General features: G+C 40.1%; 1 protein-coding gene and 1 long non-coding RNA gene across 3 annotated transcripts; one reads left to right on the forward strand and one right to left on the reverse strand.

The window, feature by feature from the left end:
• Positions 1 to 37796: 37796 nt before the first annotated feature.
• On the reverse strand, positions 37797 to 38971 carry LOC148032895 (uncharacterized). Of its 2 annotated transcripts, none has more exons than XM_087684204.1 (2): positions 38875 to 38971; positions 37797 to 38740 (listed from the first exon to the last, which is right to left on the reverse strand). In XM_087684204.1, the coding sequence occupies exons 1-2, from the start codon at positions 38886 to 38888 to the stop codon at positions 38056 to 38058; spliced, it is 699 nt and encodes a 232-aa protein (XP_087540330.1). In that variant the 5' UTR covers positions 38889 to 38971; the 3' UTR covers positions 37797 to 38055. The 2 variants fall into 2 exon arrangements, with proteins under 2 accessions (XP_087540330.1, XP_087540329.1); XM_087684203.1 differs by having other exon boundaries at positions 38836 to 38971.
• A 7869-nt stretch (positions 38972 to 46840) lies between these two features.
• On the forward strand, positions 46841 to 51066 carry LOC148032896 (uncharacterized). The gene is made up of 4 exons (XR_015691726.1): positions 46841 to 47042; positions 50477 to 50533; positions 50634 to 50683; positions 51057 to 51066. It is a non-coding gene; the product is annotated as an uncharacterized LOC148032896 (long non-coding RNA).
• Positions 51067 to 72089: the final 21023 nt, after the last annotated feature.

Raw genomic sequence — 72089 nt, forward strand, 5'->3', positions numbered from 1 at the left:
AGCTAGGCATAAAAGGAAGGTAGAAGGCTGACTCGCATCATTAGGTGGGTCATTGCGTAGCTATGTATGGTGTTAGGATAAAGAAAGAGTGGGGGGAGACCATGCTCTTCCGGGGTGGGATCTTGCTTAAGTAAGATTTTTAATAGCCTAAGGTAGTTGCATGTTGTAATGAAGGTGGGATTGGGACAAGAGGAGAAGTCATCAATGAATCGGGTCATGGTAGCATCCAAGCTGTCCGAGAGGAAACTGAGGGCTTGTGCGAAGGTAGTATTACGAGGGTTATATATGATGGGGAAGTAGTAGCGACCATGTAGCAAAATATACTCATATCCTATGAGGATACGTCATGAAGGTGGGGTTGTTTCTCTCAAAGGGGAGGATATTACAAAAAGCCATCCAGAAGAGCACATTGTCGTCGCAATTCATCTCTGCCACACTGGCTGGCACTCTTATCCGGGCACAAACCAAGGCACTTCAAAAACCTTATTTTGCCAATCCTCCACATCCTCGGTGCCCCACAGGGTGGGATTCTTCTCTCTTTCTTCCAGCCATTGTTGGCCTACTCGGCTTCCAATGCCGATCACCTCTTCCACTACTTTAAGGGAAAGGACTCTACGTAGGTCATTGGGGAGGAGGAAGCTGAAGTTAAAGGGCTACTTCTCTTTTTCTTGTCTCTCCTAGACTACAATTTCTGCATAGAAGCTAGCCAGCAGGTCACCTTGGCATGGTGGAAGAGGTGTGGATGGCTATGCCATAGGGTTTGCCCTCAATCTCTATCTAGCTTCTTCCACCATCTTCTTTCTCTTTTCCCTCAGGGCGGTTTTCTTTCCGCGGATATGTCTGTTAACTAGTGTTGTTCTTCAAAGTGGGGTGAAGGGGGTTGTGGATCACTTCTTCTTCAAATCTGCCCATGTTAAATTGTAGCTCAGCTTCACACCTCTGGTGATCTTCTTGTTGTACCTCCTCTACAAACCCTAGTGCATCATCTCCTGGGGGGTTAGGCCAGCCAACAATAGGTACTTGCCTTGTTCACCAAGGCTCATCCCAACTGCAATGGTTTGTGGTGGTATGTGTAGCCCTGCTTGCAGAGCTCTGCGTGCTATGATCAGCTTCTTCTTTACCACCTCAAGGGACTCTCCTTCCTCCGTATGAGTGACATCCATCCGAGTATTCAAGAAAGCTCGTTGTTGAGAATTGAAGCCCACTTGGACTGCCTCTACCTTGCTTTCTACTAGGACTTTCTCTTTTTCCACGAGAGCCAGGCGATGTGCCAAGGTCTTCACTCTTCATTCATTTTGGCTTTCCCACTCTTCGGCTCTCTTTTTCACCTCCTCCATGCTTTCTCCTTGTCTTTGTACCAGGGCCATGAGTCTCTGCTTTTGGTATTTCAATTCCTTGATCATTCTCTCCTGAACTTTTCTTTCATGGCTAAACTTTTCGGTCATGGTTTCCATTTCTCAATGGTGCTACTTCTCTTCTTGCTTTCTTTCTTCTTCCATTATGGCAAGCTCTTCCATGTCTCGTTTGATCCGATCTATTTTTGCTGCCAACTCCTCATGTTGCATGATTAAAAGTTTATATTCTCTCTGCATTTTCACTAGCTCTTGATTTTCATCTTTGAGGGGTTGCGGCCAGCTTTCCTCCTTATCAACTTTGGTCTTTAGTTCCTACATTAGATCAAAGATCTCCTTTTTCGGCATAGCTATTTGCCTCATCTTTTTAAGCTGGAAGGTTACCACCGACTCCTTTTCCGCTTCCAATTCGGCCATTGCTATCTTTCTTTCCTCCTTTTCCCTCTCTAGTTGAGAGAGAAGTTTAGCAACATATTCATCATGGTTTACCGGTGGTGTCATAGTAGTAGGGATTGGAGTGGTTGAAGCTTCCACCTTTTGGATTTTTGGATCCTGCCTGGACTCGGCATCTATGGCTCGTCTTTTTTGCCTAGTGGATATAGTCTCCACACTCTTTCCTTGGGCTAGTTCCTTATTGATGAAGTACTGCATCCATGCCACAAAATTTTTTGCACAAGGGATGCTTGGAGTGAGTGGTTGCCTTGCTGGTGGCCACCAAGAGGGGCAAGATGGGATGGTTGGGAGCCTTGCCCTTGCCTCCAATGACCACAGGTAGTATGAATTCGGGTACATGAGTGCTTGAGCCAGATCTCTCATCCTTGGGCGGACTTAAAGCCCCTAGGTGATTGAGTCAGCTTTGTTGTTCTATGGACCAACGAATTGCTTCGGCCATGTCTTCCTCCTCCTTTCTCCTCAACTCTGCCTCCTTTTTCGTAGCTCTTCTCTCTCTCTCTTCCTCTATTTCCTTGATTCTTCTGCTAGCTTTTCAGCTTCTTTCTTCTCTTTCTTCTTCCTCTCTTCAATCTCTTTTCCTAACTCCTTCTTGGCTTTTTTAGCTTCCTCTTTCAACTCCTCTACCTCTTGGTTTTTCTTCTTCTCCCTCTCTTTAGCCTCTCTTAGGGATTTTCTTTTGGCTCTCTCTAGATCTTCTTTTTTCTTCTTTGTGCCCTCATCTTGTTTCTGCTTCTGAGCTCTCTTTTTAGTGGGTTTCTTTGCTTTTTTCCTTCTAGATTAGGCCTCCTAATCCTCCTTCTCTATCTTAGTTTCTGTCCTGTCGCTTGATTACTCTTTCTCTTGGTAGATCGACGACCTATCTAGAGTATCATCTGCTTCTTCTCCTTGCTAAGCTTCTTTTACAGCCTCCTGGATTATGGCTGTCAGCACACTTCCATATCTGATGAAAGAGGCTTTCGAGGAAGGTCTCTTCCTCTCGATACTTTTAGAGGTTGGAGACTCTCCGTCTGCCTTGTCTACTATCGATGGCTAGTGCTTTGGTTGCTTAGTCTATAGTCTTGGGCATGTAGCCATTCTACTCTACCTCATCCAAGGTGTGGGTTGCCACATTCTCTAGCACAAGCACACTAATTCAGTCCATGAGGGAGTTATAGCATTGGTTGGAGAAGAGTTAGTGCACCAATTTTGCATGCATGCGGGTCTTAGCATCGGTAATATCTTGTATACTATTGTCATCGTTTTTCAAAACATCCTACCTCTTCATCTTTAGCATAACATGCACATCTCTTTTATATTTGTTCTCCACCTTAGGTTCCAATCCCATTGCCTTCTCCACCAAGGCCTCATTCAATGGCACCTACACTTGTTTAGCATTCTCCCCTCTTCCCACAGTCACCATTCCGCATTCTTGATTGGGGTTGTATATTCTCAAAAATTTCACACAGTTTGTGTGATCAAGATCCTACGCAAATTTCTCTAGGTACTTTGAGAGGTTACACTATTCCACCACTCTTCTTGCAACCTCCTCCTTGGCTACCACCTTCTCAAGGTTGTGGATACTGCGGAATTTCAGCTGATGATAAGCATGGTTTTCTAAGTTGATATTGTACCATGTACTCTCCTCCTCCACGAAAGGAAGTCGGTGAGCACGATCTTGCCGTGACATCTTTCATTCCTATCATGAACCATCATTCCCATTAGTGCTTCCAAAACAATTAGTTTTTGAAAAGAAAGAATTCATGTTTGTTGAATGAAAACATTTAAGGTCCAACATAAACTTTACTTTCAAAAATTTCACTCTTTATTTCCATTGAATGCTGAAATGATATGTTTTTTGAGCTGATTTTTTGTTGTTTTTGTTGCTGAATTGTTATTTTTTGTGATGAATTGTTTGAATTTGAAGATGGTTTGAGTATGTTTGAAGGGTTTATGATGGTTTTTTATGAGGATATGTTGTTTTGTAGGGTTCTATAATTTTTTTTGTTTGGTTTTGTACTGTCTGATTTTCTTGTGTTTTCTTCTGTTTTGCTTCTGTTTTGGTAGTTGAGATGATTGAATGAATTTCTTGACAGACGGTTGAGATTGTGTAAAGTTTTATGAAATATTTAATTGGTTTTAGTTTGTTTTTATGGTCTCTATTGATCTTCTGTAAGGTTCTGTGGTTCTGTTGTTCTGTATTTCTATTGCTCTATGGTCTATTCTGTTTGTTTCTGTTGAGTGTTATGTTGGATGTATGAATGTTTTGGGAAGTGTTTTTGTTTTAGGAAAGGATGAATGGAAGCTCTATTCAAGCTAATTGAAGTAAAGAAGTAGCTCTTATGAAGATTCATAGAAGGTTATAGAAGAACAATGACAAAAGTCAGATCTCACATGACATTATGATGTCTCTGGTGCCTCTTCGCATTTGACATACCTTTTGGGAGGTGTATCCACGACCAATAGATAATAATTGAGTGCTATTCTTGAGTATTGTAGTGAGGCTATGATGTATTATTGAGAGAGCAAGAGTATGTGAAAGAGAGAAGTGAGAGAAACTCAGTTCTATGTCTAAAAACAATGTGTCTACTATGAGAGATAGAGAGAGAATTATGAAGACATTGAAGATGAATACTATGTGATTGATTTCCATTCAAAAGTTGTGTATTCCTTTGTGTTCTTGTTTGTTATGATGGATTTTATGAAGAAATTGAATATTATGGTTGATTCTATCAAATCCGTGGGAGATATCTACTATGTTGTTGCGTGAAAATTTGTTATTTTCTTTTTTCTGCTTCTTGATGATACAAGATATATTTTCTTGTAGTAAAATCCCATTTTCCTTGATGTCTCTCTTGCCGCTCCATATTTTTGGTGCGCAACCGCGGAAGCTTGCCATCAACAAGCATCAGAAGAGGTTGAAAATGAAGGAAATGTCATTGCCAAGAAGAGGAAAATTCAATGGATGCTTGCAAAATTCCTTCTTCCACTGAAGGGTTAGAGATTCTTATTATCAAAGCCACTTTCTACAAGAAGTCCATCCCACAATGCCAGAAATATATTACCATCATGATGCAAGCTCTATGTGGTGGACTATTTTCTCATCCTGTTGAAGCAACAGAGATGTACATCTTGGTAGCAAACTTTTTGGGAACCAACTGAAGGGTAGAAACAGAGAGAATGACCATCAATGGAAGACTTGGAATTCATTGAAAAGTTTCTAGATATTATCAAGTGGGAAATCGTGAAGAATCTTCAGGAGTCGTGGTCAGTGGAGATTCATGAAAATAAGAAAGAAAAGAGTTAGAATTTGTTTGTGGATGCTCAACAACAAGATACGTAGGATGCTTGGTATTTTGACAATCTTCTATCTATCCAATTAGCAACCAACTGGAAGTTAGTAGACAGAGTGTTCTTTAAAACAGATACTATTGAAACCAGCTGAAGCTAGCATTATTATAATGATGGTACAACAATGATCCTAAGAAGAATGAGTTTTGATACTTTCAGAATGAAATATCTCCCCCTCTATAGTGGTTTGAAAGCAGATATGTTGAAAAGAAGGAAGTAGAAGAGATGTTGGCTAGAGAATCCTCTAGAGACTAATGCCCTCTCTAATTCTATTCTGTTGAGAATCCTCTATGCTGTTGAGTACAAACCAATTATTTGGAACAAACCCCCTAATGAATGACGCAATCAAGTGGCAAGCATTATAATGATTCGAGAGGTACGTGAGAAGAGAGAAGGCAAGAATCAAGGCTGAGAATGAGCGTGTAGCAGAAGCCTCCTTTGATGCCCTAAAAGAACTCTTTACAAAAGTCTCTATGGTGACTCAAGGTCCCCTCCCTAGTAAGATTCATCTTGGAAATATTGATGAACAGGCTAGCAAATGTAGTCCCATTGCCAATTTTTAAGGGAGAGTACAATGAAGACCCTGATCTTCATGTAGCAGAACTTATGGTAGCATGTGTGGCTAACAATGCCAGAACCCCTGAGCATTGGTTAGTGATATTCCTTGCCACTTTTAAGGGCATGGCGTATCAATGTTATGAAAGACAAGTAGCAGGAACTTTTGGCACATGGGACAACCTAAGTTCCTCACTAAATTTAGGCGTGAAGGTTTTGAAGAGCGGATGCAAGAGGAGTTCATGAACCTAAGTCAGTCCTCTAGAGAAAGAGTAGAAGCTTATGTCTCACGAATGGAATCCATAATGAAGAGATGGACCAATCATCATTTGGATGAAGGTATCCACAAATGAGTGTTTCCCTGGGGGTTCCACCTATAAGAAATCGTCTATATAATGTGCATTCAAAGGATATTAAGAAATACCATTTCTTTATATACTATAAGGTCTTAAAATACCCCCTTTTACTTTACAAAACTTACAGATTTTTTAAAAAAATTTAATTTAAAAACCCCTATTATAAGTGTAATCCTATAAATTTTACGAAATATAATACCCTTTCTTTTGAACTCACATGGTATCTTACATGTTCTACAATGTGGACTCTCTGGGAGTGTTCCTCAGAGGACTACAATGAGAAGTTCGCAAGTTCGTGAAATTAAGAAGAACAGTCAATTTGCAAGCTGCAGTGGAAGGTGCAAGATTATATGACGAAGTTGAAGCAAGGTTGTCAATGACTCCAGAAAGAGGAGTCTTACCTCCTCCCATGCCAGGAATGGTATACCCACCAAATGCAGTCCCAGGGACAGTTTCCTACCCCCATTCCCAAATGCAAGAAGTGCTCCATTACAATGCACCTAATCCACAGTGGCCGCAAAAGACAATGCCTCAAATAATAATTCAACCACAACAACAATGGCCTCAAACAGTTCCTTCAATGGATGTGATTACAAAGTAGCTACAGACACTGAAGGTGAATACCACCAATATATCCACTCCTGGAGAGGTGTGAGAGATGTGATGCATTCTAATACTCGGAGGAGTAAACTTGACACTATCAGGGCAGAAATCTATTTTTGGAGTAAATGAGGTCGTCATTGTTGGACATATGTGTGGGTATTATAGCAGGAAACCTTCACCTGCGAAGGTGGATACTATAGGAAAGATCACAAAGTATTGTTCTACCACTTCAGAGGTATTGAGATTCATTTGAGCCTGTGTGTTTTGCATGATTTGGATACCCCATTTTGCACACATAGCAGATTGTTTATATCAGCTACTTCGAAAGGGGCGGAAATTTTATTGGGATGAGAGCCATACTAGAGCCATGCAAAAATTGAAGAAGTTATTGCAGACTGCTCCTACTCTTAGGAAAGTGGATTATAATTGCAGAAAGCCTATTGTATTGACAGTTGACACTAGTCCAATTGGCATGGGTTGGGCTATGGGTCAAGATGATGCAGATGGAAACAGGTACAGTATTCTGTTTGGGGTGAAAGTCCTAAACAAGAGACAAAGGAGGTATCCGCAAATCAAGGGAGAATTACTGGGGATAGTTAGGCTCTCAAATGCAACAAGGAGTATTTTATTGGAGCCCCAGTTGTGGTAGAGATAGATTGCTTGCCATTGATAGGTATGATTACGAGTTGCTCTACTCTAGACATAGCTATGCTGAGATGGATTGCATACATCAAGTCATTAAATCCACAATTTAAACACATAGTAGGGAAGGATAATCCAGTGGCGGATATGCTGTCTAGAGCCATATATGATGATGAGGAGACACTACTTGCGTAAGAGGATGATGCAGAAATTTCAACCGCTATGGTTGATCATGTTTGCCATGTCTATGATATTGTGGCTTTCATAGAAGAACTCTATGTTGGAGATTGGTTGGCAAGTACCTTAGTACACTAAGCAAAAGAGATGAATGGATAGATGAAGAGTTCAAGAAGATCAGAAAAAAAAGCCTATGGTTATTTTCTCAAGGATGGATTTCTTTGGAAGCACCCGAAGAAAAGAGGTGGATTACCCTTGCGGTTGTCTGTGATAAAGAGACTCAGTTACAGGTGATGAGAGAGTTTCATGAGAGTCCTTGTGCTAGTCATAGAGGAGTGTGGGCTACTTATGAGAAAATCAAGGAAAAATATTGGTGGAAAGGCATGTATAGAGATGTTTCTCGCTTTGTAGAGACTTGTAGAGACTGTCAGATGTATTCCGTAGTGTGTCATCAAGATGAGCTTCACACGACCTATCCGCTATGCATTCATTATAAGTGGGTAGTTGACTTGGTGGTTACTATGCCGATGGATCTATGGCAGATGAGATATATTGTATTGGCTAGAGAGGATCTTACCAATCATGTTGAGGGCAGACCTTTGAGAATGAAGACCACTAGTGCAGTGTGTAAGTTCTTATTGAAAGAAATTTTCTACAGGTATGGTTGTGTGGGTAAGATCACTGCAAATCGTGGTGAATTAGATGCAGATGAAGCTAGGGAGTTTTTCTCTCAACTAGGAATTAAGTTGGCTCTAACCATAGCATACAATCCCAGAGGGAAATGGAAAGAGTGAAGGAGGACATCCACCGATAGTGAAAGCATTAGCCAAAGCATGAAGAGGACGGATTGGAGAATGGCCAAGACTTCTACCATTTGCTTTGTGGGTTGATCGTACGACTCAGAGTGTTACAACAAGATATATGCCCGCAGAGTTGATGTATGGCCATAAACCCGTTATGCCGACTGAGACTTGTGCTTTGACTTGGTTAGTTTTACCTTGGCAGAAGGATTTGACAAGAGAGGAGCTCTTAGCTCTTCGGATCCGGCAATTGGAGAGAAGACCAGAGGATATTCAGCTAGCTATTGACAGGTTGAAGGTTGCTAGACTTAGAAATAAGGACAGGTTTGACAGCAGGCATTGCTTGCGGCCTAGAGCAATAGAAGAGGGAGACTGGGTATTAGTCTTTGATAGCAGCCTTGAAAATTAGCATACTGCACTTCGGAAGACACTACAACAGAAACGAGGCATAGATGCGCATGTTAGACGCGCAAAGTCGGGCGCGTCTATCAGAGTGTCTATAAGTGCATGTAAACGTGCGTGTAAATAGACGCGAAATTTGCGTCTATATATCCGTGTAAATAGACGCGCCAGCAGACGCACAATTATTTAACCACCTAAAATTAGCAATTCACATAATTAAAAAACAAAAGTTAATAATTATTTAACCACCTGAAATTGATTCTTGAGCATGCACATGTGCGCATGATAAAAACCATAGAATTAAGAATACACATTGAATCATTGAATTAAAAAAATAGAGTTAATAATTACTTTTTCATTGCTCTCTAATGAATGGCAATTCCTCAAGTTGACAACCTTGATATAAGTAATTAGTGGCAAGCAACAGAAACCTTACAATTAGTAGCAAGTATTGCAATATGTATCTCGTAATTTCTCTACGTACTTCAAGATGATAAAAGATACTTCCTTTTTATTATGGAAAATTCAATTTAGCTTTAAAATTGACTATTGATTCTTGAGTATGCACGTGTGCGCATGATAAAAAGCATAGAATTAGGAATACACATTGAATCAATAAGCAAATTAAGTATGTTACAGTGAATGATCCATCTCATCTTCAATGAGATCAGCCCTTGCTAAACTATCTACTTCTAGGTCTATGTTACCAAGAGGTAGTGAAACAAATAAGTCTATCCCACTATCAGATGTGTTGCTATATTGCTCAATAACTTCATCAATATCATCGACAATCACATTATTGTCTTCTTCTGCGTTTCCTTGAACATCCTCCGGAGGTTCATCTTGTACGATATCACGCATATCATCCATTATGGTGTCATTATGCACATCATCATTAATTGTTTGATGGTCATCTGCTATCTCCATGTCGGTAATATTATCATATATTGGTTTTGAATGATTAGATATAGGGATGACATACCACCATCAATTATTGTTTACCATTGGATGATACACAACCTGCATTTGAAAAACAAAAGCAAAAAACTTAAGTACTTATTATATTGTGTATATGTATCATATGTATACATATAAAAAAATTAGCCTTTGCATATATACCTGCTTGCATTGTTGAGGTAGTACTAATGTGTCATTCTTGTTTTGGTGAAATTTTGTAGAGTAAATGACTACAAAACCACTTGGATGACGTCTGATTGTGCAATGCTCACAATTTGTTACCACTTCTTTAAACCATTTCACATCCAGTACATATATAAAGAATCGTCTGAAGTCAAGCTTCAGAACATCTTGGATCAAGCCACAATAACCTTCCATGGTACCATTGGCATCCTCCAAGTGAGCAAGGACACCTCAATCTTGTGTATTTCTCTTTTCATCTATACGTTGAGTTCGAAGATGTTTACCCTCACACCAAAGTGCATTGAATAATGTGCACTAGTAGTAAAAGATAAAAGATCAAACATGTCAATTATTTATATAAAATAAAACTTATAGAAACAAATTAATTGATAGTATGCCTCACCTTTGATAAGAAACCTCGTGCGTATTCCCACTCTTCTTGAGATATATTAATTTCCTCCTCTTTTTCCATTCTCTCCATTTCCTCATGTAACCAATCTATATCAATATGACGTGGGAGCACATTTAGATGATCTGAAAATGAGACATTACGTCCATATCTAGTGCGAAATTCTTGTCTTTTGCTTTTTCTTCTTGCCCTTGCTTCATTATATAGTGTCACCCATTTGCTCATTACATCAATAGTGAGCACACAAAAACTATTTAACTTACGAAGTTCTTCTTTTGTTAGCACTTTACTCATTCCTTTTCCTTGAGGTACTATAGAGGTCATCCTGAAGTCTTCATCATCTTTCCATAGTCGTGGTTGAGAGGGATCCACTTCAGCAAGATATTCAGAGATATAAACAAGGGATGATTGCACTAACCAACCCTCAACCATGCTTCCCTCAGGCCGCGTTTTTTGCCTCACAAAATCTTTCAAGGTTTTCATGAAGCGCTCAAGAAAAAACATCCACCTTACATGAACTGCCCCACAAAGTGCAATCTCATCAATCAAATGTACGAGTAAATGTAATTGAGTAGTCAAAATGGATCGAGGAAAAATTTCCTCCACCAAACAAACCACCTCAACAGATAATACTCGAGCATCTTGCAATGTGTTTGGATCAATTTCCTTCGAGCTCACGTATCTGTCAAGATGTATTTGAGAATTGTTTATTTTTGTGTAGAAATTCAAAGATATATAATGAAAAAATACAATGTATACACAAATCACAAGCTCTCCCATCTTGTAAATGATATCACGTACATCTTTGGATATAAAATGGGATATGCTAGTAGGAAGTACGAATTGAATGTAAACAATATTCATAGATCAAACGATTAGGTGAGGAAAAAGTGATCATACCCCAAAGTTTACACATAGTTACTCCACTAATTACTATATTCATGGTTAGAGATACCCTTACTTGAATCATTTTGTGCCAATCGTGGGACTTCAAACCAGATAGTTACTCCACATCTCTTTTCTTTTTCTTTATGAAGGCTCCCTTGAGACATGTTATACATCCTGTGGGTGTTCGAAAGCTATATATTTGTTCCTTCACTATTTTTTCCTCGTTATTTGACAACATCCAATGTGCATGGGGTAGCTCAATCTTTCCTCTGGGTCCAATGCGTGGCCATGCTCGTCTCATGCGACCAATGTTACGTAAATCCTCCCTTACATTAACTGAATCACGAGCCCCTATCAAGTGATCCCATAATGTAGATACAACATTTTTGAATATGTGCATGGGGTCCAACAGGTGATTGATCTTGAGTTCAATCCAGGACGGAAGACAAAACAATATAGAGAACCTAACAAACAAACAATATATTATGTAAACAATTCATCATGCTAAATACTTTAAAGTCAATCGAGAGAAATGCACTTCTTACCGACTCATGCTGAGTGGAGGGTGGCTGTCGGCATTAATCCATCTCTCCTTCCAATCTCGAATGTTTAGAGATTGTGGAGTCATTCCATTAGTAGGGAGAACATATTTGGGATGGTCAATGGGAAGAAATCGATGATGCTTGTCGTAGATAACCTTCTTTAAATGTGCCGGCCTAGAGGAAACTAGAGAGGGACCGCAAATAGGACATGCATGATATCCTGACATTGTTAAACCTAAAAAAACAAGTGAATTAATAAAATGCAATTGATTCAAGTCTTGAATTTCAAATATAGAGTTATATACATGTACCTGAACACTCTCCATATCCTGGAAAGTCATGCATGGTCCACAACAACATGGCCTTCAATGTGAAATCTCTAGAGGATGCAGATGCACTTGTATCTTGCACCTCAATACCTTCCCATAACATTTCTAACTCTTCAATCAAAGGCTCTAAGTAAATGTCCATGTTTTTACCTTCTGCTTTCTAGGAATCAGAAGGGACAACATCACATGTCCCTTTTTAATTGCCATGGATGGAGGAATATTATAGTTCACCAATGCCACTAGCCATACACTGTATGATGTGCTTTTGATGCCAAATGGATTGATTACATCCATACCTAAACCAAATCTTAAATTTCTTGGCTCTTCTTTGAAAACGGGCCACAAATTATCTATATGTTGCCATGCCGGTGTGTCTGCAGGGATCCTCCATTTTCTGTCACTTGAACGATGACTAGAATGCCATGACATGAGCTTTCCAATAGTTACACTTGAACATAAGTTTTATACGTGGAACAATCGGAAAATGTCGCAAAACCTTACGAGGAACATCCATTGACTTCATCTCCACTTCGTATCTTGATTCGCCACAAATAGGACACTCTCGTGCAAACTCGTGAATCCCACAAAATAAGACACAATCATTGACACATGCATGGATCTTGACATAATCGAGGCCTCCCAGAGATGCCAAGTAATGTCTTGCTTGCTCTCTCTTAGTTGGCAATTTGTTTCCTTTTGGAAGCATCTGTGATAATAACCTACATATATTTTTAAAAGTGAGTTAAAAAACCACCAATATATATTTCTGTCTGATCTCAAAATAGAATTAACAATTAATATTATGATTCATAAGCCAAATTGAATTGATACCTACTTCAATAACGCATCCAAACTGACATTACTCCATTCATAAATTGTTTGCAAGTTAACTATCTCGAGGGCACACGAAGAACGGAGTACGTACAACCTTCATACAACGGAGTAGATGATGCTACATATAGTGGATCATCTGGCTTTGTAGAGTGACCTTCTCCCTAAATCGATTGCGAAAATAGATGGTGTACCATGTTGTACAAAATATCATCCTCTACAACTTGATGGGGCATTTCATGAGGGCTACTATCATGGTCGTCAGTCTCTACTCTTCTTGAAGACTCTGCCTCCTCGCGTCAACGTTTTACAGCCTCTCGATGCCTGGGAGAGAGCATATGAGGATGTGGCACCGCATCCTGCTCAACCACAAAAGGGAGTTTCATGTACGTTGATATATAATTCCCGTAACATAGACATGCAATCTTAGTGGTTAAAAAAAACCATGAATACCGGTGATTTTTCTCGGTCACATTCTCCATACAAGCTGAGGTGTGACATTGCAATTCGACGTGCTCAAAAAATACACCCTCGACAACGATCACACATGCATTTAATTTTTTGTCGTAGCCATGCATCTCGATTATGAAGACGCAATGTTTCATCCTCACTTGAGGATGTGCTCATTGACTCACCAGCTTGCACCGCACTAGGTGATGACGACCTCAAAATGATTAAACCTAATTCATGACAACATCAAAATATTTGTCATTCATATGTTTACATAAGATCTCAATTTTAAATACACAAAAATCATCATAAATACATTAAAACTTATGATAAGAATTCACTATCAAAACTTATCTTAAAAACAAAAAATTATGATAAATCCCAAATGCGCGTCTATATCCGCGTTTAACTACAAGTCTATATTCGTGTCTATACTCGCATCTATTTGAACAATAGACGCGCATATACACACAAAAATAGACGCACACATCAAAATTCAAACCATACTTAAATCATTTATTTTCAAACTGCGCCTTTCCTTTCCTACGTTTTTTGAAGTTCTGAAGCTTGAGTTTAGCCGACATGCAGTCTCTTCATGCCTCACCTAGTCTCTTCATGCCTCACCTCCTCATGACTCACCTCTTTTTTCATTTCAAACACACAAGAAGGGAAAAAGGAAAGCCAATGAGAGGAAGAAAGAGAGAACAAGAAAGAGGAGAACAAGAAGAATCAGCAAGCAAGCACGCAAGCATCAAGTGAGGGTAACTTACCAAGGAGAGGAAGAAGGAGAAGGAAGAATCATCACCACCCGCCACACCAAACACCCAAGGTGACTCTCTCTCTCTCTCTCTCTCTCTCTCTCTTTGTTTCTCTCTTCCTCTCTCTGCTCTGTCTGTGTATTTAGGATTTGTGATTCCATTATGTATTGCATTTTGTAAATCATCAATGGCGGTCGTCGGCCTAAAATTGGCTGACCGAGTGCGTTTGATAGCGCATCTACATCTCAATGTAGACGCAGACATAGACGCGAAAAATGTTCTCTCTCAGAGCATCTGAGGGCGCGTGTGCTGGTGCGTGTGCTCTACAGTGTACACGCGATGATACACGTACTGCACAGAAGGTTGACCTACAGTCTATATGGGATTATACATGCGCATTGACCTGGGATGCGCATCTGACTGCGCGTCTGTGCTGCATATTAGATTCGCAGATAGATGCGCTAGACAGAAGGTTCACTTTGGAGCGTGACTGAGGGCGCGTCTAACCTGCAATGTAGACGTGGGGATACACGCGCTAGGTCTCCCAGTTCTGATAGTAAACAATATATTTTTGCAATGATGAATGTGACCAATCCCATGTTTGTGTTTATCATTTTTCTTGTTTAAGAGAAGCATTAGCACTTAAGTGTTATGCTCAATGTCTAAAGAAAGCTCTTTGAAAATGTAGGTAATATATGATTTTTTGTATGCAAATCAATTTGTCTTTTTCCTGTGTTTTTTTTGCAAATGTCGTATCCTGGTTCATCTAGCAATGACCCAGATGTGGATCGCCTGAATGATACATTGGCCTCCTTGGGCAGGGGGGTCAATGCATTTTTTGGAGGTTTTTCTAATAGGGAAGACTTCATGGGAGAGATGACCAGACACCTTGGCCGCTCTCCCACAGCAGAGGAGGTGTTCAGTGTCATGTCTGGGACGCCTCTAGTGTCTTTGTCTGGCACTACTTCCTAGACTCCACATGCAGGTACTCCACATATAGGTACTCCATATCCAGGTACTCCATATGCAGGTACTCCACGTGCTCCATGTGCATCGGCTGAAGCACAAGCATCTGCAGAAGATCGTGCATCTAGTGAGGCAGAGGGTAGTCGACAGAGAGGGAGGAGGGAGAGTCGAGGGGGAGGACGAGGCTTGTGTGGGGGTTTCCTAGGAGGTGGCAAGTGATCACCCTCACTAGTAGATCACGTAGAGGAGGTTGTACCCCAGTACTATACAGTTAGAGATGCTGGTGGCATCTTTCATGATGATGAGGGAAGGGATGTAACGGCGTATAAAGATTGTTTCATTGCCTTCAAAAATCAGAAAAGTGGCTTGTGGCAGGATGTGTTGAGGGCAGTCCATAGGAGGTACCCAAATCTTGAGGGTCAGTGATTCTCGGATGATTGGGGACGTACAAAAGTGAGGGATATGCTTCAGAACAAAAGATCCCACCTCATGACACGGGCCAGAGACTCATGGCGAAGGCTGGAGGAGGGGCATGCAGCCTATAGCCAACCATCTATGTGCCACTGCATAGAGTGGAAGAAAGCCAAGAAGAAAGCAGCTAAGAAAGTGAAGAGTCTCCAGCACGCAGAGACGCGACGGATCCAAATGGAAACAATGGGATCGTCGCATTACGGATCGGGCAGCAGAGAGTCATGGGAGGCAGAGTTTGTAAGTATATTTTGATTTCTAGTTTTTTTTAATTTATATTTCTTTCAATTCTTTATATATTTTAGTCTCATATATTGTGACTCATAATTGTTTGTATATCTCTAAATATTTTGCAGACTACCATCGTTGGTAGGACACTTACTCCTAGAGAGGTAGGTTACCATCGAGGCCATAACCGCGCAGTGACATGGCTTCACTTTTATGAGGAGGGTCTCATCACTGAGGACCAATACAACCGGGCCATGAAGATTCGACAGCCAGAGGAGGTATGTTTTTCTTACTTTCCTATTAAAAGTATAGCTAATTATAACTTTTTCTCCACCTTGTCTATGTAAGCAACCCTGATCTTTTGTGTGTGTAGGCGAACCCAGATGTGGAGCATAGCGAGGAGGGGGATAGTGACGCTAGTAGCCATGGTGGTACTAGCAAAGATGCTTCCTCTTTAGATTCGTAGAGGAGCACCATACCTCCTCATGAGGCCTTCTTTTCTTGTATATGTATGATATCTCTTTGAGCCTACTGCTTGCGGCCACGCTTTAGGTCACAAGCACTTAAACTTCCACTACAATAGAAACGAGGCATAGACGCGCATGTTAAACGTGCAAAGTCGGGCGCGTCTATCACAACATCTATAAGTGCGTGTAAACATGCGTGTAAATAGACGCGAATTTTGCGTCTATATATCCATGCAAATAGACGCGCTTATACACGCAAAAATGGACACACACGTCAAAATTCAAATCATACTTAAATCATTTCTTTTCAAACTATGCCTTTCCTTTCCTACGTTTTTTGCGGTTCTGAACCTTGAGTTTAGCCGACATGCAGTCTCTTCATGCCTCACCTCCTCATGACTCACCTCTTCTTTCATTTCAAACACACAAGGGAAAAAGGAAAGCCAAGGAGAGGAATAAAGAGAACAAGAGAGAGGAGAACAAGAAGAAGCAGCAAGCAAGTAAGCAAGCATCAAGGGAGGGTAACTTACCAAGGAGAGGAAGAAGGAGAAGGAAGAAGCGCCACCACCCGCCACACCAAACACCCAAGGTGAGTCTCTCTCTCTCTTTCTCTCTCTCTCTCTCTCTCTCTCTCTCTCTTTCTATCTTCCTCTCTCTGCTCTGTCTGTGTATTTAGGATTTGTGATTCCATTATGTATTGCATTTTGTAAATCAATAATAGCAGTGGCCTGCTAAAATCAGCTGACCAAGCGCGTCTGATAGCACGTCTACATCTCAGTGTAGACGCAGATATAGACGTGAAAAACGTTTCTCTGGGGGCGCGTCTTTGAGCGCGTGTGCGGGCGCGTGTGCTCTGCAGTGTACACGCGAGGATACACGCGCTGACAGACGCCCACAGAGACGCAGGTATAGACACGCACAGAGACGCATGTATAGACGTTTTATGTAATATGTTTTATCTACACAGGGTAATATGATTTTTCTTGTGTAGATGTGGAATCGTGGATCCTCCAGTACCCCATTCAACAAGGAGTAATTCATGGGGGAGATGACCAATTATCTTGGTCGCCCTCCCACTGCAGATGAGGTTTTCAGTGTGTCTGGGACACCTATCACATCTTTGCCTACACAGGGATCAGCTGAGGTACATGGATCGGCCGAAGCACGTACATCTACAGAGGCACGTGTATCGAGTGAGGTAGAGGGTAGTGCACGTTGAGGGAGGAGGGAGAGTGGTGCGAGAGGACGAGGAGGTCGAGGGCTTTGTGGGGGTTGCCTAGGTGGTGGCTCTCAATCACCCTCACCAGAAAATGAGAGAAGGTGAGCCTCCACAAATGTACTACTCTATCACTGATGTTGGTGGTATCTTGCATGACTTTGAGGGAAGGGAAGTGATAGCCTACTTGAGAAGTGTCGTGCATGCCACATACAAAGATTACATGATTCCCTTCAAGCACCAAAAAAATGGTTTGTGGCAAGAGGTGCTGCGGGCAGTATATAAAAGGTACCCTAATCCCGAGAATTCACGATTCTCAGATGATTGGGGACGGTCAAAGGTGAGAGACACGCTTCATAATAAGAGGTCTCGCCTTATGACGTGCACTAAGGAGTCATTGTGGAGACAAGAGCAGGGGCGCCCTGGATATGGCCAACCACCCAATTGCCACCGCAAGGAGTGGAAAGAGGCCAAGAAGAGAGCAATGGAGAAAATGACAAGTCGCCAGCATGCAGAGGCGCGACGTATCCAGATGGCAACCATGGGATCGTCGCATTATGGATCGGGTGGCAGGAAGTCATGGGAGACTGAGTTTGTAAGTATTATTTGATTTCTTTTTTAAATTAAATTTTATAATTTGTTTCACTTCATTATGTAGTGTTTTTTAATACGTTGTATGTTCAAATTGTTTTGTAGTTCCATATCGTTGGTAGAATGCCTACTCCTAGAGAGGTAGGCTACCATCGAGGTCATAACCGGGCGTCCACTTGGCAGCATTTCTACGAGGAGGGACTCATCACGGAGGAGCAATATAATCGCGCCATGAGGATTCCACCACCAGAAGAGGTATGTTTTATTTTTTATATGAAAAGTATAGATAACTCTAATTTATTGTTTGTAATGGTATTTATAAACCTTAATCCTTTGTGTAGGCGAACCCTAATGCAATTGAGGATAGAGAAGGGGGGACTAGCGGTGGCGTCAATGGCAGAGACACAGGCAGCGGTGGTGGTAGCGATGATGATGCCTCTTCTGAGGAGATATAGAGGAGCCCCATGCATGCATGCCTCCCCTTGGCTTGTAATTTTCATTTTTGATATGTATTACTTTCAGCTAGTGCTTACGATCATGACGTCACAAGCACTAGAACTCATAATGTAAAAACCTTTCATCTATATATATAAAATTTCGTGTGCTACATACATTGTTTTGTTTTCAGTATCCAATCTTCGAAATAATCTTTCTCTGTTTTCCCTAAGTATACAATTTGATGTTGATGGGGGGAAAAAAACCAGAGAGCATGTGGCTTGCAAAGCCACATGCTCTCTGGTTTTTATTTCATACCTCTGTTTTGCGCGTCTATCAGCGCATCTAAATCGCAGGATAAATGCACGTCTATTTTGGTAAAAAACTTTCAGAGTAAACGTGATTTTAGACGCGTAGATACACGCGTGTATAGACGCACAATATGAATATATCCACTTTTTTATAAATATGATTATATATTTACGTAGCGCATTTATACGCACGTCTAAGTGTGCGTGTAACTCTGATCATAAGCACGCTTTTAGACGCAATTTTGTAGACGCGGAAATAGATGCGTTAATAAACGCGCCGGACTTTTTTTTTCACAATTCAAATATTGCGTCTACAAGCGTATCTATCACTACAAGGGACTATGCCAATAGCGACGCCGATTAGCGACGGTGTTTATTGGGGTCGCTATTTGCGACGCTAGCGACGCATATAGCGATGCCGCAGGGAAAAAAAGCGCGGCCGAAACCAGAGCGTCGTTTTCATTTTCTTTTCTTCACCTTTTGAGAGCGAGAGCGAGGGAGAGAGCCAAGGCTTTGTGAGAGAAGAGGAGGAAGAGACTTGCTGCCGCTGTCGCCGCCGCCACCGCCACCGTCACCGTCGTTGTTCGCGAAGGAGAGGAGGAGCCCTCGTTGCAAAGAGAAGCCGCCCACGCTCGCCATATCTCATTGGTGAGTCTCCCTCTCTCTTCCTTTTACTTGTTGAAGGTTTAAATCGTTCTCTTTTGTTTGTTTAGGAGAGGAAAAGAAAGAGAAGGAGAGGGAGAGGGAGAGAGAGGGAGAGAAAGAGAGGGAGAGGGAGAGAAAGAGAGTGAGAGTGCATTCTCTCTCTCTCTCTCCCTTTTGCTTGTTTAATTTTTAAATTACTTTCTTCTTTGCTTATTTAGGAGAGGAAACAAGAGAGTAAGAGAGAAAGAGAGGGAGAGGGAGAGGGAGAGGGAGAGGGAAAGAAAGAGAAAGAAAGAGAGAGAGAAAGAGAGGGAGAGGGAGAGGGAGAGGGAAAGAAAGAGAAAGAAAGAGAAAGAGAAATAGAGGGAGAGGGAGAGGGAGGGGGAGGAAATAGGAGAGGGAGAGAAAGAGAAAGAGAAAGAGAGGGAGAAGGAGGGAGAGTGCATTCTCTCTCTCCCTCCCTCTCCCTTTTGCTTGTTTAATGTTTGAATCACTTTATTTTTTGCTTGTTTAGGAGAGGAAATGAGAGAGAAAGAGAGTGAGAGGGAGAGGAAGGGGAAGGAAATGAGAGAGGGATAGAAAGAGAAAGAGAGGGAGAGTGCATTGTATCTCTCCCTCTCCCTTTTGCTTGGAGGATGTTTAAATCACTTTATTTTTTGCTTGTTTAGGAAATGAGAGAGAAAGAGAGATAGAGAGGGAGAGGGAGAAAAAGAGAAAGAGAGGGAGATGGAGAGGGAGAGGGAGAGGGAGGGGGAGGGGAAGGAAATGAGAGAGGGAGAGAAAGAGGGAGGGGGAGGGAGAGGGAGCGAGGGAGAGGGAGAGGGAGAAAGAGGGAGAAAGAGGGAGGGAGAGGGAGAGGGAGGAGGAGGGAGGAAATGAGAGAGGGAGAGAAAGAGAACGAGAGGGTGAGGGAGAGGGTGAGAGAAAGAGAGGAAGAGAGGGAGAGGGAGAGGGAGAGGGAGAGGGGAGGGAAGGAAATTTAAGATAATATATGTATCGATAATGGTATGCAATGTGCTTTGCATACGGCCACGTACTTCATCAAAATTAACCCAAAATTATTGTTATAGAAGAAGAAACCCTTAAATTGAGTATAGGATAATTTCTCTCAGGTCTTATGACTATGAGTAGAATTGATTGAAATAAATTTTATTACTATAGTTGTAAAATTTCATAGATGGCGCGCATTAATTTTAAAATGGATTACTTATACTCAAAGCCGAGATATAACAAAAAATTATCTACCGGGACAAACAAATCGTTGAGCATGATATAAGGCCGAGATATGTCATCGGAAAATCTCTCGACTACTATATACAATGCAAGGTTTATGGTCAACTTGCAACTTGACCTACATCTCCATAAAGCTATCCATTTAAGCCTCGTTTGCTGTAATGTAGATAAGATGGCAAACGAAGAAGGTCCTATTGTTCAAGACCGCAAGTCGTATCTTAATCAGCGTGTCCCATGTCCTCGCTCTCAATGCAAGTTGGCAATTAGACGAAAACGCCGATTGTCTATAGAACACGTACGACGATTTGGCGAGTTTCAATCTGAGATCATTGATCAGGCGATTGCAGATTTTCAGCAAACGGTAATTTAAAGTTAGCATTTTTCATGCATTGTACTCTCAAGCTAATTGAAAACCATACACAATAAGATTGGGTCTTGTTGGCAAATTTTGTATCCAGGGGGGTGATGTCTCGACCCAAGGGGGAGTGCACCCTTTGCGGCCAATTAGAAGAGTTCGTGGACGCGTGATGGATGGATGGCAGGAGCCAATAGACCACTCGCAAGGCCCATCTATATCGTCAATGCCAGAGGAGATAGACAACCTTCCCGACTTGCCTACAATCTTGGAGCCTGAGATGGAGGCAATGATCGATGCATTGATTCCCATGGATGTTGAGACATCTGACCCGCTTAGAGAGGAAGCATCCATACCATTATATGATGGGTGCCGAGTATCTCGGTTGAAGACATTGCTTGCACTCTTAAGTGTGCAAGCAAAATACGGTTGGAGCGATACGAGTGTGACTAAGTTATTCAGGTACCTTGCACACAGACTTCATTGTTTTTTTTTAAAACAGTATTATTGCAAACATGGATGGATTTTTCAAGGTGTTTTATGATTTTTTCAGGTTATTGAAATATCATATATTGCCACCTGCAAACACCATGCCTGAGTCTCGTGATGATGCACGACATGTTTTACGGAAGCTTGGCATGGACTACAATAACATCCATGCATGTATCAATGACTGCATATTGTTTCGAGATGAATACGAGACTATGGAGACATGTCCAAAGTGTGGTGCTCACAGGTATCGACAGGACTTGCAAGGGCAGACCATCCCTCAAAAAGTCCTCAGACACTTTCCGCTCATCCCCCGCATAAACCACATGTTTCGCACGTCTGCCATGGCAAGCTTGACAACATGGCATGTGCAGAATAGGTCTACGGATGGAGTGCAACGAATATCAGCAGATTCGCACGCATGGAGTCACATTGACTCTACCTTCCCAGGCTTTGCGCGAGAGCCAAGGAATCTTCGGCTCGGTCTCGCCATGGATGGTGTGAACCCATTCGGTCTGCGCTCGACATCTTACTGTGTGTGGCCTATAGTGCTTGTCAACTACAACATTCATCCATGGCTTTCTACGAAGAAAGGACATCTCATCCTTAGCTTGCTCGTCCCGGGCCGCTACAAAGTAAAAAATATGGACGTGTATCTTCGTCCATTAGTCGATGAGCTTAAGATTTTGTGGGAGGAGGGGGTCACGGTGCAAGATATGAGCAGGCGCGATGGTCGGCGGTCAGCCAACATTCGAGTCATTCTCATGTGGATGATGCATGACTTTCCGGGATTGGGAGAGTGCTCAGGTGAGCAGACCTTTGTTCACGCCGATAATATCTATATTTTATTTCATTCAATCAAGTATTCACTAGGTGGTGGATATCCTTGCAGGTCTCGTTACCTCACGTTATCATGCATGTCCATTGTGTGGGCCACAGTTAGACTCTCGAAGGTCATGAACCATGAAGAAGATGGTATATCAAGGACACGCCGCTTTCTTGCCGGAGGATCATGAACTCAGGGAAGGTTTTCTTGGACGACCTCCAGCACGTATGAACGATGCAAGCTGGTACGAGCTGAAAATGGTAAACCCGGAATCACATCCAAATGGAATGCAACGGTTCTCAGTTTTCTACAAGTTGCCATATTGGACCCACTTACAGGTCAACCACTTGTTGGATCCCATGCATAATTTCAAAAATGTGGGCAGCTTGCTATGGGACCACATCACAGGAAAGAGAGACACTATAGGGTCACGAATGGATTTAAAGGAGGTAGGTAAGATGGAGGCGCTTTGGCTGCAGTCGAGTGCTGAAGGGGGAGTGCAGCTTCCTCGCGCTCCCTGGGTTTTGTCTACCAAAGAAGAGCGCATTGTGAAGCAAGTAATCAAGTCTATCCGCACTCCGACGGGTATGATGCGTTCTCTCAGGTCCGCATTTTCTAAAGATGACCAAATGTCTGGGCTAAAATCCCATGATTGGCATAAGATATGTCAGGTTTGTGAATAGAATGGATTTTAATTAGCGTGGACATTTTGAAATTTGAAAAGTGACCATTATTCTTAATGCTTTCTCATTTGTGGCAGTTTGTCCTACCGATCGCGATCGTGGGATGCCTAACTCCAGAAATTCGTGGGGCCATTTACAAGCTGTCGACTTTGGTGCAATGGATCTCACATAAAGAGATTAAGACGTCCTCTATTGAATCCGCAAGGCGGGGAGCAGTTGAGACGGTCTGTCTCTTTGAGAAATACCTGCCCACTAGCATGCTCACGATACAAGTTCACCTTCTTATGCATCTTGTGGACGAAGTGGAGATTGCTGGACCTGTCCATACACGATGGATGTTCTTCCTGGAGCGCTTCATGAAAACCCTGAAAGGCTTTGTGCGACAACGAGCTCGTCCGGAAGGTAGCATGGCGGAAGGTTGGTTGGTGTCAGAGGCGTTAGTGCATATCTCACAATGGCTACCAACGGTGGAACCAGACAATGAAATGCTATGGACGCTCAAGGACGATGACAGGCTGACTGGAGATGTGGTGGTTGGAAATGGGGTAGAAAAAAGAATGGATGCCTCAATGGAAGAGAAGGCGAATCGCTTTTGTATGTTGCACCATGCCTCCATGGAGACGTGGCTCGCCAAGTACCAGATTGCAAGGCAAGATCGAGAGGAAGCGCGAGCTGAATTCCGACGCAGTACGCGTCACCGACCGATTCGATATCCCGAAGGCATGGAGGAGATGCCGCGGTTTATGTCAACACGATGGTTGCATGGAGCCTTGATCGCAGCATCCAGCGAAGGGATAGAGGTCTCAATGGAGGAGTGGGAGTTCTCGAGGGGATGTAGTCCAAAGGTAATGAGGGGTTTAAAATGTGTTGTATTTGAATTTGTTTTGCTACATCTAATTTGAGTGTTTCAATGTGCAGTACAAAATATATAGTGCAACGTGGTCGTGCGGACGGCATTTTCGGGTGGAGCGTATTGACCAAATGCGCTTCACAATGGACTGTGGTGTCATGGCAAGGTTTGAGCAAGAGAGCCGGCGACGAGCAACGGATCCGAACACGGTTGTGGATGAGATGGAGTATTTTGGGAATTTGCAAAGTATTATTACGGTGGATTACCGTAGCTTCTCTATGATAATATTCGATGTGCAGTGGTTCAAAGTGGTACTTGGAGGAGCTGGCACAACGGTTCGACGAGGTCCATCTGGATTTCTCGAAATAGATTCCGAAAAAAAATGGATGGATTTGCGCGACACCTTTGTGTTGCCGGCACATTGTGAACAGGTACAACTAGTCATTTGCTTGCTAATTGTAATACGACATAGTTTATGTCACAATGGTTTGAAGACGGTTTGTAAGTGTTTGTGAACATGTAATCTTCTATCAAAATCCCCGACAACCTCGATGGTGGTATGTTATACCTTCAACTCCTCGAGGTGCGAGAGTATACGATCAAAGCGATGTTCCAGGCATAGATGAAGAATATATGCAAATAGAGGGATCGAAATTACAAGGTGTGGAGGCCACCGCAAGCTTGGAGCCCGCATCGGCTAACAATGATGGAAATACAGAAGTCGTAGAATTTTTTGAGAACGAGGCAGACTCGTTCTTTTGTGGTGACATGTCTATCGACCTTCCAGTGTATGCAGAGTTGTGTCAGGAGATTAACATGGGACCATAGAATACTTCATTCTTGGAGAATTGTATTACTCAATTCGTTGTTTAGATCTTCCATAAAGGTAGATAAGATATGCATTTTAAGAGGGATTTTTCAAAAATGATTTATATTAATGTGCTTTGTATAGTTTAAATTGATTATTCTAACATTATTTTTTATCTATGCACGTATCAATATTTTCAGGATGAGTCGAGGGATGAGCGATGAGGAGTTTCAGGAGATGATGGCACGTATATCTCCAGATCAGCTCGCGAGATTCAGAGAGATAGCAGATTAGGAGCTGTCTCGTTCTTCGTTAGGGCGCTCTGCTAGATCAGCTTCAATGCGATCAGATGCTTCAGCTTCAAGCAGACGATCTCGACGCTCGCGACTTGGGCCAGAGGGAGGGACTGCGACTGCAGGAGGATCAGGGGGGTGCTGCTGTGGAGACACGGATGTGGTGTCTCCATCTCGTCGTTCAGCTGGAGCTCGGTCGCCTCCAGGATTTGTCACACCTGTGGGGACGTCCACTCCAGTTACTCCGGCTTTTGCGCAGCCGTCGGCAGATGTCACGCCTTTTGGTAGCACTCCTTTTGGTGGCACCCCCTCTGGTGGCACTCCTTTTGGTGGCACCCCCTCTGGTGGCACTCCTTTTGGTGGCACCCCTTTCAGTGGCACTCCGGGAGAGGGTACCCCCGTCGGTACACCGGATGTTCAGGGGTCTCTTGGATATGCCCAGGAGCGTGGACGGAGATGGGAGAGGGCCCATACGAGGCACACTCCTAGGGATTATGGATACCTAGTGGATGGCAGGTCAGGAGCTATCATCATGAATGATGAGGGGAGGAGGGTGATGGCTCGCATGAGGGAGTTGTGCCAACAAGTTTTTCGGCACAACGTCCAGGATCATTGGAGGAACATACCAGAGGGGAGCAAGGAGTACATAGTAGCATCCTTGCACGAGGAGTTCCCGGTGCCAGCCACAGTGGATAGATTCTCTACGGGCTGGATGATGGATTGCATGCGTGCATACATGTCACATAGACGATCCGACGCACGCAAGGCAATCAAGAGTGGGGCTCCAAAGCCCGAGTGGTTAGATGCAGATGACTGGCGCTGATTGAGGGAGGAGGCTACAAATTCGCCAGGACGTTGGAGTCAGCAGCGGGAGGCGGCAAGGGCACGAATCGAGGCCGGATCGGTACATCATCTTGGGAGTGGCGGCCACAGGACATATTTGGAGGACTTTGTAAGTTTCTCTTTTGTTTTGCTTATTTGTTTTTTTGAGATATTATTTGTACTGACAATCATGTTTCTAACAGTTAGCATTTTGTTTTCTTTGCAGCACTCCATTACAAATCGCGATCCGCAAGGCCTTGAGACTCGATATGCAGAGAGGCACGGTCTCAGATCATTGATCGACCGATTGTACAGACGTGGCCGCCCAGTAAGTCTCTCATCTTTCACGTCCGTAGTTACCATGAGATATTTGAATGCATTATTGTACGGTGGATTGATATGTTGTTTCTTTTTCTGCAGAATCCGTTTGATGCTCCTTTACAGCGGGAAGAGCTTTCGCGGGACGACGATTTGTAGCTCACCCTTGGATCCTTAGCGCTCACATACCTTTAGTTTTTAGTTGCCCGATCTATGTAGACATTTTCTATGTATTAGTAATATTGTTTTATGATTGTACCAATTGCATTTTATTCGATATCATGTATTTATTTCATCTATCAGTTTTATGATTTCAGTATACATTCTTTTTGTTTGCAAACGCTTTGTATGCAGCAGTGCAGAAACTATTTTGTATGGCTCTCATACAGCACACAATGCTATATGTGGTAGGGCAGCTTGCTGCCCTGCCACAAATTTTTTTTTTTCTCTGTTACCGTCGCTATTTGCGTCGTAAATTTACTGCAGGCGTCGCTATTGTCGTCGCTATCAGCGTCGCAAACTGTCTGTAACCGTCGCTATATGCGTCGTTATGTGCGTCGCTACATGCGTCGCAAATGCGACGCATATAGCGACGTATATACCGACGCATATAGCGACGATTCTATGGCATCGTCAATAACGACGCTTTTTGCGATGACGGGGGAAAATTTTGTTGTTTGTATTTTCGTCGCTTTAAACATCGCTATAAGGTCTATATCTTGTAGTGTATGGAGCCTTTTTGTTGTAGTGTTCCCTTATAAATGCTTTTGATATATAAAGAATACAGGGACTTTTATTTTCAATTCTCGTGCCCGTAAGATACATTGTCTTTTTCCCAAATACACAATCTGATGTATGGGAGGGGGAAAAAAAAACCAGCTTTGCAACCACATGCTCTCTGGTTTTTTTTTCCAGTTCTGTTTTGCGCGTCTATCAGCGTGTCTAAATTGCAGATAATTCGCGTTTATTTGCACGTCTATAATGCAGACTACACGCGCTTATACACTCGCTTCATTATTCAAATTAAAAAAAGAAATTAAATATCTTTTTTTTAAATGACATTTTTTGTTTTTGGTTCGCGTCTATCAGTGCTTGTAAAAGCGCGTCTACCAGCGTGTCTATATGCGCGTGTATATGTGCGTCTATTGCGCGTCTATTTGTGCGTGTAAATTTGTTGATACACGTGATTATAGATGCGAAATGGTAGATGCGCAAATAGAAGGGCAGATAGACGCGCCCGTAAGAATTTCTCTATATTCAAAAATCGCATCTAAATGTGCGTCTATGAGGCCTTTTTGTTGAAGTGAGATGGTAAAAAGATGGTTTGGGCCGTACAGACATGTCTTTGATAATGCAACATATGAGTTGACAGAATTGGATGGGACAGTGCTTAGAGTGCCCATTACAAGAAAAGGAATCAAGATTTTCAAGCAAAGAGATGAGGAGGATTATGCATTGGAAGAATTTGCAAGAGAAGAGCAATGAGAAGAAACTTCAGTAGAAGAGATAGGTGATATGTCAGATAGCCTTGTTGATATACTGAAAATAGACAATAAAGAGATTGATCTATTCGTGGATCTTGACGACAATGATCATGGGTAGTTGGCCCATTCAGAGGATGCGTAGGATCAGAGGGGGTGGATGTTGTGATGCTGCATATCCAAGGTGTGGAATCCACCAAAAAGTTTGTGTGTGTGACATTCGTGTTTTGTGCATACCTAATCATTGTGTTTGCATTTCTCTATGTGTGTGATGTTTTTTTCCTATATTTTTTTGTACCTATTCGGGTAGTACCTGTATTTTCTTTAGCCTATGTGTGCATGATTGCATGTGAATGTGTGTGTATTCAATCAAGGTGAAGAAATTACCCGCACTTTAGTGAGTGCAAAAGCCCTTGCTTGATCTAATTCAAATATGCTCTGTGTGAAAGGGGATAAATAATGATTGGAGAGAAGAAGCTTCTACAAGCTTCTAATAAAGCTTGAATAGAAACAAGCTTTTTCGGAATGCACTGCTTTTTGGGGGCATGCTGAATGTGATTTGGGAAAGGTAGTGGCCATCTAAGACAGGAGCAAGGCATAAGGAGAAAAAGCAATGTGATTGCAAGGATGAGGGATCCATGTTTAGTAGATGGGCTAGCTAGCTATTGGGGGGGATATATCGAGCAGAACGGAAAGCGGAGTTTAAGGGGGATTGGAGAAAAACATCAGGGTAGATCGACATACTTTATGAGATGGAGGATCAAGGCCTGCAAATGAGAGAAGAAGGCAGCTTCTTTGGCTTCGCGGTTGGCGTGGCTTCTTCATGACCAGATCCTACTTTACGAGAAAAAAAAATTCACTCTCTTGATGAGCATATTTGCTATGACCAGTGACGGCAATGTTTCACATTGATAGCAATGTACGTCAAAGTGGAGGCTTGATGAAGCTCATAATTTTGGGAGTTGGTGCTAAAGAAAGAGCACTCAAACTGTGTGCATGAAGGCAATTGATGGTTACGAAGAGAACTCAGCACCTCTTGATCACCTCGAGATGATGAGTCAAGATGTCAAATCTAGATACTATATCATTCCGGCCATGATAAGACTAATCTCTGTAGTAGCCAATCTAAGGGTTTTTTTAATTGATCGAGTTCTGTTTCACAGCTTTTATGCTGTTTCCTCAGAAGGAGATGACGTTGAGACGAGGTCATGCTATCTTGGGAGGCCAACCTACTGCTATAGAAGGGCCGTGAGACTGTCTCGGTGCCAAGGGCCTCATGCAAAAGGAGGTCTTGGTTGATCATCGCTTGTGGTGAGAGAGAAGTAGAAAACAGAGAGATAGAAGAGGACTAGGAAAAGGAATTGGAGAAAAAGCATCCGAAAGAGCTGGAAGTTTCATGGAAAAGGTGGCACATGACAGAAGGTAGATGTTGGTCTATCTTCTTGTTGAGAGTGGATGAAGAGACTGTGATCGTGTGAAAACAAGGAGGAAAGGGGAGGTGAATTGGACTCGCTACATGCCACAGAATTCTTTTCTCATTGCAACTAAGACTGTCAGTACAAATCTGTATGCCTTTGATTACAGTAGCTGATGCCAAGAGGCATATTTCACGGTGGATTCCGTGAGGTTTTACGATGGATTCCGTAAACTTTGATGACCGGGGCTCATACACAAAGTGGATTCTTTGTGCGAGAAGTTGACGGGGACGCCTGTCCTTTTTGGGCGTTTCATTAATTTAGTGTGTACATGGGTGATTCCGCAAAATGCATATTAAATTAATAAACGTTTATGAGTTTAGAGTGCGCGCTCGTAATAAATTAAGGTTAGGATTGATTTCTAACCAGTTGATTTATTTATGTAGCTGAAGACTGCTAGGTATTCACTTTTTGCGGTTTAATTGTATTATTCTACTAACGATTGTGAATGCTTCAGTTGATGTGTAGAGATAGCAGTAGTGGTGGAGGAAAGCATTGGAGGATAGCGAGTATTCAATTTATTACTTATATTTTCATGGGCGCATACCTTTGGCATGGCGCCTATATTTTGTCGCACCTATTTATTGAGGTGTTGGATATTTATTTATTATTTTGTATGTGCATGGGCGCACGATTATATTATTTATACTTGGACATTGTATTAGGTATGCCAGACTCTTTGGGCACCGCCCGTTAACTTTATTCCTATTTTGTGCTAAAGCAAACTCAAAAGCTAAAAGCTTGCTATTTTGTAATTTAGGCTATTATTTGAGCTTGAAGATGATTAATACATAAAATACATGCTTTGTGGAGCACTCACACAAGGCATGGGGGGAGATTGCACCCAATTGGTCTCTTGTTCATGTCGTGCATGCTTTTTACATTGAATTTTGTGCAAAAATTAGAGTTCTATTGTTCTTGGGGACCTTTCGGCATTCACTACGCAAGCGTACAACATCCGATCTATACACCAGTGGTATCAGAGCGAAGCTGAGATCAAGAGCTTCCAATCGCTACCCATCTTGTGCGAAGGCGGAGCTCCTGGAATGATCGAGCTCTACGGTCAATCTCGTCGCGAACGGTCGATACGGGTGGATTCCTAGCGATCAAGAACCTTTCTTTCCATCATCAGACTGTGAAGGACTAGCTTGCAGAGGCGGAGGACCACGTGGATATCTCCTACATCAAGTCGTCTTCATACACAGATATAAGACTCGATAGCCTAAAAGCTTAAAAGCTTTTATTATTATTAAGCTTAGTAGTAAAGCTTAGAAAGCTTAAGAGAAGCTTAAAGCTTCAAAATTGCATCGCGAGGTATCAGAGGAGCCCGAAAATTTCGCCGCCTGAAGAAAAACGCCCCCTCTTCCCCCACGATTCGCGGTTTTCAGTAAGATTAAGCTTACAAGCTTAATCACTTAAGCTCCAAGTCACTTAAGCTACAGTTCACACAAAAGCTCTCAAGTACTGCAAGTCTGCAAAGTTCAAGTTTTGCAAGTATTCTAAGTCAAAGTTCTACAAGTTACATAAAGCAACTAAGTTTTGCAAGTCTTTAAACTCTGCAAGTCAGACAAGTCATCTGAATTCAAAACTGACTTCTGTTCAAAAGTCATAGAAGGGTTGTTCCTGCACAGAAACTCCAAACTGCAAAGCTGTTCATTGGAAGGTACTCTACGCATATGCAAGTTTACTGAAGCATTTTCAGCATATGCAGAAGGATAAAACACAGATTTTTCAAAGATTGTGAAAGCCATACCCAAAAATATAAGCCTTGTATTCCCGATCTTGAGCTACGCTCATCCCGCTAACTTGATTTTGAGAGTGAGAGGTCTTTTGAGTTTTGCAAGGTGACGGAATCACATATGGATGATTTAATGGCTGAAGGCGATCTACCTGAACCTACGATGGAGCAAAAGCTAGACTTAATTATGATACAATTGGATGACGAACGACGAGCTAGGCAAGCATTGCACGTTCAATTGGCTAATTTACAAAGATCGACTACCGACAAAGAGGAACCTTAATCTGAAGATATTATCCGACATACCATCGACATGACTCTCGAAGCTCAAACCATTCGCAAGGAATCAAATATAAGTAAAAGAAATTTCAAATTCCGTACTTTCAATGGCACTCGAGAGGGCAAAACTGTTCTTGCATTCATTAGTCAGTTTGACGACTACTTTCATGAGGAAACCTATGTAGAAAAAGATAAAATGAAGTGTGTCACTAATCATTGAGTGGATAGAGCATCTCTTTGGTGGACTATGGCTCGCAAGAGTATAGATTGTCCCACTACCTGGGAGAATTTCAAGAAGAAGCTTATGCAGAATTTCCTTCCTCCACAATTCCATGAGAAAGCCATAAAGCAATGGGATCTTCTTCAGCAACGAGATCGTGAGCCTATTCCTCAGTATACACAGAACGCTTTTGGAATGCATTACTCCAATTACGCATGCTTGAAGACGTACTTGAAGCGACACACAAGCGCAAGTATATGTCTGGACTCCTTGGGCATTACTACACTGAAGTTAATATGTTCAAGCATGCAACTCTTGAAGATGCAATCTCACTAGCTCATGACACTGAAGACAAGCTGCGAGGAAGAGATAGATGTCCATAGCAATTCCAAGCCAATGGTAACTATGGATCTAAGCAATTCAACTCAAATTTTAGAAGATTGAATCAAGGTCGTTTTCCTTCATCATCTTTCCATAAAAATTGGGCAAAACCACCTGCTTTACCATCCAATACCAATCAAAAGCCTAAGCCTATTCCACAGCCAAATCCTAATGTCCCTAGACTTCTTGCCATTGCAAACAATGTAACCAAAGCCAAACCTATAGTATGTTATAAATGCCACCAGCCTGGACATCTAGCAGCAAATTGCCATTCGAAGAAGCCACCTGTCCATATCAACTACCTTGGAGCAATGGAAGATGGTGAACATGAAGATATGCCTGATTTCACGGAAGATGAGGACGATACTACTACTCCTTCGGATACTTTACCATGTATGCCAACTCCACATTCTTTATTGACAATGAAATGTTTAGTGCATGGAAAGGAAAAGATTATTTTGCATGATGATGGTAGTACTCATGATTTTTTTTCAGCAAAGCTAGTAAAAGAATTGAAATTACAGATTGTACCTACGCATTATAGCATTAAAGTAGCATTCTTAGGCACTAGGTATAATGGTACACAGGAAGTGCATGACTTAGAAATTTAAATTGGTCAATACACTGAAAGAAAAAAATTTCTAGTTGTACCACTATAGTCTAGTGACATTATTTTAGGTATGCCTTGCCGTCATCAGCATAATCCAGATATAGATTATTCTACACATTCAATTAATATTCAATTTCAAGGAAAACATCTTACATTGTATGGTATGCATGCATCTAATGCTTTTCCACTGCTTTCGCATACTCAAGCTAAACGTGCATTAAGCAAAAGTAGTAAATCTTATCTCATTTGGGTGAATGAACTGCAAGTTAAAGAAAATTATATGCACCCTAGGCATAAATAATTTCTTGCACATTTTAAAGACTGTTTTGCCGAAGATCTACCACTTGGTTTACCTTCTTCACGTCCAGAAGACCATAAAATAGATTTGATTCCTGGTACCCAACCACCTTGTAAAGCACCATATAGGCATAACCAGATAGAGCAAAAAGAAATTCAGAGTCAAGTTGAGGAATTACTAAATAGAGGATTGATTAGACCTAGTAGTTCTCCATTTGGTGCACCTGTTCTGTTAGTAAAGAAAAAGAATAATACCTATCGTATGTGCATTGACTATCGAGCTTTAAATAAGATCACTGTAAAAAATAGGTATCCAATTCCTAGAGTCGATGACCTTATGGATAAACGGCAAGGTTCTGCCATATTTAGTAAAATAGACCTTAAGTCTGGTTATCATCAGGTGAGACTAGATAAGTCTGACATATTCAAGACTGCATTTAGGACACAGTTTGGTCATTATGAATTTTTAGTGCTGCCTTTCGAATTGACTAATGCACCTGCTACATTTAGTAGAATGATGAATCGTATATTTTTGAAATATCAGTATTGTATTATTGTATTCTTTGATGATATTTTGGTGTTTAGTCAAAATGAGAAAGAACATTATGAGCATTTATCATTTGTTTTCCAGTTATTAAAAGATAATCAATTGTATGCAAATCCGGAAAAGAGTGAGTTCTTTAAAACATAAATTGAGTATTTAGGTCATATTGTATGATCTGATGGAATTAAAGTTGACCCTAAGAAAATAGAAGCAATCTTGAATTGGCCTGTACCTAAAAATGTGCATGAGTTATGATCATTCCTAGGTCTTGCTAGTTTCTATAGGAAGTTTGTGCGTAATTTTTCATTACTTGCATTACCATTGACTAAACTTCTGAAGAAAGGTATTGTTTATCATTGGTCCGATAATCAATAGAAATCCTTTGACTTATTGAAACATGCATTAACCCATGCCCCTGTACTACAGTTGCCTGATTTTAATAGACCATTCTTTTTAGTAGTGACTGATGCTAGTGGATCAGGAATAGGAGCCGTACTTATGCAGGATAATCATCCTATAGCCTATTCTAGTTGTAAAGCTGAAACCCTCTGACTGAAATATTCCACATATGACAAAGAATTATTAGTTGTTGTACAAGCCTTAAGACAGTGAAAACACTACTTAATGGGTTCAGAATTTATGATTAAAACCGATCAGCAAAGTATTAGACATTTACTTAGCGAACCTCAAATATCTGACCGACATATCAAATGGGCATCTTTTATTCAGAGTTTTCATCCTATTATTCAATATCAACCCGGTAAAGAAAATGTAGTGGCTGATGCATTAAGTAGAAGACCTGCCATTCATAATATTTCTATTATATCTTTTGATTCTTTGATTGCTATGAAAGATACTTATCATCAGGATATTACTTTTCATGCTGATTGGAATAAATTAGTTCAAAATAACTTGATTCCTATTGATTCACTATCTTATAATGATGGATTTATGTTTTATGAAAATATATTATGTGTTACAGTTCCATTCCGATCTTTTGTTTTGAATGAGATTCATTGTCCTCCATATCAAGGTCATAGAGGTATCATATCTACATTACGTACATTAACTGAAGATTTTTATTGGCCGCATATGGACACTGATGTATCTAACTTTGTTTTTGAATGTTTGATTTGTCAAAGAGTTAAGAGACATCATGGTAAACAGTATGGATTACTTATGCCTTTGTCTATTCCGTCAAAACCATGGGAACAAATTTCTATGGATTTTATTACTGGTTTACCTAATACTAAATATAACCATGATATGATTTGGACAGTAGTAGATAGGTTTAGTAAACAAGCATATTTCATTCCATGTAAGAAAACTTTAACAACATCACATGCATCACAATTGTTTTTGAAAACTGTTTTTACTAACCATGGATTACCAAAAGTTAATATTTTTTATCGTGATTCTAGATTTTGTAACAACTTTTGGATTACTTTGTTTGCTAACCTTGGCACAAAAATTGATTTCTCATCTGCATTTCATCCTGAAACTAATGGACAAACAGAAGCCACTAATAGCACTATTCTAGACCTTTTACGTGCTTATACTAGTTCTAAACCACAGACATGGGATACACATTTGCATTTATTACAGTTTGCATATAACAATACACCACACACATCTACAAAGAAAGCACAGTTTGAAGTGATTTATGGTTATAGATTGTCTACACCTGTTGCATCTTTGTCAAATAGAATTCAGAGTGCTGATGATATTGCTAGTATGCACAATACTATTTTTGATGAGGTTAAAGTCATGATTGCCAAAGCCCAGCAATCATATACCAAACAAGCCAATAAGAAAAGACAAGCAATGAATTTCAAAGTTAATGACTATGTTTGGTTGAGAATAGAAAAACGTAGACTACAAAGTGTAGATAGACACCCAGTTGTGAAATTAGCACCAAGATTCTATGGATCATTTAGGATCATTCACAAAATTAATGACAATGCATTCAAGTTAGAATTACCACCTCACTGGAAAATTCATGACAACACATTTCATATTAGTTTATTAAGACCCTTTAGAGGCGAATTACCTGTACACCCTGTTTATGAAAACCAATCTTTGTTAGAGGAAGAGACTAAAATACTTGAACCTGAAGCTATCATAGAGACTGACTTTATAACCACTAGAACTGGCCGAAGATATTCTAGATATCTAGTCAAATTTAAGAACCATCCTGTAGAAGAAGCACAATGGGTGCACGCTAGAGACTTAAATTCTTACCCCACTTTGTTAGCTCCACATTGAGCTAATAGCAATTGAGGTCAATTGCTATTCGACCTCGAGGATATGATGCCAAGAGGCATATTTCACGGTGGATTCCGTGAGGTTTTACGGTGGATTCCGTACCACAGTGGATTCCGTGAGGTTTTACGGTGGATTCCGTAAACTTTGATGACCGGGGCTCATACACAAAGTGGATTCTTTGTACGAGAAGTTGATGGGGACGCCTGTCCTTTTCGGGCATTCATTAATTTAGTGTGTACATGGGTGATTCCATAGCGGGTGATTCTGCAAAATGCATATTAAATTAATAAACATTTATGAGTTTAGAGTGCGCACTCGTAATAAATTAAGGTTAGGATTGATTTCTAACCAATGATTTATTTATGTAGCTGAAGACTGCTAGGTATTCACTTTTGTCGGTTTAATTGTATTATTCTACTAACGATTGTGAATGCTTCAGTTGATGTGTAGAGATAGCAGCAGTGGTGGAGGAAAGCATTGGAGGATAGCGAGTATTCGATTTATTACTTATATTTTGATGGGCGCATACCTTTGGCATGGCGCCTATATTTTGTCGCGCCTATTTATTGAGGTGTTGGATATTTATTTATTATTTTGTATGCGCATGGGCGCACGATTATGTTATTTATACTTGGACATTGTACTGGGTATGCCAGACTCTTTGGGCACCGCCCGTTAGCTTTATTTCTATTTTGTGCTAAAGCAAACTCAAAAGCTAAAAGCTTGCTATTTTATAATTTGGGCTATTATTTGAGCTTGAAGATGATTAATACATAAATACATGCTTTGTGGAGCGCTCACACAAGGCATGGGGAGAGATTTTATCCAATCGGTCTCTTGTTCATGTCGTGCATGCTTTTTACATTAAATTTTGTGCAGAAAGTAGAGTTCTATTGTTCTTGGGGACCTTCCGACATTCACTACACAAGCGTACAGCATCCGATCTGTGCACCAGTAGTAGCTGAGGTCCAACTGCCTCTTGAAGACACCGAGAGCGATGCCAAGCAATATGATGACGAGCGAGGCAAGTTTGGGGGCTTCGACTATGCCAATGGAAAGTACAAATTACACAGCTAATAAATCATCAAGGGGGGGAATCGTGCATCTTCAATTTCTCTTCCTCTTTCTCTATTCATCGAGCAGGCCATCTATCTGTGACAAAGCAGACCTTCAGTGCGTCATCGCACCGTCGGACAGTCTATTTCCAGGCAGTTCAGAGACACACGCTAATGCTGCGGAAGCTCTTTTAGCAGTGTCTCGTTTGTCACAGTTAGCAATTGCAGCTAAGATGTCAATGCCAGTTTTATTGGGAAGCTATTCCATCATGTTTTAAAGGATTCAGATTCCAAATTTTCCCTAATACATTCTTTGACTGTATGCATCTCGTTACTAGATCCAAAGAAGTATGTGCTAGTTGGCAGAGGACAACATATTCTTGATTCCTTATCATCACCCACAAGTCTTGATTTTATCGAGGGAATGTTGCAGAGGCTAGGTGGAGTCTTTACTCAATAGATACACGTTTACACTTGAAGAACTCTTGGATGAGGATAAGTTAATTCAAGAGTGCAAATCATACACGGCTGATAAATTTGTGATTAAGGGTTGGTTTCCAAGGTTTTTTTTGCTTGAGGGTCAAGAGTTGCTGTAGTTGTGGAGCACGGAGTGAGCATGAAGAGGATGCAAGAAGAGGAGTCTTCGAGGCAGATCTCAATTACCATAACTTCTGCAATATGTGGTTGAAGAACCACCAGAAGGGGCAGACACTAAGCGGGCACTAAAGTTCCCTTTCATTGCTTGTGAAATTTTTAGTTGTGAAATTGAGGTCATCTGCAGAACAATGGTGGAAGATGAAGAGTTAATGGATTTGCTATTTTCCTTCCTGGATTCGGAGAGGCCACTCGGGTTTCTTCTTCTTGTACCTTATATTTGTTATTGGTAGAAATAAAACAGAGTCTTGGCATCATTTTCTTGTATTGCTTATTCGCTTGATTGATATTCTATCTTGAAATTCGACGTCAAGGTTCTCTGTGGATGCGACTTTGTTTTCGAAAACCCTTCGACAATGTTAGGTCCAACCAATCATGTGTTTTTCTCTTATCTTTCTCAATCTATTGAGTTGTTCAAATCCTCTTATGTATTATAATATTGTTTGTATTTAATAATTGAGATGTTTGATTTGTTAGATTTGCTACGTGTTCCGCTTCGTAACAAGATACGTGTGGAAGCACTCTTAGTTGACATGCCAACATTATGTGTCGTCATTTCTTTTCTCCGTAGAATGATAGTATCGATCAATTGTGGGTAAGGGAAATTCATTATTCGACGCTCACATATGACGATTATAGTGCAAGGAATAGAATAGTGCAAGGGAAATTCATTATTCGACGCTCACATACGACAATTATAGTGCAAGGAATAGAATAGTGCAATAATGCTCGAAGGAAGGTTAGAATGTGATTGGTACACCAGCAGCAACATTAAGGTATCTATGCAAATCCAACTTTTACTTGCTTATATTTATTTATTGATGGGATTCTTGTGCGATGCATGGTGGATCAGCCGCACTCAAGAAGCTGCGAGCTGAGCTAATTATAACCTCATGGGGTGACAGCTGCCAAGCAGGTCGAGGGGGAAGCTGCGGGAAGGAAGGGCACAGAGAATTACTACTCTTAGTAACAGAAGTAGTAGGAGTAGTAACAGCATGCAGCAGCAACCAGCTAGGCCACCAGTTATGCCACCACGGATCACATGATACCCGCGTGGCGGCGCTGCGATTGAATGGAGGACGTGCTGCTGCTGCGTCGGAGAACGAAGGGGAGATGATCCTCGCTAGACAGCTTGAAGTAGGTGGCCCCTTCCTCCGAGTAAGCGGCTAAGCCAGTGGAGTTGAGGTAGACGAGGATGTCGTAGGCTTGGCAGACTGCACCCGCAATGCGAGGGCAGGGCAGAGCCACATCCCGGCGCTGAGAAAACTGGAGTCTGGCGCTCGGCCACTGATCCGCTTCCACAAGGAAGTACTCGCCTTCTCCTTCTTGTCTCCAGGCCAGAGCCCTACCGGTGTCCGCATTCTCGATCAACACATCGTCCACCTGCGATACGAACGGCCGGAACTCACGGGTAATGTGGGTGAACCTATACTTTGCGCCTTCGTCCGACAAGCGCACATAGTAGGTGGAGTTGCTTTCATCCCACTCGGGAGCCAAATAGCTGCCTGCTCCCTCGGAGCCCACGGACATGAACTCGTACAGCTCCTCGCCGTAATACACGGCGGGCGAGAAACACATGCTCCAGTAGGGGTAGACCAATGGCAGTTCCGGGCATGGAAACCGTTGGAGTGCTGCTTCAGCCGATCCCGCGGTGGTGGTTGCTAGCATGCAAAGCTGCAGCATTGCTACCATGAGCATGATAATCGCCTTCGTCTTGCAGTTGCTGCTTGAATATCACAACCAAATAAAAAGGGATCAGGGGAAGAAAGCCAGAAAAAAGAAGAGACTAAGCGGTTCAATGTTTAGCATATCTTATACCCCTCTCTCCCACACAAAAACGCACGCACTGCACGATACCTAGCAGAAGCCATGGCTCGTAAAATTACGAAGACGTGCCGGAGCTATGGATTGCTGGATTCAGCGAGTTGCGAGGCAGATGCGCTGCCGTTTTAAAGGTAGACACAGAGAGAGAGAAAAAGAGAGAGAGAGAGGGAGGGGCGGTGGGGATCATGGCGTCAAGAGATAGGCATCACATGCATGGACGGACTAGCAGCACGGCATGTACCGATGTGAGCCTTGCCGAGCATGTGGTTGAAATTGGTATACTTTTCAATCACATGCTCAACAAGGCTCACATCGAAACAGGCCGTGCTGCTTGTCCTGATGTGAGCCTTGCTGAACATGTGATTGAAATTGCTGTAGTACAACGTTCATTGCGCCTCTCTCTCTCTATTGTGAGGACTTTAATCCTTGGCATCTCGTAAAACTTCGAGATCCAACTACTGATCGTACAACTTAGAGCTCTTGGGGATAAATATTTCAAAGTTTGGCATCATGGGGTCAAGATATAGCACAAGGAACTTTCAATCGTTCCTTACATAGGCAATTTGGTGAAATATAGGAAATTCTCCAATATTTCCTATGTAGACAAGTACGTATTCCCCATCTATAACTAGGAAATTGCATTCCCTACATCTTATAATAGGGAATATAGAGCATTCCCTACATTCCTTTGAAAGTTCCTACATTCCCTACATCTTATAATAGGGAATATAGAGCATTCCCCACATTCCTTTGAAAATCCCTACATAAGGAATTATAAGGATGTGATTCCCTACTTTTATGTCATAGGGAATTAAAGGTATAATGAGGATAAGATAAAGATGATGTTTATCACAATTCTCTATTTCTCAATTCAAGTTGATACTGATGGTTTTGAGAAGGTAAGGACAAAGGTGATGATGATTATCACAGTGGTGATGAGGATAAGAAAAATGAAAACGACGAGGAACATATATTTCAATTACAATTTGAGGCGGCTTCAGTTGACGAGAGAAAGAAAAGGCTTTTGTAAAGATTATTCAACCTTTGTTTTAATTTCATCCACGAGTCCCCCCCTTCACACCCAAAGAGACACATGCGTGGACAAAACACAAGATATTACAATTTCACAATGCTCCATGCCAACCATCATCATCTCTCCATTCCCATGCAAGATTTCAAGCTTATATTCTTATAATCACATTTACAATATATGTCATTTCTAGAAATGCCAAGTGATTAAGATATTATTGTGCAACCATAGCATGTGCCTCTTGTGCTAGTACTCAAGCTTGTAGAAAGTGAATGTGCCTTTGCTACAACTTATACAATACTAAAATTTCTAGCTTTGGGTATACAACACCTAGCCAAACTTGCTGGCCCGACACCTAGCCCACATACTCGACTAAGGTGACTAGATCAATCTTATTTTTACTTTACTAATATTTAGTATTTTATTTATTTTATTTCTATGTTTAACTTTCATTCATGCCCCATTCCTAGACCACATGGGTAGCTATGATGGGTATACAAGAAAGGCTTGGTAAACTAAAATTAATCATGAGAATTTAAATATACTATAGTTGTATTTATAACATTAACATTAACTTCTAAGGGTAACAACTTTGTGCATGCTCTCTCTCTCTCTATGTATATATATATATATATATATATATATATGGGGCTATAATGGAATAATGTCCTAGGTGGTTTGACTTAACATACAAAAACAAAGATTTTGTTGTATTATATATCTGTACAACACATATTCCCAAATAAACCTAGGAAAAATGAAGTCTTAAGGGTAACAACTTTGTGCTCTCTCTCTCTCTCTCTCTCTCTCTATGGGGCTATAATGGAATAATGTACTAAGTGGTTTGATTTAACATACATAAGCAAAGATTTTGTTGTATTATATCTGTACAACACATATTCCCAAATAAACCTAGGAAAAATGAAGTCAAAGTGGCAAAATACCAAAAAACGCAACCTTTTTAGTTACTATTAGATTGTTTTTTACAGTATTGCAATGAAATGCCTTGTGTGTGTGTGTGTGTGTGTTTTTGTGTGTGCATGCATACCAATCTTGTAATGTGTAACAACCTTCTGTGATGTGTTTTTGAAAGTATCTTTCAATATCATGTGATGTGCTTGAAAGGTGTATACCATGTGAGAGTGAAAAGACTGCAATGTGTGTAATGGAAAGTGATGGCACATGCTAGTGTCGGACACACTTGCACATTGAGGACATGTAAGTCTATAGAGATTCTGATGTTGAAGAAAGACAATCAAGCAGAAGAGAACAAGAACAAACAATGGAAGCAAATCATCAAGCAAGAGGATGAGAAATGAGAAAGTATTGATAATGTAGATGCATCCAACCACATTATGTGAATTCATATCACACTACATGCATTGGGGGTTTTATTCTCAAATGAAACTACATGAATTAGCATTTAGGTTAGTAAAATGTGTTGGATGTTGTGGATTAGAACCAAAGGAAACATTGAGTTTCATCCTTAAAGAGTATTAATGTTTTTGTTGTATTTAGTTATGCTAGAATTTCCATGAGGCTCTATTATCATTCATTAAAGAATACGATTCCTAAGAGCATCAAAGTACTAGCCAATCTACCAATGGCTCCCAAATGCAATAATGCACTGAAATAAAATATGAGTGTTAGCTACCTAAAATTTGTGCATGTATTTCCTAGAGGGCATCGACATCCTATTGAGGAGGTGGCGTGTGAATGATCCGTGGTCCCTTGATAATGACCAACATGGTCCAAGTATAATGCACAAGCATCATATTGTAGTCCATATCATGCCCTACATAATCCAAGGCATAATCATTCCTATAAGTTGGATGACATTGGGATATGGACTAGCCCTGGAGTAGGTGTTTGAAGTATCATACCAACCATATAGAGAATCCTCATCCCAATCTATAGTAGCATAAATGATGGAATAGGAAGAAATATATGTGATGCCTCTATTATCCCTATTGTCTAGAAATATGCTTTCCAAATGTGTCCAAGTATTGTTGATCCACAAAAGTATCCCAAAAGCAATAGCACGGTGAAATAAATTTTTGAGTGATGGCTACCTAAATTTCTTGCATGTATACGTGTAATACATCATCGTCCTCTTTGCAACAATAATACCATGGGAGAGGTCAATCGTAAACAAAATTGGTATGCTTTCATGTAGACTTATGCAAGTTACTTCTTGCTTAAGCGTGATGCACCTCAATTCAATGACACCAAAGGGAATCCCCACGTTCTCTCAAAATTCTTGACATGAGAGAATGTAAAAATGTTAGCTCTTGAGCTTGGAGGGAGCCTAAAGAAATCGGGTCACCATTCGTGGACCTGGGGCGAATGAAAAGAAACCAAGCCAAATGTGCTTCATGAATTGGACCGAGACTTGTACGCCTCTACGACCATAAACAAGTGAGGGCTCATACCGGCAAGCGTGTAAAGAAGCGGGAAAAGCCATATTACGATCTCTTTGTGTTTAGACCGTCTGAAACTCGTAGATGGCGGCAAGGACAAAGAAACTGGAGCTCGTGGATGCTAGCGAGTGATACAAATTAGTGGGCAAAGCCAGGTCGTGTCTCCAAAGTCAAGCTACTGTATTGGTATTGCTGGAACGACGGAGCAGGTGCCAAAGAAAATGCAACTGCCTAAGGGCGAGAGTGGTTATGTGGTCCACGATAAAATAAGACTTACCCTGTGTGGGGACCCTTTCGGATGCCTGGCTATTGGGATGTATGGATCGTGATGGTGGATGTGTGTAATGCTTGAAAACCTGGAGCGAGCTAAAACAAGTCGGGCCTGTGGATCACTCGCTCTCCCTCCATCTTGACCAAGCCGCGCACGGAGCCATAAGTGAGGAGTCAAGTGGACTAGATCAAGTAGTGGGGGCCCCCTCACAACACCAAGCCATGCAGTACGTCACAAGCAACTACACCAAAATCTGATGCTCAGGCTACGGTAGCATCTCCGTTGTGTTCTTAGTGAACGTGATTGTGCATCAATGATGATGTGGATATGCATTAACATGTATTTTTGTGCATGTGGTAATTTGATGTGTCTATGTATGTTTATGGATTTGGTTACCTTGTGATTTTGAGTTTAATTTTATACATGAGTGAAGAAGTGCTATGAAAACACACGCTTTCTGTCTGTGTGTGTATGTGTGTGTGTGTGTGTACCAGGCACTCTAGGCCTAGCTCCTAGTGCTTCACACCAGGAGAGAGAGAGAGAGGGGGGTGACACGTGGTGATAAGGGGGGTGCACAACAAACTCTAGACCACTTACTATATAGAGAGTTTACACTATAACTAGGAAGAATAGCAACCAAACTAGGAAGAATGTAGAATTTTCTAGTTATAACTAGATAATTTTGTCATCACGAATCTCTTCTAACTAGTAAATTCCTTTTTCTAGATAGTATCTAGAAATTTGAAGCCTTATCTAGTAACATTATCTAGTAAGTTATTGTATATCTAGTAACAATATCAACATAACTAGGAAATTATTTTTTTCACTAGTCATAACTAGCAAGTACTATCATCTAACTAGGAAATTATGGATAGTCTTTCAAGTTAACGTAGACTCACGATTTTGCTAGGTAAAATAGTAAATAAATATTATTTTATTTGAAATTTACATTTGTATATTACTCACTTATGAGCTAAGCTTCTGATTCCACACTTATAGCTATACTCACTAGTTTGTGTAGCCTGTGCTTAGTCTAGCCTATCCATAGCTTATATATAGCCTAGCTTATACATTAGGCATAGGATAAGCACATGCTAGGTTAGGCATTGGCTCGATAATATAAAGTAGGAACATTATATGCTATGCATAAGAATACAACTTATATCTAGCATTTTCTAGGCACAAGGTAACCATAGAATAGGATAGGGTTGTGTTAAGCGTTGGTTCCCAGCATATGCTTACCCTATGTCTAAACTCTTCCTAGAATATGCTTAGCCTATGTATACACATAGGATTGGCTTATAGTATGCCTAGTATTTTCCTAACTTGCCATACGTGTACCCTATGCCTACCCCTTGTGTATTTATGTTAGACATACCTATGTCTAGCCACTCTATAGCCTCTATCAGTTTGTCTGTATGAGGAGCCTATGCATATAACTTGCCTATATAACTAATCCAATCTAAACCTAAGCCTAAGCTTAAGCTCTACCTTACTACGAGCCTAGCCCTAACACTAACCTTTAATGTAGTATAAGCCTAGTATATATTGAGTCTAATCCTTTGAATTTAAGGTAAAGAATATAGAGAGTAAGATAGGCTTATACATCATGTGTTACTTCTATAAAAATAAGTTGTATTTAGTCATTTTGTGGATTCTCATTAAGTTTGACCTATTTTTAGTACAATTCTATCTTTTTATATGTGTGATGATGATCATATTGTGCTAAACAGACGATAATAGGCAATTAATTTGTTTTACTTTTGGTGAGCATATAACTAGACAAGTATAGAGATGTAATGATTGTAATATTGATCACTAGTGGAGTGCAATGTAAAATTATTACTATTATGGAGACTATTATCACATAAAGCTATTTATATACTTTAGCTTTAAAGCAATTGTACTCATCTATTTAGAGTGCATTGTTTTCTCTATTTTCTTTTATTTTATTCATATTCATTAATTTTTTCATTAATTAATTGTAATTATAATATTAAAAATAAAATATTAGATCTAAGTTGAGGCTTATGTTAGAACTAATCATTTTGAGTGCGATTGAGTCATCCTCATTTACATTGTTTGCTAGTTATAATATGCTTTTGTAATTAATTTGGCTCAATTTTCCATTGCAATCATCGCTCTAATACCATGGAGTTGATTCTTACATATGGTTTATGATCATAGCAGCAAAGTAATGGTTGAAGTATTGGTGTAGTGAACCACTAAAATATTACACCACATACTTCATAGATTATCTTAAGGGACTGAGAATTAGCAAAATTAGTTGAAGAAGTTTATCTCTCACTTGTGCACAAGTAACTAGCTCATTGACGAGTGGAGTGTTGTTCCCATTGCATCGAGTAGCATTTTTCTCACTTGGCTATAGATTGAGGTGTACATGGTATCTCCCCTATATCATAAGTACCTACATGAGTCTCATCTTGCAACATATCTACAAGCTATCAATATTGTATGGGTATATATTTGCATCAACCATGGCTATGCATGAGCATTCACCACATTGGTTAGTACCCTTGAACCACACTGTCTTTTCCCTCTTCATCATGCAGACCATACATTGCCTTTTTCACCCAACCACTTAAGCACCTTAGTCCACTCAACTACTATGTAGATAGGCCACATGATTGTTTAGCCACATTGGAGAACTCAATCACTTGAAGCACATCGTCCTAACTACTTGGAGCACTTTGGCCACATGTTTAATTAGGCAAAAATTCAAGCACACTCTTCCACGTGCACATACTCAATCACATAGTCACCTGGTTGCACAATCATGCACCTTATTTCAGCTCACTTTACCTTTTCTATGTCTCTTACCCTTGATCACAAGGCACCCTTTGACCACATTGAGAACTTCATTTTTTTATGACAATAACCCCACTCAGGAATTTAGGCCACATTAGGCACTCATGAATCACTCTAGGTAGCATTAGCACATGGCAAGCTAGAAAATGGCCATCCCATGTCATTATGGCTCATAGCATTTTACTAAAAGAACACCTTATCCACTCGATTACTTAGACATATCGAAGCAGATGATTACCTTATGCACTTAGGTAATATATAAAGCCAAATTTGCACGATTCTTGGACAAGAGTGCAAATACTTTCACACATTGTAGATGCATTTGTACACACTCTTTCAAGTACCTTAGGATAAGAACTAGGGTACAAAGTCTTTGGGGCAATTTGTACATGTGTGAGAGAGAGGATGGTGGATTTCTACCTACCCCCTAATTCCCTACCTACCTCGAATTCCCACCAACGGATACCCTTAGTCTAGAGAAGGGAGCTGGAAGCCGAGACCAAACGCCTCTCCTTCCCTGTGTGAGGGAAGGAGAGGTGTTGGGGACGAGGCAGCAGGAGAACTTGCGGCCGCCCAGGAGCTTGCCCAGCTGCAATGGCAGTGAGAGCTCACTGTGGCCCATGCCCACCAGCCCGGCCGCGCCGCCGTAGCTTCACCCCCATGGTCTCCAACCCCGCCGTGTGAAGTTGGCCTCGACCGGCGGCCGCTCTGATGAAGGCATCACGCAGAGACTCGTAGGCTGCATTGGGCAGGCTGGTGATGGCGGTGCCTAAGTCCAGGATGACCCTCCCTTTCCAGTCTCCAGCTTTAACCAGAACACGGACGGTGAGATGGGCACGCAGACCCCGTCGACACTGATGCCTAACATAGACACATAATAGAAGGTCTTCGGCACGTCGAGGATCATCTCCGGGCCGTCCTGGCGGAGGAGGGATGTGAAGCAGAGGGATTGGAGTTGATGCTGAGGAGGGACACCGAAGCTGAGGAAGCTGCCGCCGGGATGAATTTTATCGCCGTCGTGCTCGATCTGCATCTTCTCTTTAGTCTGCATAGAGATGGCCAGCCTCTCTCTACTACATTATAAGGGTGCTGGGCTTCAGTGTGGCCACCGACCAGCGCCTCAGCATCCTGGCCTCGATCCAGAGGCCACGATGCAGACTTCGTGTTGCCTGTTGGCACCAACCAATACGACATATATAGATGGTAGCTTCTTCACGTTCAAGGGCTTCGATCTGGTGAAGATCCCTTGCCTGATTCTGACGAGTCTAATTTGTTGTAATCCGGCCGCTCCTAGCAGTACACTCCCATTAATGTTAATGTAGCTACCAATGATTCTGCCGATAAGACCAGATGATTGTCTAGTGACTCACCTTCTCTATTAGAGAATTCCGAGGTGGTGCCAATGCATTGGCGGGCATGTTTAAGCCGGTGAAGGCCTTCTAGGACCAGTTCCCGGTGGTGATGGGACTGGGCATCTCCGCCGCCTAATTCCTGGAGTTCCTGGCGGGCTCCCTAAACCCGCCGCATACGCACCCGCGTGCCATGTTGGAGCTCTTGTTCGTGCTTGATGGCGTGCACCCTGCTGGTGGGCCTGGTGGACACCACAGCTACATCGACACAGCGCCCCCGTCACATCGCCGTCACAACAAAGGTATCTTATTTATGTTTTTGCTAAACCAAGTCTTATGCATCTTTGGAAGGTTTTGATGCAAAGGAATTCTATAAGGGAGTGTGATTGTTACTTAAAGTGTATTTTCACAAGGCATACTTTGCAAGAATAGGTATTCTATGTAGGATTGCCATGTATTTCCCAGAGTATCCTTATAGGTGACACTGTTCACTTCAAAGGTTGTGATTTACTTTTTACACTAAAATATAAGAACTTATACTTTCATGACTTAGGCTACAAAAATAACACTAAAATAGGTATCACTTGTTTGAGGAGATGTTTAACTATGCTTGGGAAATGATAATTGCTATGATGGGCCATATTAGCCTTAGAGACACGATATTTTTATCCAAGTAGGGTTTTATAATCTCTCCTTTGCTTATTTGAGGAGATTCTTAACCATACTTGGGAAAGGATAACTATTGTGATGGGCCTTATTTATAGCCCTAGCGACACGATCTTCCTATCCAAGCTGGGTTTTGTTATCTCTTGTTTGCTTTTTATGCTAGGTTTTCTCGAGCATAAGTTGATTATAGTAAGCTCCAATTATCACTTGTTTGAGGAGATGTTTAACTATACTAGGGAAATAATAAGTGATGTGATTGGTCTTTTTGGCCCAGCCCGGCCGATCTTCCTTTCCAAGTAGGGTTTCCTAATCTCTCTCTCTATAGCCTACTCATGTTTGTAGACTCATTGTTAGCCTGAATTCCCCTTCAATTCACATGAACCAAGTGACACCTTTGCACCACTTCATAACGTACATCTAGCTATACTTTACTGGAAGATCTAGTTTATGTATGTGCCCATAAGAAATATAGAACTTTGAGATAACAATATCAAGTGAACATACTTTTCTTTCATCCTATGAATATGCTTATAAACCATATAGCACTATCGTATCCTTGCTCTAACCTTAGAAATAATATACACATGTTTTTGCTAAACTAAGTCTTATGCATCTTTGGAAGATTTTGATGCAAAGGTATTCTATAAGGGAGTGTGATTGTTACCTAAAGTGTATTTTCACAAGGCTTTAAGTTCATACACTTTCTACTCTTTGCAGCTTTCTAATTAAATCTCCTTGACTATGCTTATGGTTCTTAAATATAATTTATTTCCACCATAGATAAAAGTCTACTTTCCTTTGAGTAATGCTTTTTTTTTTCCTGTTTGATATATAACCTTTTCTATGTGCTTATAGTTCTTGAGAATCTTTATTTTTCTTAAGCATGCCTTCACATATGAATCAGTTCGTACACTTATGTGCTTTAAGTTCATACACTTATTGAGAAATATTTATCTTTTCTAAAGTATAAATCAACTTTTCTATGTGCTTTAGCATACCAATCTTCCACCTTTGATATGTAACTTTAATATATAGATTGATTATTTTTTATTTATGTCTATGTTTCAAGAAGCCATAATGAATAATTTAAGGAGATGTCACTGCAATTATAAGTGTAGGCATTCAACCCTTGGCTATGAGAATGTTATTAGACAAACTTACTATGCACATAGTCGCAAGGATATGAATGGGATAATACATTCATCACTTCTGGCTCATCAAGAAGGTCAAAATTGTACTAACAATGATGTTTCTATGAGTGAAGATAACCCTCTTATGGATCAACCATCATCTCACTCTTTGCCTAGATGCAGGCGTTTGTGGTGTACATGTAGAACATATTGTGGAGGTGGACGTATGGTTCCTTACTCAACATATGCAAGATACATGAAAATTGAAGAAAGATTTAAGAGTCTCACTACTAATCTTGGTTTACATGACTCTCAAGGACTACCACAAGATGACATTCTACTAGAGCATAATGACATGGGAGATGAGGTTCATAATGACCCATCAGATGAGATTGACAATTTAGACGAAAGGGAGGATAATGAGGTGGAACCACAACATGAAGCATTCGAGATGGATGATGTTGAACCTACTAACTAGAATTAGAACTCTATGCCATGAATTGTTGGAAATGTGGAGAAATAAAAACAAATGGGTTAATACAGGAAAATACACTTTGTGATTCTACAATAAATGAGTTTTGGGATGGTACAAAATGCAAAAGTGTAAATGATTTTTGGAATCTTGAATCATACTTTGAGCTTACATTGATATGTAATAACATGCATTGCAAACAAGTCTATACAGCTTGGCCTTCTGTTCAAAGGTTACCATTGTTTCATCATTCATGGGATGAAATTGAGAGTTTCTATAAGTTTATTTGCAAATCATGTCAAACTCACATACATGGGTACAAAAGTATTTGTAAGGTACACTTTATTATCATGCTCATCTTTTTAATTAATATAAATGAAATTTGATATAGGTTACTAAAATGTGGTGTGTTTTGTGATAAATAGGGTGATCCACACAATTTCTCCTTGTTATTACATTGGGATGGATTCCAAGCCTCAAAGACAACCCAGAAGAATTGTGGAGTTGTTGAAATTAAAATTCTCAATGTTGGAAAGAGCTCCTTTATTGGAGTTATACCGGTTTTATTTATTCCATTCAGTTGCAAAAAAGTTATTGGAAGCTCTAGTAAACTCTTTCACATATTCATGCAGCCATTGATAGATGAATTAGAAAGTCTATTTGTTGATGGATTTGAAGTAGACTTCAATTATCCAGTCACACAGATTTTTGAGCATGAAAGTTCTCTTAGTCGAAGATTCATTGCATGTGCTATGCTAATGATGGTAACTGGAGACCATCCATCTCAGTGCAAGATTGGATCTTTCAAAGATGGTGGTCAATCGTTTTGTCGTAGAGACAAAGCAATAGCCACTTTGGAGGGTGAGGGCTCAGGACGTTACTTGTATGATCAAAATAGATTCCAGCTGAGATATAGACCAATTAAAAGATCAACCAATGAAATGCTTAATTCTTTGACTATGCAGAGCGAGCCCTCACCCAAGTAGAAAGAGAAGAGATTTTGAAAGATGCGGGACTTTCTGGTAGATCATGCTTGTGGAGACTATATGAACTCTATGGCTTTGATTTATCCCTGGACCTTGTATATGATTGCATGTATATTTTGGCTCTAAATTTGTTCTCAAAATATATATGTGCTCTAATAAGGACTGTGGATAACAGGATGAAAGTAAAAATTGATGAGACAACACATCATGTCACTAAAGTGACACCATACTCTATTTGTTATGGTTGCTGGCCAAGATATCCTAGTAAGTATTGTGAGAGCTACAAGGCAAAGGAAAATCAAAAGTGGATTCAATGGTGTTTGTCTTATGTACTATGTGAGATTGAAGGTATTTCGAAGGTATTCTATGACCTAGGATTGATTCTGATAGACATTGCTCATGCTTTTTACAACTACACTCGTGTTGATTTTTTTCTATATAAATGTTTTTAATGTGATTACTAATTTTAGTTTTGAATGTAGGCTAATCCAGATGATGACATTAATGAAACATCTCGAAAAAGTCAAAGAAAGAGGAAGGTATTTGATATATGTTTGTGGGAGAACAATATCATCATAGTTTAGTGAATAACTAAAGGTATGATTTATTACATAACTATTTACTTTACGTGTTGACTAGCCAAGTGAGAAGATGAAGGATCTTTTGCAAACAAAGGAGCATGAAACGAGGTACCAATATCAACAAAAAAGAACCAAATGTGCTAGATGTAAATGTTTATATTTTTGTTTATGTCATACATGAAAAGCATAATCTAATTTTTTTATTTTATTTGAATTAAGAATTTAAAGATCTCCCAAACCAAGGCATTGAGATTAATATTTCAAATGATACTCAAAGGGTAACTTTATTGTTAATTTATATTTTAATTCAAATGATGCTTAAAGGGTAGCTTTATAGTTTATATATATATATATATATATATATATATATATGAAATAGTCATGTAGTTAAATTTTGGCTTTTCATACTATAATTCATGCCATTTAATTATCTATACATAGTATAATAAGTTACTTATTCTCTTTTTGTTATTCAATGCAGGTTAATATGACAAAAGAGAACATGGAAATCATACTTTTGAAGTATATTGGTGTGCCTACAATTCTTGATATGTACTTTTTTTTAAAGAGTACATACATGAATCTCAAAAAGATTGAAGCTAGCTTTCGAGTCTTGATTAAGGATACAAAGAAGCCAACAAGTGATGATATGATTAAGGAGATTATTTATTGGCTACTAGGAAATGGCAAAGTTGTATTAAACAAAAATAGCAATGTGCTTAGTCTAGATGATGTGGAAGTTTTAGTATAACTTCTACTTTGAGTTAAGAATTTATTGCTCTTCAACATATTGGAGATTTGAGGGATTACTCAAACATTTATTACTTTGCAACATATTGGAGATTTAAGGGATAAAACAATCAAGACACACATATTGCTTAATTAGTTTTTAGTTCTATGCTCCTTTAAAAGTATTTTCATTTTTCTTTTGGTTGCTAGAAGTAGATGTTGATGTCTTAATTTGTTTAATCTATTTTGATCATTAGATGTATGTTATTTATCCTTACTTAGAAATGATGGCATTCTCTATATAGTTTTCTAGTTAAAAATTTATTGTGTAATTTCTTGTTTGATATTAGCATGTCTAAGAGTAAGGGCAAAGTAGATAAAGTGATAAGGAAAAAAGAGAATTCCCACGGAATTCCCTAGTTGAAAGTACATATAAATAGGGAATGTAAAAAATAGGAAAAATGAGAGATTTCCTAGTGAGAGTACCTAGGGAATCACCTCTAGAAATTTTTTCCTATATATGGAATATTTCCTATATAGGAATTATTCCCTACATAGAAAATTTTGTATTTTCCTGTGTAGGGAATATTTCCTACATAGAAAAGGTCTTATGTGATTCCCTACTTATTCTCACTAGGAAATGTCCCATTTTCCCTAGTTTTTACTTTCCCCACTTATATGTATTTTCAACTAGGGAATTCCATGGGGAATTCTCTTTTTTTCCTATATGGGGATCGATTGAAAGTTCCTTGTGTAGGTAGGCATCACATGAATGGACGAACCAGCAGCACGGCATGTACCGATGTGAGTCTTGCCGAGCATGTGGTTGAATGTCATATTCTGTTTGTTTATTTTAGTAAGAGATAGATCTTGCCCAATGCCAACTCCAAAAGAACAACCCACCCGCTTTAACCCCTTTTGTCATTGATGGCGTTTAGAAGACCGTTATTGAGCCAGCCAGGATTTGGGAAAAAAATTTTGAGGAAGAGGAAGTAAATTCTTTTCATCATCATTTGAGAAAGAAATATCTCCAATTGAGACGTTATCTTATACATATATTTAACAAATATAACTATATTTTTAGAATTTTGAAGAGGATTTATTTCCTTCTTCCAAAGAATTGAGAAGGATTTTCGTCAAGGAGAACAAGTTTTAGGTTGAAGAGAACCCGTCTTTTCCTGAACCCTGGAGCCAGCACGACCCTATAAGCAAGGGCCAATGCCCTCTTGCATGAAGAGATGTGAAATGCAAAACGTATCATACAAAGTTCTATACCTTCGTACTTTTCAAGTCACTTTTTGCTTTCTCTCTCATGGAGGACCACCCATGCACTTTCGTGATGTTGCACAGAATGGCTTTTGCAAAGACCTCGTCAATGGACCACCCATCCGCTCTAGTGCAATTGCAAAGAATGACATAAAGTTTTTAATTACCCCCGAAAATAAGTTCATAACGCAAAGCAATGTAGTGATTTCTTTTCTTTGTTTTTTTGGATATTGTGAAAGATGAGCGTTTTGATTGTTCCATTGAACATGTATAAGATTTCCACTAGTATACTGACATTACTTGTCATACAAAAAAAATGGCTATACTCTTTTCCATGAATAGAGTGCATGTATTACAGTTGCAGGCACCACTAACTAGGTGTTTGAGGACCCTTTTACTTGACCATAGTGGCTAGTCAAGGCAATTAGAGAATCTATGGAGACATGGTGATGATCTTGATTATGAGGTAACTGGATATCTTATAAGGACTATAAAGTTGAGAGTCCATCCCACAAGGAAAGGGTATTTGGCTTCCATATCCACTTTCATAAGTCCGCTTGTATGGCCCATGAAGGTGACCTTGCAAGGGTATTTCCATTAACATCAAATATACTTTATATGCTTGCACTCATCCATTATAAAAGGAACTCCCTCCTTACTATTTGGAGTGGTGTAAAAGGAGGGTAGGGCTAAGGAGGCCTTCATGTGCTCCCAATGCAAACTAGAAGGACTTGGTCATTATATATATATATTTATTTATTTATTTATTTATGTTTACACATGCAAAAGAGAATATGCTAATTTCTCAAAGCCAATCCAAATTTGCATCAATTTATCGTAACATTGCAATAACGATTTAGACATTCCCTCTTCTACTTTTGAAGTTGTTTCTATTAGGTATGCCATCTGTATTTCTAGGTTCTCCTTCAAGGTGTCTATTTCTCCAACATCAACAATGAGGAGTCATAAAGCATGCATTAGTTTTCAAATTTATCATTTCGATGACCATGCACTAGAAAGAAACACAAAATGAAAACATATATCATGCATGGAAAAAGGACACCATAACTTTATCATAATGCCACAAGTACTAGTTTAAGGTAATTTTAGCATCATAAGAAGTTCTAAAAAATCACCAAAAAACATCTCATACATCCAGATAATTATTGTTGTACATCTTCACCAACAAAGCTCTAACAAAAGGCGAGTTTATTTATAGTTCAGTAATCAGATTCATCATCTTTGGTATTACTATGCATCATAGTAGCCACTCTTTGTACATTATGAGATCCTCTCATCTAGCCACGAACATGCAGAATTTCCAATTCCTTCCCTTTTTCTTTAGAATTGACTCCCTTTGAACAAAAACTCACCTAGAATCAACTCTAGCACTTTGTGATTTAAGTTCACTTACTCCTCTTAGAGATATGGTACATCGATTGTTAACTGTAGTGGCAATCAACCGTCGAGACCCACAAACTGCTTATTGTTTCAAACATTCCAAGCCAAGCACTAATGGCTACCTCTCACATAGCCGACACGCTATCCATCTCCATGGGTGTGGTGAGCTTATCTCGATGCCTGATCGAGCTACCTCCTCTCTCGAGCACTCCGGTAGCTTCACGATCCAAGTGCAAGCTATCCTCAAGCTCCATGCTCCAAGCTCCACTTCCGTGAGCAAGAGAAGAGAAGAGAAGAAGAGAGGAGATGATCTAGATCTTCTCCACCATGGTCCCTCACCCTCACACACTCACTCCCTCACACTCTCACACTTCCTCTCTCAAGCAGAATCTAAAGCAAGCAAGAAGAAGAAGAAGAGGAGGAGGAGGAGGAGGAGGAGAGGGAGAGCTACTTTTGGCCACACACAAGAATGAGTTCATTCACTTTTCAACTTTATATACAAAACCCTAAATCCCTTTTGGGCAGTCTTCCCCTTGTTTCCTTTTTTTACATGGCCAATTGTAGCCTAGGCCGTTTTTTCCATTGTCCTCCTATCTTCCTAGCTTCCTTCCCACCGTCCATCTACCTTTACAAATTGCACAGGTGAGAGCGCGATGCTTTTAAAATAAATCATGGTGCATCTTGTGCTTTTTTACAAAAGTATTGACATGCACTTTTTCTTGTGCGCCTTTCTCCTTGATTTAGGACTTTTTATCACTTCTTGTGTTTCCATATTTTCTTAGTGCACCTTCGTCTTTTGTTTCACTTTACCTTGGCCCTATCTTCTGCTTTAGATTTTCTAGGTTTTCCACATTGTTCCTCTTAGGGTTAACACTACCCCTCTCCTAGATGCATGCTAGTCCAATGGCACTCAGCATCGTAGCTAGCAGGCTTTGGCATGCATTGAACACGTAGGTGGAAGGGACTATTGTGAATTGCCTTGGAGTTTTGGTGGTGTAGATGAAGGTGGTCAGGTTGGCCTGATTGGTTGGTGATAGGGTTATTGAAGTTGGTTATAGGGCTGGTTTTTGTTGGGAGTTGCGATTATAGGTTAGCATAGGTGTTAATGTTCTGGGGATTTTGTGGTGGGTGACTATTCTTTGGTAGGCTTGTAGGATGATAAAGGATAAGAATTCAGAGTTGAGTGTTGATGAAGAGATAATGGTACTTTTGTTAGAGTCTACAATACCTACAATTGTGAATCTTATAGATGCGGTCTCTCCCTGGGGTAGTGCTAGTCTTCTTATCATGCACAAGAAATAGTTTAATGAGTTTGGGAGAGAGGTCAATGAACTCTAGGCGAGCCAAGAGTAATGCTTGCACTTGAGGACCCAAGCTGTGTATAGAGTATGGTGCAGATATTATATGAGTGCATGTGGATACTTAGATATTACGTAGGTAGAAGACTGCTAGTCTGATGTCTCGTAGTAACGTGTGGATGAAGCAAAGTTGTCAATGTTGAGGAGAAGTACACATGAAGGTGCATGAGATATCCTTTGCACTATGACAATACAATGTATAATAATTAAAATCATCGATGTTTTAACTTTTGGTAGTTGGTAGCTACTTGTCTTGCTCGACGGGTATGGTGGACTTTTCATTGTCGTTCGTGCATTGTTTACCACAATCAATTGCAATGGTACTGAAGTGGAGTGCAAAAAAGGAATCCTGCAAGTGGGTCAGGGTGACAGGTCTAACCATAGGCGAGACAAGCTCCCTAGGTGTGTCCTGCCCCCTTGATGTGCCCTAGACAATTGTGGGGGATGTGAAAAGGGCTAGGGGACTAGGGACAGAGGCAACTGATCGAGGTCACTTGATGCATCTAATTTGAGCACCCTTAGGTGTTGTGCTGTGATTGTGAGTGCTTTTTCATTTTTCTTTCATTGTTTCTTTTTTTCTTTTCTTTTATTGTCCTTTTCTTTTTGTTTTGTCTTCTTCTCCTTCTTTTTTTTTTAGTAAACCATTGCAATACATTGAGCCTATCAGCCGTTAATTTGGACAGGGGAATATAGAGAGTCAAAGGCTATGGAAATGGATATTACAACGATGATCGTGTTAGTAGCCTCGATGCCAGGAAAATAATTGTGAAGATGGGGAGATACACTTGAGATTTTGCAAAACCTCTTTGTGACATGCGATGTTGATACAATTGAGGTAACAATTGCTGTGAGCACCAAATGTAGAGTCTGATGACCTAGAAAGAGAGAGTAGCCAATGACTATGCTTTCAGCCATGCTCAAATTTAGTGTGGACGTTCTGCAAGGGTGCTTTCTCTTCTGACACTGAGGCTTCCATCATGGCTCTTTGTGAGGTTGGTGGTCTAGAGGTGACTTGGACATTGAACACTTTCACAAAGACCTGTGTTGTTCTACATCCACTTGATACTTCATGAGAGTATATGCAAGTCATATGCGTCAACTTTAATAAATAGATGCAATGTAAAAAGACATTATTTTATCTAAATCCTATGGTGTTTACTGCGATGCGTATCACCAATGCTTGTTAAATACGTGATATGTATTAGTAGTAGGTAAGTAAAGTTTGTACAGTTAGGGAGCCTACCCCTTTAACCACTTAAGGACAAAAAGCTATGGCAAAATGGCATTTGGTAAGCAGCTTATACAACATAGGCTTATTCCTTTTGTATGAGGTGGGGTAAGTTTGGGTGACCATGCAATTGGGGCAGTGCTGGCGATACGCTTCTCTCTCAAGTTGAACAAGGAAGACATTGGCTGGGATCCAAATGGTGTAGTCCCTAGCCGCCACGGTATCGAGAATGCTCTGGAATAACTCAGGAAATTCCTTCTTGTTTCTAGCTGCCTTTTCCTCTTTCGAGCACCCGGTGTCCAAGTGTCTGGGGAGGGCTTGCACGGCAGGGATCACTACCCCCTGGGCGTTCCCTTGTAAATTCCTCTTTCTAGCTTGGGAAGTTTGCAGCCTACGTCCTAAATGGTGTTGCTTTGGGCCTCGTTTTGTTATATACCTCTTTAGGATAGGTACATATCGCTCTGGTGGAGAAACTTGTGCCGTATGCTCCCTCCGAAGGTGGAGAGATTTCTTGTAGGCTAGCTACATTGTATGCTCCATGACGGCTACTGTGGGGGAACTTGCAAAATATGAACCAAGGATTAGGTCCTAAGACAGGGCAGAATTATTTTCATAAAAGGGATTAAATAGTGGATTATCAAGTGCATATAACGAGGAGGGGTGACGTGAGGCATGTAGTGGTAATTGTAGAGGGACGGCCCCCATGATGATGTTTGTCCTACCTCGACGGACAGGGTGTATTTTAGCCAATAGCAAATCTTTGCTCACACCAATTTTCATGGAGTGGTTGTGATGGAATGGGGCAGAGTTCTTCCTTGCAAGGATAGATAAAAAACGGAAGAAATCCTGTAGAAGGGGAGGGCACCTTGGGTACTCCCTTCGAGATGGTGGTCAAGGCTTCCCATGGCGGCCATGAGGACTGCATGTCCTCCACCTAGAGGCGAGAATGGTCACACAACTTCTAGACATGTGGTGAGGGGAGAACCTTAGGAGCTCATATTGTCAAACCCAACTTTTTTCACTGCTCTTAACTATCATTACTTATGTGTGTTGGCATTATCTATACACAGTTACCAAATTCATTGTTTATTTATGTACATATTTATGGACCCATGTCACTTCTTGAGGATAAGAACAAATTCTAGAACTCAGGATTGTACTAGACTGTGGCACATGCATCTAGTACTCATGACAGCCTACTTAATAACAACAGATATTTTGCAACATTGAGTACCATGGTTCCTTATCTGAGTCTACTCGCAACATGTAGCTCCTCCTCAGTGAGAATCTTATCAATCAAAGAGTTCTCTTGGCTAGTTCTGGATAAGTCCATACCCTGAATGTTTGTCAGTACACTCGAAAGGAAGTTGACGCCACATACGTTGGGTCTCTTTAAGACTGTCATAATCTGGGCTCCCAATTCAGCCATTGTAATGCAGTGTTCAAACCAATGTTTTTCAAATTAACTTGGACCCTCTGATTGTTGCTTTAGTTACTCTATCTCTAAGAGATTCGGTTGGTAAAGCACTTCATTGAATATCACAATTAAGCATAGTTTGTTGGCCTCCTCGACACAGATGCGTTATATGCACTTATGTAGAAGCATGTCATAAAGGTTGTTAAGTTATTCTTGCTCTTCCCAGGATAGGGGACATGGCAAGTATTCTTGAAGCTGCACCCTAGGGAATGTGCCCATGTGTACAAGGATGTAGATACGCGAAAATAGGAGAGATGGCAATGGGTTCATTGGTGGATGGACTCAATATTTTATTCCTCAAGTCTTCAATGCTCTTAGTCTTGATCTTTTAAGTGTCTATAGCCACTTACAACTACCATTGTTTTTGTTATTTTCTCCTCTCTTTCTTGGAAAATTGAGGTGTATTCTTTAACGACTCTAGACCTTGAACTAGGTTCATTGTTGATGTGCTTGGTTAGGCCTCAACATTCTCTTTTGTTGGTGTATCCTAATGGGATGTAGTGGTGGCCTGTTGGAAAGCCTCGCTAGGTTGTGAGGGTACAATTGCCTCTCTTTTTGGTGAGTCTAGTTCTTCAACTAATTGTCCATGTTTAGCTCCTCATTTGTAGAGGGAGGTCATGCTCAACCACCAAGACCCACAGACCGCTTATTGTTTCAAGCATTTCAAGAGAGCTCTAATGGCTATCTCTCACCTAGCCGACACGCTTCGAGCCTACGAGTGTAGTGAGCTTACCTTGATGTTGAAATGAGTTTCCTCCTCCATTGAGCTCCATCCACAATAACCACGCACGTGCACGAGAAAAGAGAAGAGAAGAAGAGAAGGGGAGATGGTGATGAGCTTCACCCTCTTGATCCGTCACTCCTACACACTGATCACTCCCTCATACTCTCACACTCCCCCTCTCAAGAGCACAAACACAAGCAAGGTCAAGAGAAGAAGAAAAGAGGAGAGGACTCTTGTTAGCCACACACCAAAGAATGATCTTCCATTCACTTTTTGAACTTTATATACAAAACCCTAAAATCCCATGGGCACCCATCCCTTTTTACATGATCGGCCGTTGTGGCAAGGTCATTTTTTCCATTTCCCTCTTCTTACCTCATTCCTTAAGCCTACATCAATCTATTCCTTTACAAATGGCATACAAGGGAGACTCACCCTCTTTTTCAAGAGCTTTTAGAGTTTTTTGAGGCACCTTCCATTTAAAATTGCACTTTTTGCCTCAGCTTAAACTTTAGGGGCCGCCTCTAAGTCTTTGTTTTTTTTTGTTCTTTTCTCAGCTATTTGCTTCATATTTTCGTCTTCGTGAATGGAGGTTAACATTACTCCCCTTTGATATGGGTGCAAGTCCCACGGCACTTCGAGTTCTCTATTGTGGAAGAGTGGGCTCTCGGGAAGTGGTTGGTAGGGTGATGATAGGGCCACATGTGAACTCCATTGATTGGGAAGCTTTAAAAATGATTTGGATGGAGAACCTAAGGCATGTCGAGTGGATAATGGGGGCCTCCAAAGTTGGTGGTTTGCAGCATCTTGTTGTACCTAAAAGGAGAAGATGCTCTACTTAAGGAGAGTGTCTACCTCACCATGCAATGCTCTATGCTCATGCTAATGGAATGGGAAACTAGGTCTAACCAAAGCATGGGACTTCTCCCACAATTGAGGACCTAGTTTGTGCGAAGGGAGGTGCAGTGTGTGTAGCTTAGGGTGGCAGGTCTAACCATAGGCGAATGTTACCTTCCTAGGTATGTCCTTTCCTCCTTGAGGTGCCCTAAGCATGAAATGGGGAGTCAAAAAGAGCTAGGGGGTTAGGAATGGAACTAGCGGATCGAGGCCACCAGACGTGCCTAACTTGAGGACCCCTAGGTGCACTAACTGTGAGCTATGTGCCGCGACTTGTATTTGGACCTGTCGTGTTCTCCTTTCATTCTTATATTTTTGTTGTCTTTGTGTTTGGCCTTTTTTTCTCACTAAGTTACATGATTTGGGCAGTAGATGGTTGTTAATTATCATCATCAGAATGTGGTGGGAAAGGGGATTCAATGGAGTGACTCAAAAACTTCAAGCTCTATATGTAACCCTTAAGGTTTAAGCAGACATGGGGAGAGATGGTGGAGAGGAATGGGTGGTTCCATAGGGTGAATTGGCTATCATTCATATCCTCGAGAATAGCTAGGCATAAAAGGAATGTAGAAGTCTGATTCGCATCATTAGGTGGGTCATTGCGTAGCTATCTATGGCATTAGGATAAAAAAAGAGTGGAGGAAGACCATGCTCTGCAGAGGTGGGATTTTGCTTAAGTAAGATGTTTAATAGCCTAAGGTAGTTGCATGTGGTAATGAAGGCGGGATCCGGACAAGAGGAGAAGTCAACAATGAATCGGGTCATGGTAGCATCCAAGCTGTTTGAGATGAAACTGAGGGCTTGTGCTAAGGTAGTATTACGAGGGTTATATATGATGGGGAAGTCGTAGCGACCATGTAGCAAAATATACTCCTATCCTATGAGGATACGCCATGAAGGTGGGGCTGTTTCTCTCAGAGGGGAGGGTATTACAAAAATCCATCCAGAAGAACACATTGTTGTCACAATTCATCTTCACCACACTGGCTGGCACTCGTATCCGAGCACAAACCAAGGCACTTCAAAAACCTTATTTTGCAAATACTTTGCATCCTCGGTGCCCCACAAGGTGAGATTCGTCTCTCTTTCTTCCAGCCATTGTTGGCCTAGCCGGCTTCCAACGCCGATCACCTCTTCCACTACTTTAAGGGAAAGGAATCTACGTAGGTCATTGGGGAGGAGGAAGCTGAAATTAAAGGGCTACTTCTCTTTTTCTTGTCTCTCCTAGACTACAATTTCTTTATGGAAGCTAGTCGGCAGGTCACCGGGCATGGTGGAAGAGGTCATTAGGGGAGTTTTGAGGTCTCGAAAATGCCCTGTAAGAGATCCTAGAGAGAGAAAACAATTTACGAAATAAAATCATTTTATAGAATTTTTAAAAGGTTTATATTTTGGTAAGTTAAAATATCAAAATTCGTTAATAAGTCATTGTCGTGATATTCTCGTGGTCACATCAAACCTAGAAATCTAGGTCGCCATAAAGTTGGCAAGGTTGTCATAATGAAGATCTTACCTCTCCTCATTAAAGTGAAAAGTAATATTCAATTTGAATTTTGGTGGATACTCGATTGCCTCCCTCCATCGTTTCTCCATCGTTTCTCTCTTCTTTTTTTCTCCTCCTTATTAGTCTCTTCTTTGTTTTCGTTCTTGCTTCTAATCATATCCTTAGCTATGGATCAATCACCCAATGATCTCTGTAACTCAGCTATGGATCAATCATCTAATGATCTCTGTAGCTCTCATAAAAGACCTCTCTATCATCTTCATATTGAGTTGGACAGTGAGTATGAACCGATAAGAAAGAGAACAAAATCTATCACGGTTACAGAGTCTATGAAACATATACTGAGGTTTGAAGGAAAGAAGAATATTGATCTTTGGTTAGATGGAAAGCTATATCCCAAAGATCCTAGCAGAAATAGCACTCCTCCTTTCTATAATAGCTCGTCATTAATGAGGTTTATTGGCGATGGCTACAATGGATTTTTAGGTTATACACTTAATCTTGTTGCAGAAAAGGATATCCTTGGACTAGAGAATCATCTTTTGATGAAACACAATATAGAGTTGTTGCAGAAGCTAGAGGATTGTCAACAAAAAATTCATTCATTGGAAAAGCGTATCAAAGCTTATCAACAAAAGCAAACTTTATTAGGCCTTCGAAATCGACAAAGAGCTCTTAAAAATATTGAGAATCTCAAACGAGGAGGAGGAGGCTGTGGTAAAAGAATCCAAGCAGCAAGGTATATTTTTTTTCACTTGAAAAATCTTAAATATGGCTTTATTTAAACTACTTGCATTGATTTGTGATGTTAATTTTGCTTAGATCTCTTCTACAACCAAATGCAAGTGAAAGAGATTCTTTAAAAGCAGCTCAGTTTTATTATCATCTTCTTCCTTTAGTGGTTTCAAAGGATATTTTGGAGAAGAAGAAATTTAAAAAGGCAAAGAAACAATGCTTGGAGTCATTTGTGAAGGATCATTCTTTGGATTCTGAGTTAGTACAGAAGACACTGGATAGTATTGGTATCAGTCGAGATGCTTATATGCAACTTTTCCAACTTTTACAATCAAATATGAAGCAAGGACAGGTACACAATTGCATACTTCCGAAACCATTTGTGGTTAGGACTATCAGACAGAGAGTTAATAACAAAGTGATGGAGATTCTAGGTGAGCCTTTTCATATCAAGGCTAGCTTCAAGGGCAAGAAAAAGGAGGTTACATTCAATGAATTTAACAATATTTTCCTTGACTTGCCCACCCTACAATGCTTAATGATCAAATTTTATGACTTGTCAGTAGTTGAGGCACAGGGAGTGGCTAGATTTGTGATTAAACTTGATGAAAGTGAGATTCTGAAATGTAAAAAATTGGAGAGAATCTCTATCACCTTGATGAATAGAGCACTTTCGTCAAGTCATTGCAATCACTCAACATCATTTAGTGTTCAATCTGAATATAACATCTGGTGGCTAGGAGCATTTGAGGTAGATACTGAGAATTTTGATATACTATATTGGGTTTTTCATCAAACATCAATACCTAATGTTATTCAAAGGCAACAAGTAGGAGAAGAGCTATTTGTTGAAGGATTAGGGAACTACAGGATTGAGTGGCACATAGCTGGTGACCTAAAGACACTCAAATGTATGTATAATGTATCAAAGGGAGCTAACTCGAGATCTCCTTGCTTATACTGCATGTCACCAGCTGTAGAGTTAAACTCAAGCAATTGGAATAGAGCTCCCTCTAGGCACAATAAGGATCCACAGTTTAAACCAGTCTTGGACATTCCTTTAGCGAATGCCCATATTTGTACACTTCATGCACTTTGCAGGATAATCGAAAAGCTTGTTCATCTCTATATAGGATTTGCATGGAAGTTGAAGCCATTATCAACTAGAACAGATGCTATAACAAAGGTTGAAAAAGTTCTCTCTGCAATTGGTTTGCATGGTGGCAATGTTGTTATTGAACCAGATCTTCAAAAGTCTAAGGATGGTAATTGTGTCCCAAAAAAACCATCTATTGGTGGAGTGAAGGCTAGAAGGTTTCTAGGCTTTCATGGAAGACTTGGCAAGATAAACTCGAGAAATGGTGGCTCAACTATTAAATTTAATTAGTGGAAATCCCTACATAATGCAGTTAAGGATCACACTGATAATGGACAAGCTCGAAATAGAAAAGCTAAAGTTTGGGAAACACTAGACAAAGTGTTTTTTTATTGTGATAAGACTGAATGGAATGACGATGATCTCAAAGACTTTAAAAACCAATTGAACCTTTTCAAAAAGGCGATGACAGAAGCTTGGGGTGATCAACACTTTACTCACTATATGGTAAGAAGTTTGTATATGTTTGTTTCTTCATTGTCGAACTCATATAATGTTTTTTAATAACTTTCCTTATTTGTTGACTATGCAGCATATTCTATACAACCATGCTCCATACTTTATTAAACAATATGGATCTCTATCTATCTGGTCAACCCAAGGTATGGAAAAATCACATTATCAAGCAAGAACAAAATATTTCAGACATACAAGACATGGAGGTGGAAGACACAAAGCCAACAGTTTATTAGAGGTCTTTCAATGGTTCTATCGACAAATTTGGCATAAATTCAAGCTTAAAGATACAACCACATCAAGCAATACATCATCTTTAGCAAGGACTATACAAATTGTTACCCAAAGAAGAAAAGATAGATATTTAAATTCTTGCGCAAAGTAAAGATTTACAGAATGGTTACAAACCAAACAAAGAGTTGGGAAAAGATGGGTTTCAAGAAACCCTTAATCTTTGGCATCTTCTAGTCTGATTGTGTTGCAGAAGAGTCCTTAGTTTCAGGCACCTCAACAGGGCCTTCAGTGGAGTCCTTGGTTTCAGGTAGCTCGACAGGGCCTCTAGAGGAATCTTTTGTTTCATCCCACTCAATAAGACCTCTGTATTTCAAAAACTCTTGTTTTCGATAGCCCGGAAGAAGCTTCAAATTCTTACTATCTCCTACATAAGAGAGCAAATAGGAGCCAAGAACTCCAAAATATCCAGCTCTAGAACCACTGTATCCAGGCATAAAGCCAAAAACTCTTATGGCTTCTTCCTTCTCCACCAAAATGATCTTGTCCAAACCTCTGCTGAAAACTTGAGATCCAATAACCTTTGAGATAGCTCTCAAAGCCATCATTGGTAGACTTGGAGAGCTTGACAATCTACTATGATATATTACAATTGTTTGATTGTTTAAGTTTCCAATATAATGGCCAAGGCTTTGATTTTTTCCAAGCTTCATTGGCCTAGAGCCCTTGGCCCTTCCAAGAAAGTTGTCCAGATCTTCAATCTCAATCTATAGAACAAACCACAACAGTACAAGATATAAGATATTTATCTATAATGCATAATAAAGTCTAACATAAACTCAATGGGTAACTTCGAATTATATTTCATACCTTAGGGTGTTCATCTTCTTCAAGAAGACTATCATCATAAAGATTTATTGAACTCTTGGGCTTCTCATCTGATGGTGACTTCAATCTCTCTTCATACCCTACATCATCAATATGAAGTTTCTTCTGGACTTGCAAGAACTCTTCTTCTGTAGGTAGCCCCCCCTTTTTGTATTCTATGATCTGATTAATACATGTATGTAAGGCTATAGAGCTATCTTGGAAATTCTCTCCCTCAACATCAAGACTTGCTAGTGGTTCTTGTTCATAACCTATAAAATTCATGTCATTTTTGCCCCAACCTGCAAGGATTGCTAAGCAATAATCTTCTCTAAGATCAAAAAGATGTTGAATATCATTTAGCAACACATATCTCTTCTTGTTGATAAGATAAGTGGGAAATGTTGGAACACAGGCAAGAGGACCTTCTTCATCAACCTGTGCACTTGGCTCAATCTCCTTTTCTTCCACCATTGTGATATTGTCACTCTTGAATAAACCTACATCAAAACCTTGGACAAGTTGATTCTCAACATCTTCTTGGAACATCTCCTCCTTCTCTTCGACCTCCTTATCCATACTTGCAATATCCTCTAGCTTTCTCTGTTGGTCTATATCTGGAGAAGAATTTTCCATGTACTGAAGATACACAATAAATCCAACGTCCTTGTGGATTAGAAGGCATTGGTGTTGATACCTGTGGAAAGGGCAACATGTTTCTTTCTTTCTGAATTCCTCATCAATGAGGTTGAACCTGCCGAGCAAAGTTGACCTGGATGTATTGGTGGCTCCCATGACATCACTATAATGAACAAATCCATTGACTTCCAAACCTTGCACATGTCTATCATAAAAACATCTGTACTCCTTAAGTTTATCATCAAGATCCTCTAATAACTCCTTCAAATCAAAAGGAACATTGAAAATTTCCCTGATATAGCAAAACTTGGAAGAATTTCCAGTGATGTGTAAAAAATCAAAGAGCCTATCATCAAATGTCTCAATTATCTCCTCCTCATCCATTCCTTCCAGAGATAGCTTCCTCTTTGTCATTTTGACCAGAAAAATATTTATCCCTTAAAAAAAAAAGCAGAAAAGAACCAATATCCAATAAAACAAGATGATATCATGGAAAGAGGCCCCAACATTGATTTTCCAAGACAAAAAAATCAAAACAGGAGAATTTTTTTAGTTGACCGGTGAAACGCGAAAATTCAAGTGTGTAAGGCAAATGCCTGTGAAGGAATCGCGTTTCATCAGACACTAGCTTGAAGACAAAAATTATTCTAAAATGTGGCCGGTGAAACGCGATACTAAGAAAAATATCATCAACAGAGACATTGTCTCGCGTTTTACTTGTCAAAAATTGCAAATGAAGAAAAGAAACATGAACAATAAATAAATTCTATGGAAACACACAAATTGATGATATAATCATTTTTGGAAAAGATATGCTGCATTTGAAAGATAGAAAGCACATAACATCTTTAATTGTTTAAGTGTTATAAAACATTCTTTCTATATTAATCAAATTTATTTTGTTAAAATGCTTGTAATAAAAAAAATTGTTACCTATCAAAGATTGTTGAACTGCTCTCCACACAGGATGCAAGGACCTTGAAGGGAAGTCGAGACGAAATTTTGGCAGAGAAGAAGACAATGTCGGAGAAATGGGTTTGAAATGCTTTTATATCGACCGTTAAGCATGTGGTGATAGTTCCAACGAAAAAGTTTGTGTAATAATGGAAATACACGTGTGTGACTTAACACAGCGTAATAAACTCCTCAGAAGACGTGCGCATTCTCTTTTTCCAAAAATACGTTTTACGTGTGTTAAATAACCCTTTTTCAAGTAAATAAAAAATTCCGATAAGCGAGGGTACGTCACACGTGTGTTATTAACACTTTGCGAAGAACGTTGAGTCCATGCAAATTCACCGCCTTCAGCTTTCATCGCATTTCATCGCTACTCCATCTTTGTTTTTGGTGTTCCTTCCAGTCTCCACGCATTTCCTTCTAATCTCCAAGCATTTCACTGCTTCCCCAACAAAGCAAACCTTCAAGCATATTGTCATCTTTAGGCTGAAATTGTGAAGAACAAGCTAAGAAGAAGGTATGGTTTCTGCATCTTGCTTTTCAATAACAAGCTCCATTCAATGCATTGTTTTGATATTTTTCCTTAATCCTTTATGTTATTATTAGCTCATGACCACTACAAAAGAATTTTTTCCACAGTGAAAGCATTCCTTAATATAGTGGATATTTAAGAAAATCTTACTGTGATCTGCATGAGCTATCTGAAATCCATGCTGCTGTAAATAATTACTTATCTGAGAATTCCATGCTCTCGGTGACTGTTTCTTTCCTCCCTAATTCTATGGATATTTTAAGTAATCTTAAAAGCTTTCCTTGGTCAATTTTTATGCTATTCATGAGCTGTCCGGTGAAACGCGAAAATAAGGTACTTCAAGCAGGTTTCCTGGCTTAAATTCGCGTTTCACTGGACACAATGGACAACAAGTCCGGTGAAACGCGAAAAGAAGCAGCTGCAAGGAGGGGCCTTGCTTGACACTCGCGTTTCACTAGACAGCTCGAGAAAAATTCAGCTGATACGAGAAAACGCCATGCAGCATAGATAACTCTTGTCTGGGACTTGCGTTTTGCTTTACATGTTGGAGAATAAGTAACATATGTTTTTTTGGCAGATGGCTAGGACTAAGGCAACAGCAAGAAAAGAGAAGATTGATCCTAGGGATTTAGCATCAAAGATTCATCAGTCTTCAAAGCCTCAGAAGCTCTCTAGAAAGTCAAAGCCAAGGAGAAGGTTTTCTCAAAATGTCAGGTGTCTAAGGGAGATTAGGAAGGCAGTAAATGCTCTTGACAATGCAATTCCAAAGTTGTCTTTTCAGAGGCTTGTCAGGGAAATTTGTGACAGATATAGTTTGGATAGTTTCAGATGGACAAGAACAGCTCTTAATTGTATACAAGAAGCCACAGAGGATTTTCTAATTGAGTTTTTCCAAGATGCCTACATTTGTGCTGCTCATGCTCATAGGCTCACACTCATGGACAAGGACATGGTAATTCTTAGGAGGCTAAGATATAGATTTTCAAAGGTCCTTGAGCCAATTCCCCTCACTGATATGAAGACATTTAATATCCTTAATGTGCCCCCAGCTAGAAGAAAGAAAGATGATTCTGGTGTCAGGGTTGAGGATGTCACCCATGAGAAGGATACAAGGCAACATGAAAAAGAGGAGAAGGCTAAAGAGGAACAAGCAGATAAATGGAGAGAGTATAGGAGGCAAAGGGTTGAAGAAAGGGAAATAGAGCAACTAGGGTCCTTTGAAAATGAGCTAGCCACCCTTCTTGAAGCAACTAATCCAAAAGGATTCAGTGTGTTTTGTTTCTTACCTGGTGACTTAGGCAAAAGAACCGAGGTTATCTCCTTTGATGCTGCATGTGTTCAGATTCTTAAGGATAAAAGAAGAGAAGTAAATGACAGTCTTATTCTTGCTGGCCTAAGGTATGTCCATCCATAATTACTTATACTTTTTGATATTTTTTTAGCAATAAGATTTTTCTTGTTTATACTCACTATTTCTATGCCTTTTCTAGGTGTATAATGCATGAGTTTCCTTTGGATATACAACAAAAAATTGAGGTTTTTGATCCATCTATCTCATTCTTTATGAGGAATGAGCTTGATGCAAGTTTTATTGAGCACTGGCTCAATTTGATTGACTTCGATACTTTGGAGCTGCTTATAATTCCATATAATGAAAAGTAAGTGATTCAATATTCTATTAGAGTTTTTGAGATTTTATCCTACTAATTTGTTGAGATATGATTGCTTTTAGTTCTCATTGGAGCTTGATTGCAATAGACCTTGTGGATAAGCAATGCTTTTTAATCAACTCTATGAAAGGAAGCCATGGAAATGCTAAATTGTAAGTTATATTATCCAAGGGCTCCTTGATATTTCAATTTTTTTTTTTGTAAGTACTCTAAATTTCAACATATTTTATATACAGAGGTGCCAAAAGATTAATTGAAGAGCTAGAGAAAAGACCCCCTATGCCATCTGATTTGCTTGCAACAATGCAATATAGACAAGTTGCAGTAAGTTATTCATTAAAATAATTGAAACATGAGTTTGTTCTATGAACTACCATTTGTCCTCTTTATAGTTTTACTTTGTGTTGGTGGTTGCAGTGTCCCCATCAGGATGATAGCCATTCTTGTGGCTGGAGGGTGATTGCAAATGCTAGAAGAATGGTTAACTTTGTTTATCTTAATGATGATAAACATGTAAAGGTAATATGAAAGATGCTAAACTTTAAGATAGATATTAATTGAAAATAGTCCATTGATGATAAAAATATAGTCTATTGTAAGAACAATAATGAACTAAAACTCTTTTTTCTATAAATGTGTGACAGTTTTCGAAGGATTGCTATACATCTGAGCATATTTGGTACATCAGAGCAAAGCTCTTGAAGTATATGATAATCAATTGTATACAACCAACAACAGAGATTGGTGGGGATTTGCACCATGAAGGAGATGTGGTGCCTATAACCACGGAAGGCAAATCCACAGCTTCAACACCTTCTATACCCAAGACATCAAAGAAAGGCAAAAGGACTCCTAGAAAGGATAGTTCTCCAAAAAAGAAATAGCTTTGCCATATCGCCTTGTAGGCCTTCATATATAGAAATTTGCCCTTCAGCCCTTGTATATCTCATAGAGATGGCAGATAGACATCTGCTACAAAATTTGTACATGTATTTTATATTGATAGTAAAGATATCTTTTCTTGAATGTCATTGCAGTGTATTTTATTTTCTCTCCTTTTCGATATCTGCAAAAAATAAATTACAAATGTTTGTTAGTTAGAAAGTGAGATCTTGATATACATCTAAGTAGATATAATATGATGTGAAAACTTACTCGTTTCTTGTCAAGTTGGAATACAAAGGAGCATGGTAGTTCAATGTCTTCATTTTGTAAATCCATCCTCACTTGATGTAGCGTACATGATTTTCTGATCTTTAAGATTGCAATAATATACTCGTTGAACCAAATATCAAGATCCACAATAGGATCCTTGCTGAAATCATTAAGATTCTGGTCTAAAGCAACTAGACTACTACCAACAAAATGCCATCGACTATAGTAAAAGCTAAGGATAAAATTTTGAGTAGCAATCATATATTTACAAGCTATAGAGTCTTGATCTATCTTACATATAATTTTTCCTTCTGTCCTTGTATCCCATCCTTCATCAACAAATTGTATGATATGATCATATGTTAGTCTCTTCACTGAAAGCATGGTTTTTGTTATTCTTATCTCCATATTAGAGAAGAAATCAATAAATATATTAATAGGCATAAATAAAGTAACTTTGCTTAGCCTACTTGAGATATTAGATTTTAGTGCTTTCTGGATCTCAGAAAATATCTTACATCCATAGCCCTCACTAGTAGCTGGACTTGGCAAAGGCCACTCAAAGCTTGAAAAATCTGGCAAAGGAAGGAGTTTTATTGATCCCCATTGGCAACACCGCATAGGAATAACATAAGAATGGTCATAAAAGAATATTCCATTCTCTGCAAGCTCTGTCTTCTTTCTACCTCTATACATTTCTTCTCCAATTGAACCACGTATAACATCAATAACATCAATAATAGATTCCACTGGTTGCCATTCCTCAAGATTAGAGGGATAGACATCTACAAGACAAACAAATATTATAATGGAAAAACCTAAACCATGTTTAAGAAAGGAAAAACTTTAAGAATCAAATTCTTACAATTTGGTCTATGCATTGGAAGCTTTGAAGATCCAGGTTTCAAACACAGCTCTCTATGCATGAACACATGTTGCACTAGTACCTCTTTGATACTATTCTTATTTGCTCCAAGCTTAAAATCTCGGATTCTGCCCTTCCAAGCAGAGATAAACGAGCTCTCATGTCTTTGCCTTTTTCCACGTTTTGCTTGTTGCATGGTGATCCAACTACCTTTGCTAATGATAGTAGGAATCCATCTTCCATCAGTTTGGAATGAGTTAAACACTGATATGGATGTGATTTGGGAGCTTGGACGCCTTGTTGAAGGTCGAATTTCTGTATCCATGGTAGAAGAGAGAGATACATGCACAGAGAGAGAGAGAGAGAGAGAGAGAGAGAGAGAGAGAGAGAGAGAGAGAGATAGAGAGAGAGAGAGAGAGAGAGAGAGAGAGAGAGAGGACTAGGCTATCATAACGGAGGGAAAAACAATAGAGGAATAAAAGAAACGAGGGAAAAAACTGAGCGCCATACTTTTCACCAATTTGAATTTCGATTACATCAGTCATTATCATTAATCTAGAAACATCATTAAATAAAAGTAGCCGAGACTCTATGCCATTAATGCAAAATATGTCATAATCACGAATATAAGAGACTAAAAATACATAATAAAAATACAAATTCGTAATATTATCATATTTATATATTTTTGTAAAATGATTTTTTATTTTTTTTAAATTAGAAGTTCCGTTACGGAGGCTTTGCTCTTATTGGTCTAGAGCACTCTCTCTCCACATCCTAAAAGGCATTTTCGAGACCTCAAAACTCCCCTAATGGTAGATGGCTGTGCCATAGGGTTGGCCCTCAATCTCTATCTAGCTTCTTCCACCATTTTCTTTCTATTTTCCCTCAAGGCCATTTTTCTTTCTGTGGATATGTCTATTAACTGGTGTTGTTCTTCAGAGTGGGGTGAAGGGGGTAGTGGATCACTTCTTCTTCAAATCTGCCCATGTCAAATTGTGGCTCAACTTCACACCTTTGGTGATCTTCTTGTTGTACCTCCTCTACAAACCCTAGTGCATCATCTCCTGGGGAGTTAGGCCAGCCAACAATAGGTACTTGCATTGTTCATCAAGGCTCATCCGAGCTGCAATGGTTTGTGGTGGTATGTGTAGCCCTGCTTGCAGAGCTCTGTGTGCTATGCTCAGCTTCTTCTTTACCACCTCAAGGGACTCTCCTTCCTCCGTGTGAGTGACATCCATCCGAGTATTCAAGAAAGCTTATTGTTGAGAATTGAAGCCCACTTGGACTGCCTCTACCTTGCTTTCTACTAGGACTTTCTCTTTTTCCACGAGAGCTAGGCGATGTGCCAAGGTCTTCACTCTTCATTCATTGTGGCTTTCCCACTCTTCGGCTCTCTTTTTCACCTCCTCCATACTTTCTCCTTGTCTTTGTACCAGGGCCATGAGTCTCTGCTTTTGGTCTTTCAATTCCTTGATCATTCTCTCCTGCACTTTTCTTTCAAGGCTCAACTTTTCGGTCATGGTTTCCATTCCTCAGTGGTGCTACTCCTCTTCTTGCTTTCTTTATTCTTCCATTGCAGCAAGCTCTTCCATGTCTTGTTTGATCTAATCTATTTTTACTATCAACTCCTCATGTTGCATGATTAAAAGTTTATATTTTCTCTG

Source organism: Lygodium microphyllum, chromosome 8 (assembly GCF_053477565.2).
Source record: "Lygodium microphyllum isolate KBCC chromosome 8, Lygodium_microphyllum_v1.1.10, whole genome shotgun sequence".
In the NCBI taxonomy this organism is placed as follows: domain Eukaryota; kingdom Viridiplantae; phylum Streptophyta; class Polypodiopsida; order Schizaeales; family Lygodiaceae; genus Lygodium; species Lygodium microphyllum.

Coding starts and splice junctions, on each gene's coding strand:
- LOC148032895 (XM_087684203.1), bottom strand. CDS start 38,888: ATGGCTTCTGCTAGGTATCGTGCAGTGCGTGCGTTTTTGTGTGGGAGA. Junction 38,741..38,835: donor TTTTTGTGTGGGAGAGAGGG/GTATAAGATATG, acceptor ATATTCAAGCAG/CAACTGCAAGACGAAGGCGA.